Genomic DNA, 72,089 nt, shown 5'->3' with positions numbered 1-72,089 from the left:
ACTTTCATTTTGAACTAATTTAGATAAATAAGCATTTGATTGAATTACGGTGTTGGGTGTTCATTTCTTGTCATTTATTGAGTTTCAAATGTATTTCCTGTGTTTAAAATCATGACTCAAGGCAATATCATTCAGATCGCATTGACCTCATTGTAGATGCAGATTGGTTCTCCTATATTCAATGTGGATAGAGTAATAGTATGAATTTTAGTGTGATGGGCCCTAGCGAATGATGTGTGTATGTGCGTGTGACTGTAGGTTTACTCTGTCCGTGGAAGCAGGGAGAATTTATATGCGCCGATCTGCAGCATTAACACCAGCTTGTGATTGGGGCGATAAGTTTATCGCAACTTTGGCTGCGATTAAGTGCCATTAACGCGGCGATAGATCCTTGTGAATATCCCCTTTGTGTTTTGAAACTGATTGTTCCCCCCTCTAAAAATGATTACAATACAGCTGGCTAAGTTACCTGAGTTACCTTCGAAATTTAATAATGTTGCCTCTCATACCATTCTTCAGAAGGACTGGGTGTCAGAACATTTTCTGTTAATCTAACAAAGCCGAACACAAAATATAATATTTGCTATGTGTTCATCTACTTCTAAGCCAAATCAACATCTATGAGTTTTGGGCACTGTTCACCAAGAGCCTTTAATTTGTTGTATTGGCCAATTGGAACAAACATCATGCTCTACGCATAATTCTGTCACCTCTCTTGCAGGACAGCTAGGCACTATCAAACTGGAGGTTGTGTTTCTGGCTTTCACATAGTAATGCATGGGGCACATATTCAATCATACCTATTTTACTTATCAGTTATGGATCTCCTCACATAAAATCCATAATTGATATTTTTAGTGTCATGTTCACTTCTTCTTCTATAAGACACTTGGAGCTTTTTCTTGAGATGCCAATCAGAAGATCTAGAGCCCTCGACTCAGAAATGGTCCTTGGTACTGGGTACAGCTTCGGAATCACAGATGTTGGTGCTGATATTGCTGCATTAGTTTAAGTTTACCTACAATATAGTTATAAAAGAAGCTGATAGCAGAATGCAATTGCAGTCTCCCAAATATTCCAAAAGACCTGTTAGGAAATAAGGTGTGACATATAACAGAAGAGTTGATCAAATTGGCTCTTGTTAAATATGGGAAAATTCATTTGAGGGCTTAGAGTTAGCCTCAAGTAAGTCATCTATTACATGTTTTTGATTTCGTAACTTTTCAAATCTTGTAACTTTTCTGCCTTGCGATGCAGCAGGGTGGATACTGGATAGAGCTAGGGTAGTTTGTGAATTAATCTAATACAATTACTATGAATCATTGCATGTTTCATTTATTATCTCACACATTAACTTACGCAGGTGAATAATCACTAAGCTGAGGTCCCATCTCCACCCACCCTCCAAAAGGCCAAAAGCTGTATTTAATCTTCCCTGCCGCTGGAGGAGGGGAGCTGTTGACAAAAGCGCCTCTGCCGTCATGGTGGGATACCTTTAATTAAAAATGTCCTGAATGTTGGGCCTACATTCTAGGAGACATGATCAGCATTTCGTTTTGCACAAACTATTCTCCAAAGTACTGGGTTTCTTTCTGCAGGACAAACAAAAACTTTGCCTGCAATGAGCAGGTAGTCATCTCTCTGCACGCAGGGTATATTAATGTCAACGTTTTTGATTAAAGTAGATTGCAATGCAGGTTGTCCCCAAAGTGACAGCTTTGTAGCATTTAACAACACATTTAAATGTTACAGCACTGTCCATAATTCCACAGCAACACAATCATTTTTGGCAAACTGTTTTCACAACTGGGCAAGGAAGTATGAGATGTTGTTCTCGAAGATAAGCCAAGATAGTAAAAAAACATTTGTGTAAAATGTTTCCTTCCTCTTTATCTGAGAGCACATCTGCATGTTTAACAATAACGTCCTAATCTGGGATCTTCATGCCATCTGGCACTTCTGCTGGTGCAGTACAATTAGTTTCAAACTCCATTATTTTTCAAAATGTGTGTATCAGGAAACCCATGCTGTGCACATCTTATGAAGAATGAAGAGGGTGTGATGCCCACTCGTGCAACATAGATTGACTGTTTGAAGGTGACAGTAATATCTGGGTTCCGAAGCTCTGACCGGGCCCGGGTCAGAGCTCCATGAGGCCCCCCACCCCATAGCCCTTTTCTCCATAAACAGCTCCCTCTCCCCTCCAAAGTTGAGCGGAATTCTTTCTCGAAGTCGTGGTGCACCAAGATGTCCATCCTTCGAATGCAGGCATCTGGTCACTCTGAATGCTGGTCATCCGAATCCATGAAATGAGTCCTTGTGGCATGTCCAGATCGCAGGGCTGGCCTGGAAGTCCCTATGAGGGCTCATTTAAGTCTTCAAGCCCAGACAGATCTCCTCCTCAGTCACTCGGCTTGCACAGGTTACAAGAAAAGTGGCAAACCTCCACCAGATTAGCTGAGAGAGGCTCCCAACGACCCCCTTGTTTTCTGGTCATTCTCACACAGGTGCAGCCAGGGCTGGGCAGGGCCTCAGGCGACCCTGGGACCTGAGTGCAGCTGCCTTCCAGTACTGTCCAGTGTGCATTTCCAATAGAAAGTGAGAGTGGGTCCCACTCTGCAAGGGGACAAGGCACCATTTTAAACATTAGAAAATGAGTTTCCCCTTGGGAGATACAATTCCACAAGTGCGTGCAGCAGTCAACCCACCTCCCGGTCAGACCTTATCATAAATGTGTTATATCCAGTTGTGTGTGTGTGTATATATATATTCACTGAAAAAACCATAGGTTTCACACATGTTATAGTTAGCGGAAATTTTACTGATAAAAAACCAGTGAAATTCCCCCGTTATAGTTAGTGCAGGCAACTATAACTCACGCGACCGCAATCCTCTGCTGATGCTAATACTGTATTTAGACACTTATTTGCCCATGTCTTCTTCCATACATTTTTAGCTATACATATATTACAAATATTTTTTTTTCATAAAGACACATATGTCATCAGCAGAAGATTGCGGTCGCGTGAGTTATAGTTGCCTGCACTAACTATAACGGGGGAATTTCACTGGTTTTTTATCAGTAAAATTTCCGCTAACTATAACATGTGTGAAACCTATGGTTTTTTCAGTGAATTTGCAAGGTTTTTTAAATGCTAATTCCTAACTATAACGTGTGTGAAACCTATGGTTTTTTCAGTGAATTAGTACGGTTTTTTAAATGCTAAGTTACTTTACGGCATTCGTGGCGTGCGCGCCCACTTAACGCAGTTCGTTCCGTGTGCGCACGGTGCGCTTCGCGCACCGTGCGCGCACAGTAAGCACGCGGTGCGCTTCGCGCACCGCGCGCCCCCTTTACGCAGTTAGTGCCGTGCACGCACGGTGGGCACGCGGTGCGCTACGCGCACCGCATGCCCACGTTACGCTAGATGGGCCATGTACGCACGATGCGCTTCGCGCACCGTGCGCACATGGAGGACATATGATGCACTTCGTTTTGAAAGGTAATATTTTAATTTTTCGTAATTTTTATAAGCCATACACAAATGGTGCCCTTCGGGCACCATTTGCACACGGGGTGGAGAGAGTGTGGATAATTTTTTCTTTTATTATTTTTGTTTAAAATATTCTAGTTTATCTCACCGCTTATAAGCCATGCACAATTGGTGGTCTGCGGCCACCAATTGCACACGGGGTGGGGAGAGTGTGGATAGTTTTTTTTTTTTTATAATTTTTTACCGTACGCGTACGGTAAGAGTAATCGGCGAAATTAGCGAAAAAATAAAAATTGCATTTTTGGCCTGGGGGGGCCTTTGGGGACTCCCTCAACATGGCTATGTGTGTGGGAGCTGTCTAAACAGCCCCTTTACATGCTTTTTGGCTTTATTTTACAACCTAACTCTCAGTGCGAGAGAGAAAATGGCGGCCGCCGCTTCCTGGTTTCGGCCGATTCGAATGTTTACTAAGATCTAACAGCCAATCAGATTCGCGCTCGCGCACGCCACCGTACGCGTACAGTAAGCGTACCGTAAGCGCACCGTAAGCTGGCTCAGATATATATATTGATTTAAAGGCTATTTTCTCAGAATCTACTGAACAGATTTACACCAAACCTACAAAAGGCACTTCCTTGACCTGAGGACTACCTCTCTGCCAAATTTCTAGTAATTCTGTTCAGCCGTTCGGGCTGTAGCCCTGTCTAAAGGTCCTATGGAAAAATGCATGGGAAAAACGCGTTTTGGGACCCCCCTTTTATCTCAGCCCCCGCTTGACGAATCCCCCCGAGACTTTCAGGGTAGGAGCGGAGCGTAGCGCCCCACCTATTTTGAAAAATTCGCGAGGATTCGTCGACCGGCGCCAAAGTTATTCAAAATAGAATGTTGCAGATTTCCTATGGAAACGTGGTCCTAACTATAACTACCTACTGGCGACTGCCAGTAGGTAATATATATATATATATATGTGTCAAACAAATGCCCAAGGCGGATTTCAGAGGCACACACAGCTTGCCTGCCATCCGGCGTATTTTCACTCCATCTGCTCCCAATCCCGGAACAATGCGGGCCAACGCGTTTCAAAGCTTGGCGCTTCTTCTTCGGGGCCAGAAATCACAAGCGGCACAAAACTCGTTGCATGAGTGAAAACACAATTTATTCACTCTGTGGCCCTCTAGTGGGCGTTACCAAATGGGACATAGGCATTATGGGATGCGTAGTCCTAGCAGCGAGATTACATCTCCCCTGAGTGGGTGTGCGGCATGTGAACAGTAAATCAATTATAATCCTTAAGTAAGAACCAGTCTTGGGGGCAAATGTTCGTTTGAGTAGCTCGCTGTACTGCAAGTCGGCTCGACATAGTTCCAGCCAGCAGACTCACATCCGTGATAGCGTGATGGTGCTCTCCATCGTGGCAGGGCAGCCACGCAGTTAATGTGTCAAACAAATGCCCAAGGCGGATTTCAGAGGCACACACAGCTTGCCTGCCATCCGGCGTATTTTCACTCCATCTGCTCCCAATCCCGGAAACAATGCGGGCCAACGCGTTTCAAAGCTTGGCGCTTCTTCTTCGGGGCCAGAAATCACAAGCGGCACAAAACTCGTTGCATGAGTGAAAACACAATTTATTCACTCTGTGGCCCTCTAGTGGGCGTTACCACATGGGACATAGGCATTATGGGATGCGTAGTCCTAGCAGCGAGATTACATCTCCCCTGAGTGGGTGTGCGGCATGTGAACAGTAAATCAATTATAATCCTTAAGTAGGAACCAGTCTTGGGGGCAAATGTTCGTTTGAGTAGCTCGCTGTACTGCAAGTCGGCTCGACATAGTTCCAGCCAGCAGTCTCACATCCGTGATAGCGTGATGGTGCTCTCCATCGTGGCAGGGCAGCCACGCAGTTAATGTGTCAAACAAATGCCCAAGGAGGATTTCAGAGGCACACACAGCTTGCCTGCCATCCGGCGTATTTTCACTCCATCTGCTCCCAATCCCGGAAACAATGCGGGCCAACGCGTTTCAAAGCTTGGCGCTTCTTCTTCGGGGCCAGAAATCACAAGCGGCACAAAACTCGTTGCATGAGTGAAAACACAATTTATTCACTCTGTGGCCCTCTAGTGGGCGTTACCACATGGGACATAGGCATTATGGGATGCGTAGTCCTAGCAGCGAGATTACATCTCCCCTGAGTGGGTGTGCGGCATGTGAACAGTAAATCAATTATAATCCTTAAGTAGGAACCAGTCTTGGGGGCAAATGTTCGTTTGAGTAGCTCGCTGTACTGCAAGTCGGCTCGACATAGTTCCAGCCAGCAGTCTCACATCCGTGATAGCGTGATGGTGCTCTCCATCGTGGCAGGGCAGCCATGCAGTTAATGTGTCAAACAAATGCCCAAGGCGGATTTCAGAGGCACACACAGCTTGCCTGCCATCCGGCGTATTTTCACTCCATCTGCTCCCAATCCCGGAAACAATGCGGGCCAACGCGTTTCAAAGCTTGGCGCTTCTTCTTCGGGGCCAGAAATCACAAGCGGCACAAAACTCGTTGCATGAGTGAAAACACAATTTATTCACTCTGTAGCCCTCTAGTGGGCGTTACCACATGGGACATAGGCATTATGGGATGCGTAGTCCTAGCAGCGAGATTACATCTCCCCTGAGTGGGTGTGCGGCATGTGAACAGTAAATCAATTATAATCCTTAAGTAGGAACCAGTCTTGGGGGCAAATGTTCGTTTGAGTAGCTCGCTGTACTGCAAGTCGGCTCGACATAGTTCCAGCCAGCAGTCTCACATCCGTGATAGCGTGATGGTGCTCTCCATCGTGGCAGGGCAGCCACGCAGTTAATGTGTCAAACAAATGCCCAAGGTGGATTTCAGAGGCACACACAGCTTGCCTGCCATCCGGCGTATTTTCACTCCATCTGCTCACAATCCCGGAAACAATGCGGGCCAACGCGTTTCAAAGCTTGGCGCTTCTTCTTCGGGGCCAGAAATCACAAGCGGCACAAAACTCGTTGCATGAGTGAAAACACAATTTATTCACTCTGTGGCCCTCTAGTGGGCGTTACCACATGGGACATAGGCATTATGGGATGCGTAGTCCTAGCAGCGAGATTACATCTCCCCTGAGTGGGTGTGCGGCATGTGAACAGCAAATCAATTATAATCCTTAAGTAGGAACCAGTCTTGGGGGCAAATGTTCGTTTGAGTAGCTCACTGTACTGCAAGTCGGCTCGACATAGTTCCAGCCAGCAGTCTCACATCCGTGATAGCGTGATGGTGCTCTCCATCGTGGCAGGGCAGCCACGCAGTTAATGTGTCAAACAAATGCCCAAGGTGGATTTCAGAGGCACACACAGCTTGCCTGCCATCCGGCGTATTTTCACTCCATCTGCTCCCAATCCCGGAAACAATGCGGGCCAACGCGTTTCAAAGCTTGGCGCTTCTTCTTCGGGGCCTGAAATCACAAGCGGCACAAAACTCGTTGCATGAGTGAAAACACAATTTATTCACTCTGTGGCCCTCTAGTGGGCGTTACCACATGGGACATAGGCATTATGGGATGCGTAGTCCTAGCAGCGAGATTACATCTCCCCTGAGTGGGTGTGCGGCATGTGAACAGCAAATCAATTATAATCCTTAAGTAGGAACCAGTCTTGGGGGCAAATGTTCGTTTGAGTAGCTCACTGTACTGCAAGTCAGCTCGACATAGTTCCAGCCAGCAGTCTCACATCCGTGATAGCGTGATGGTGCTCTCCATCGTGGCAGGGCAGCCACGCAGTTAATGTGTCAAACAAATGCCCAAGGCGGATTTCAGAGGCACACACAGCTTGCCTGCCATCCGGCGTATTTTCACTCCATCTGCTCCCAATCCCGGAAACAATGCGGGCCAACGCGTTTCAAAGCTTGGCGCTTCTTCTTCGGGGCCAGAAATCACAAGCGGCACAAAACTCGTTGCATGAGTGAAAACACAATTTATTCACTCTGTGGCCCTCTAGTGGGCGTTACCACATGGGACATAGGCATTATGGGATGCGTAGTCCTAGCAGCGAGATTACATCTCCCCTGAGTGGGTGTGCGGCATGTGAACAGTAAATCAATTATAATCCTTAAGTAGGAACCAGTCTTGGGGGCAAATGTTCGTTTGAGTAGCTCGCTGTACTGCAAGTCGGCTCGACATAGTTCCAGCCAGCAGTCTCACATCCGTGATAGCGTGATGGTGCTCTCCATCGTGGCAGGGCAGCCACGCAGTTAATGTGTCAAACAAATGCCCAAGGCGGATTTCAGAGGCACACACAGCTTGCCTGCCATCCGGCGTATTTTCACTCCATCTGCTCCATGGCTCCATGGCTGGAACTATGTCGAGCCGACTTGCAGTACAGCGAGCTACTCAAACAAACATTTGCCCCCAAGACTGGTTCCTACTTAAGGATTATAATTGATTTACTGTTCACATGCCGCACACCCACTCAGGGGAGATGTAATCTCGCTGCTAGGACTACGCATCCCATAATGCCTATGTCCCATGTGGTAACGCCCACTAGAGGGCCACAGAGTGAATAAATTGTGTTTTCACTCATGCAACGAGTTTTGTGCCGCTTGTGATTTCTGGCCCCGAAGAAGAAGCGCCAAGCTTTGAAACGCGTTGGCCCGCATTGTTTCCGGGATTGGGAGCAGATGGAGTGAAAATACGCCGGATGGCAGGCAAGCTGTGTGTGCCTCTGAAATCCGCCTTGGGCATTTGTTTGACACATATATATATAGATATATATATTACCTACTGGCGGTTGCCAGTAGGTAGTTATAGTTAGTACCACGTTTCCATAGGAAATCCGCAACATTCTATTTTGAATAACTTTGGCGCCGGTCGACGAATCCTCGCAAATTTTTCAAAATAGGTGGGGCGCTACGCTCCGCTCCTTCCCTGAAAGTCTCGGGGGGATTCATCAAGCGGGGGCTGAGATAAAAGGGGGGTCCCAAAACGCGTTTTTCCCATGCATTTTTCCATAGGACCTTTAGACAGGGCTACAGCCCGAACGGCTGAACAGAATTACTAGAAATTTGGCAGAGAGGTAGTCCTCAGGTCAAGGAAGTGCCTTTTGTAGGTTTGGTGTAAATCTGTTCAGTAGATTCTGAGAAAATAGCCTTTAAATCAATATATATATATCTGAGCCAGCTTACGGTGCGCTTACGGTACGCTTACCGTACGCGTACGGTGGCGTGCGCGAGCGCGATTCTGATTGGCTCTTAGATCTTAGTAAACATTCGAATCGGTCAAAACCAGGAAGCGGCGGCCGCCATTTCGTGTGTTTCACTCAGATAACAAGAAAAGGGGGCAAGGAGGAGAGTTACAGACCCCCTAACATTTGTAAGGGGGTCAAAGAAGGACAGAAAAGTACAAAGAAAACATTTATTGATTTTAAAAAAAATCGCGGGGTACGCGTACGGTAAGCGTACGGTAAAAAAAAAATAAAAAAAGAAATGAAAATCAGATTTAAGTGTTTAGATATTAGGGGGCTCTAAAAAGAGCCGTTGTGTTTATGAAGTGATTTTTTAGTGGTACCTACAAGTAAGTACCGATGCAGAGTCTAAGGTTCAAGAGGAAGACTCTGTTCCCTTCATCATTGAAGTGCACACCATCTCCTCTATAAATGTCTTGCATGTCATAACGCAAGTTGTTGTGGTAAATGGAACCCATACCATAGTCACGGAGGAAAGCAGAAACAGATTTGTTGACGTGCTTTCTTGCTTTGTCAATCTGCGGACAGAAATGATTGGACCAGTTCCATTTTTGCCTTTGGCATATGTTAGAAAACACAAAGGCGTTTTAGGGAAAAGTGAAAACAGTTGTGCAAAGGTGTCCTTCATAAGCATTTCCAGACCTACCCCAGTCAAAGTGCCTAGGTCATTGCCACCACAGTGCACTATTATGAGGTCAGGGTGTTGGTTTTGCATGAAGGATTTCACCAATGGCATCAATTGGTGCCACTTTAACCCTCTCTGACCAATCCATTTAATGTCTACATTTGGCAAAGCAAGGTCTCTCACCATACCTGTTTTCTCTGCATACTTTTCACTCCAGAAGACATAGCTGTGCCCTACAATCCACACTGTGAACATCTTCAAAGGAGAACTGGATGCACTCAGGAGGTGTAATTCAGTAGAATGGCAATATGAAAAGAAAGACAGTTTGGAAATGGAGGCATACATATTTTTTTCATAAAAAAAAGAACTGATTGGCTGTTTCATACCATTCTAGAATAAAAACTAGGCTGTATGTGTAAATTAATAGAAGCATGTTTGGTATTGGTACAGAAAAATGTGTTACCAAAGAACAGTACTATGGATTTGCTGTTAGGTTTGAAAAGTCAAGCACTCTTGCTCTGTGGAATTGAAACATTGTTTGGCGAACTTCTGACCTGACTCCACACAGCAGTGTTCCATGAGCTGTTGCTATGGTAGCAGGCAGAAGTCAAGTTGGGGGAAGGGTACTAGGCAGAAGTCAAGTTGGGGGAAGGGTACTTTTGGAAAAGGGTTGGTTTTCAACCAATAGAAATGTGTGATTACATTTGAAAAAAAGGGGCAAGCACTGAGATTTGAAACTAACATGTATATGTGTGGAAAAAGAGAGGGAAAGTTTGCCATTATCTGGTTCTGCTGAGAGGAGAGAGGTGTAAAGAACAGAGATCCTGGCTCTGATAATCTGCTGTTTGAGTGCCACATTTCTTTCACAACTAACTAATTTTAAAGGTGAGTTTAGAGTTTGAGAGGGGATGTATATGGTAAATTAAGAAATGAATAATAGAAATGCAATTCTTTTTGTTGAAGTTGTGTTTATTATTTTCTGTTTTGGGAGAAATTTAAATGTGAGGAACAAGTAAAATAATATGGACTATGTTTTCACAATAAATTAAGGTGTACTGGTATAATAAAAGAATAGTTTAAGGGTTTGAGGTTGGACTCAGTAATGCAAATACATTCAGCATCACTAAGGCTGTTTGCCCTTGCTGGAGTGTAGGCAGTCACCCAGGTTACAAATGGTGCTGGTCTGAAAAAGCAGTTTGGACAGGTGCTTTTTAAAAAATCTGAAAAGTGGATTCATAATGTGTCAGTCTGTAAAAGTGTTTATCACTTGCCAAAAAAAAGAGCAGTAAGTGTGCTTTCAAATTGGCAAAGAAATTTCGTTTTGTGACTAATGTGAAAACATGACTCTGTGTGCAAAGAGGAATTATAGGCAGAGATTTATTGCGTATTGCTCTGGTGATTTCACAGTTGCATTAGATGGAAAGGGGGAGCCATTTTTTGGTGCAGAAGCAGACTCTTAGCACACACCCAGCTGCTTACTATGTGGAATCATGCACAGTATTCACAAGCGAGTGGGGTTTGAGGTTTCAGTCAGTAATGCAAATACATTCAGCATCACTAAGGCTGGTTGCCCTTGCTGGAGTGTAGGCAGTCACCCAGGTTACAAATGGTGCTGGTCTGAAAAAGAAGTTTGGACATGTGCTTTTTAAAAAATCTGAAAAGTGGATTCATAATGTGTCAGTCTGTAAAAGTGTTTATCACTTGCCAAAAAAAGAGCAGTAAGTGTGCTTTCAAATTGGCAAAGAAATTTCGTTTTGTGACTAATGTGAAAACATGACTCTGTGTGCAAATAGGAATTACAGGCAGAGATTTATTGCGTATTGCTCTGGTGATTTCACAGTTGCATTAGATGGAAAGGGGGAGCCATTTTTTGGTGCAGAAGCAGACTCTTAACACACAGCCAGCTGCTTACCATGTGGAATCATGCACAGTATTCACAAGCGAGTGGGGTTTGAGGTTTCAGTCAGTAATGCAAACACATTCAGCATCACTAAGGCTGTTTGCCCTTGCTGGAGTGTAGGCAGTCACCCAGGTTACAAATGGTGCTGGTCTGAAAAAGCAGTTTGGACATGTGCTTTTTAAAAAATCTGAAAAGTGGATTCATAATGTGTCAGTCTGTAAAAGTGTTTATCACTTGCCAAAAAAAAGAGCAGTAAGTGTGCTTTCAAATTGGCAAAGAAATTTCGTTTTGTGACTAATGTGAAAACATGACTCTGTGTGCAAAGAGGAATTATAGGCAGAGATTTATTGCGTATTGCTCTGGTGATTTCACAGTTGCATTAGATGGAAAGGGGGAGCCATTTTTTGGTGCAGAAGCAGACTCTTAGCACACACCCAGCTGCTTACTATGTGGAATCATGCACAGTATTCACAAGCGAGTGGGGTTTGAGGTTTCAGTCAGTAATGCAAATACATTCAGCATCACTAAGGCTGGTTGCCCTTGCTGGAGTGTAGGCAGTCACCCAGGTTACAAATGATGCTGGTCTGAAAAAGCAGTTTGGACATGTGCTTTTTAAAAAATCTGAAAAGTGGATTCATAATGTGTCAGTCTGTAAAAGTGTTTATCACTTGCCAAAAAAAAGAGCAGTAAGTGTGCTTTCAAATTGGCAAAGAAATTTCGTTTTGTGACTAATGTGAAAACATGACTCTGTGTGCAAATAGGAATTACAGGCAGAGATTTATTGCGTATTGCTCTGGTGATTTCACAGTTGCATTAGATGGAAAGGGGGAGCCATTTTTTGGTGCAGAAGCAGACTCTTAGCACACACCCAGCTGCTTACTATGTGGAATCATGCACAGTATTCACAAGCGAGTGGGGTTTGAGGTTTCAGTCAGTAATGCAAATACATTCAGCATCACTAAGGCTGGTTGCCCTTGCTGGAGTGTAGGCAGTCACCCAGGTTACAAATGGTGCTGGTCTGAAAAAGCAGTTTGGACATGTGCTTTTTAAAAAATCTGAAAAGTGGATTCATAATGTGTCAGTCTGTAAAAGTGTTTATCACTTGCCAAAAAAAAGAGCAGTAAGTGTGCTTTCAAATTGGCAAAGAAATTTCGTTTTGTGACTAATGTGAAAACATGACTGTGTGCAAATAGGAATTACAGGCAGAGATTTATTGCGTATTGCTCTGGTGATTTCACAGTTGCATTAGATGGAAAGGGGGAGCCATTTTTTGGTGCAGAAGCAGACTCTTAACACACAGCCAGCTGCTTACCATGTGGAATCATGCACAGTATTCACAAGCGAGTGGGGTTTGAGGTTTCAGTCAGTAATGCAAACACATTCAACATCACTAAGGCTGTTTGCCCTTGCTGGAGTGTAGGCAGTCACCCAGGTTACAAATGGTGCTGGTCTGAAAAAGCAGTTTGGACATGTGCTTTTTAAAAAATCTGAAAAGTGGATTCATAATGTGTCAGTCTGTAAAAGTGTTTATCACTTGCCAAAAAAAAGAGCAGTAAGTGTGCTTTCAAATTGGCAAAGAAATTTCGTTTAAGGGCCTAATGTGAAAACATGACTCTGTGTGCAAATAGGAATTACAGACAGAGATTTATTGCGTATTGCTCTGGTGATTTCACAGTTGCATTAGATGGAAAGGGGGAGCCATTTTTTGGTGCAGAAGCAGACTCTTAGCACACACCCCGCTGCTTACCATGTGGAATCATGGACAGTATTCACAAGCGAGTGGGGTTTGAGGTTTCAGTCAGTAATGCAAATACATTCAGCATCACTAAGGCTGTTTGCCCTTGCTGGAGTGTAGGCAGTCACCCAGGTTACAAATGGTGCTGGTCTGAAAAAGCAGTTTGGACATGCGCTTTTTAAAAAATCTGAAAAGTGGATTCATAATGTGTCAGTCTGTAAAAGTGTTTATCACTTGCCAAAAAATGAGCAGTAAGTGTGCTTTTAAATTGGCAAAGAAATTTCGTTTAAGGGCCTAATGTGAAAACATGACTCTGTGTGCAAAGAGGAATTATAGGCAGAGATTTATTGCGTATTGCTCTGGTGATTTCACAGTTGCATTAGATGGAAAGGGGGAGCCATTGTTTGGTGCAGAAGCAGACTCTTAGCACACAGCCAGCTGCTTACCATGTGGAATCATGCACAGTATTCACAAGCGAGTGGGGTTTGAGGTTTCAGTCAGTAATTCAAATACATTCAGCATCACTAAGGCTGGTTGCCCTTGCTGGAGTGTAGGCAGTCACCCAGGTTACAAATGGTGCTGGTCTGAAAAAGCAGTTTGGACATGTGCTTTTTAAAAAATCTGAAAAGTGGATTCATAATGTGTCAGTCTGTAAAAGTGTTTATCACTTGCCAAAAAAAAGAGCAGTAAGTGTGCTTTCAAATTGGCAAAGAAATTTCGTTTTGTGACTAATGTGAAAACATGACTGTGTGCAAATAGGAATTACAGGCAGAGATTTATTGCGTATTGCTCTGGTGATTTCACAGTTGCATAAGATGGAAAGGGGGAGCCATTTTTTGGTGCAGAAGCAGACTCTTAGCACACAGCCAGCTGCTTACCATGTGGAATCATGCACAGTATTCACAAGCGAGTGGGGTTTGAAGTTTTAGTCAGTAATGCAAATACATTCAGCATCACTAAGGCTGGTTGCCCTTGCTGGAGTGTAGGCAGTCACCCAGGTTACAAATGGTGCTGGTCTGAAAAAGCAGTTTGGACATGTGCTTTTTTAAAAATCTGAAAAGTGGATTCATAATGTGTCAGTCTGTAAAAGTGATTATCACTTGCCAAAAAAAAGAGCAGTAAGTGTGCTTTCAAATTGGCAAAGAAATTTCGTTTTGTGACTAATGTGAAAACATGACTCTGTGTGCAAATAGGAATTACAGGCAGAGATTTATTGCGTATTGCTCTGGTGATTTCACAGTTGCATTAGAAGGAAAGGGGGAGCCATTTTTTGGTGCAGAAGCAGACTCTTAGCACACACCCAGCTGCTTACCATGTGGAATCATGCACAGTATTCACAAGCGAGTGGGGTTTGAGGTTTCAGTCAGTAATGCAAATACATTCAGCATCACTAAGGCTGGTTGCCCTTGCTGGAGTGTAGGCAGTCACCCAGGTTACAAATGGTGATGGTCTGAAAAAGCAGTTTGGACATGTGCTTTTTAAAAAATCTGAAAAGTGGATTCATAATGTGTCAGTCTGTAAAAGTGATTATCACTTGCCAAAAAAAAGAGCAGTAAGTGTGCTTTCAAATTGGCAAAGAAATTTCGTTTTGTGACTAATGTGAAAACAAATGTAGTAATATATTTAAATAAAATAAAGGAATTTTTTTTTAGTTTTTTTCAGGTATTGCTGAAGAGCAGTGAACAAAATTTAAGATGCCTACAAAATCCAGAGTAAAAAAAGACCACAAAACAAACCTATATTTGAAGACAACTGGAGGACCTAAGTTAGTTGAAGATGCTCATGTTGGGAAAAAGAAAAAATCTTCTGGTAAGCAGACAAAAAATTTTCTAAAAAACATATTCAAAAAAAGGAAAAATGTACAAAATGTCTGTACTGGAAAGAATGATTTCAATCGAAAAGCACAGGAAAAAATTGAGAATTTAGTTAATGCAAATATACCTTCTGCAACTAAAAAGATTAACTTAAACAGAAAAACACCGTTTAAAGAGATACGTAGAAAAATGTTTCAGAGAAGAGTTATGTCCAATTTGATAAAGGATGTGAAGAAATATAAGCAAAAGGCTAAGTTTCATAAGAGAAAAAAAGAAATTGAAGCCATTGCAGCAAAGGCATTAGAATTAAAAAGGAAACTATTCATTTTAATTTTGAATAGGATGCGTACATTAGACAAAATGGTTAATGTACTGAAATCACATAGCAAAAGGAAAAGAGTAGTGAACAGAACAAACTTTTCTAAAGTGTTTTTAGGAAAATGGATGCATAGTTCAAGTAGTGAACCTTTTTTTAATGAAGAGAGTTATTTTCAATGTAATAGTTTGCTGCATGCAGTTGACACCAGAGGTCGTGCTTATGAAGTGAAAAATGGTTGCATAATGGAGAAGGAGATAATGGTTCCAAGAGATGAGGTACAAGTGATGGCGGATGAGGCTATGGGGAGACGTCCTAAAGCCCCAGTGTACACTTGGAATTGTAGTAGTATTTGCACTGTGCGTCAGGAATCTATTGATAAATTTCGTGAGTTTCTAAGAGAATATAGCAAAAAAAAGTGTAAAACAGAAGATTAAGGTGCTTCAAAGTTTGGATCCATGCAGAGTGAGAGAGAATACTGGTTTACAGGGTCATTCTCTGGCTTGTCTATCTAGAAAAGTGTGTAATAGTGTTTTCCATCATTTTAGGATGCTGGCTGTTCATCATACTGAAATGAGAAAGTTTGTGAGACGGTTGTATTTTGCTAAAAGTCCAGCAATAAAGTTAGATGAATTGAATAGGGCTCTGTTCCGTGGAACGGTATCAGATGTAGAGAAGGTTGTTGATGAAATTCAGTTTTGTTACTTTGGTCCTGAACAAAACAGTGCAGAGAAGGACACAGTAAATGAGGAAGAAGTGGAAGAGAATGTAGAACCCTTTGTAAGTAAGACATTTAATGATCACATAACAAAATTTGCAATAATCTCTAATGAAAGACCAAATATTACTTGTATTTGTTGCCGCAGAACTCATTATAGAAAACAAACCAGGTATGTTGATCTCTACAGAAAGAGTGAAAATGAAGATAATTATAAGTGGAAGGATTTTGCCACATATATATTTCTTGAAAATTGTTTTGAATTGGGTGAAGTTCAGCGTATTTGTAAATACTGTTACAACAAGTTAGAGGAAAATAGAATGCCGACCAGAGCTGTACATAATAATTTAGAATTGGATGCTATTCCTGCTGAACTTTCTGAATTAAATACATATGAGTCTATACTCATTCAATGTGTTCATCCGTTCCAGACCATAGTACGTATGGAGCCCAAAACTGGTAAATTACCTCCTTCAGATTTACTGAGAGGTTTAAAAGGTAGAGTGGTGTATTTGCCCTTGGATTTGAAAAAAAATATGGAAACTATTGATGCGGATACTTTGGAAACTGAACCATTAATTATTCTGGTTAATGGTGTACCTACAAAGAATAAGAAGATTTGGCAGGAGCTGGTAGATGTACGGAAAGTACAAAGAGCAAATTTGTATTTGAAAAGGAATAACAAATGGTATGAATCAATTTATATAGAAGAAGAAGAAGATTTACAAGAAGACACAGAAACACCAACTGGACAAATTGAAAAAGTGGACAAGTCAAAGGAAGATTCAAAAGAAGTTATGGGAGACAATATTGATCTATTTCAGATGAAGAAAGCAAAAGGAACTCCCGTGAGTGTATGGGAGGAGAGCTTGGAAGCTCGATGTTTTCCCCAGCTGTTTCCTAAAGGAAAAGGAGGACGATACGATGAACGTCCGGAACAGATTCCAGCTTCTGAGTATCGGACTACAAGACTATATGCTGAAGATCCCAGATTTCGACAAAGTATTCCTTATTTGTTCCATCTTTTATTTGAAAGCGACTTGTCTGCATTGTCTTATGCAGTAAATCACATTTTAAAAAGTGGAGTACATTTGCAAAATGTGTCTGCTAAGGATTTTATGGAGAAAGTGCAGCACCGAGATGATCATTTGGAAACACAACTGATCAATCTGATGGCTTGTCAGCGTGGGACAAATGAATATTGGTACCGACGCCATGGTGAATTAAAATGCATGTTACGGAATTTAGGAACACCAACATGGTTCGTTCCCCTAAGCTGTGCGGAGTACGCTTGGGATGATTTACTGGATTTTCTACGAGAGGCAAATTCAAACATTAAAAACATCGAATACAAGACAGTAGGAGAACTGTGCTCATTGGATCCGGTTAATGTTTGCAGATATTTCAATCATAGATTTGAGGCTATGATGTCCTTCATCTGCAATAAAAAAAATCCACCTCTAGGAGAAGTAGTGGATTTCTTTTGGAGAAAAGAGTACCAGGCAAGAGGTGCTCCTCATATTCATATGCTGTTGTGGATCAAGGATGCCCCAAAGTTTGGAACAGATACTGATGAAGCAGTGTTATCTTACATTGAAGAATATGCAACATGTGCTATACCAAAAAGCACAGAAGAGAAAAAGTTAAAGGAGCAAGTTTTACGTTTCCAAAGTCATCGGTGTGGAAAATACTGTCGACGGAAATACAAGAGCAAAGATAAATACTACACTAAATGTCGATTTGGATTTCCTAGACCTGTTCTTTCAAATGGAAGAGTTAACAGTTTTATGTCATCTGTGAGACATACTATCACAAGAAAATCACCTAAGAATACCTACAACCTTAAAAGAAAAGAAGAATCAAAAAATATAAATGACTACAACCCAGTGATTTTATCCATGTGGAACGCTAACATGGATATACAGTATGTAGCTGACAATTCCATTGCTGTTGCTCGATATGTAACGTCTTACATTACGAAATCAGAAAAAACAGAATTGAAGGAAATGTGGGAAGAGATTTCTCACGAGAAAACTGTCAGTAAGAAGCTGTGCAGTTTCAGTTTGAAGATGTTATCGCATCGAGAAATTGGATCCTACGAATGTTCAGATAGGTTATCTTCTGCAAGTCTCTACTCGAAATCAAGAAGAATAATTTGGGCAAGTTTAGGCCTTGCAGCAATGAGAAATCGGGTACTGAAATCTGTTGGAGAAATTGAATATTTGGCCGAGAATGACCCAGAAAGTACAGATATTTTGAAATCAAACATGTTGGACACATATTATCCCAAGAGAAGTCATCATCTGGAGAACATGTGTCTCTATGAAGTGCTGCAGAACTACATTTATTCACGGAAAGCCGCAGAAGACATCAACAATGGAAAATATAAAGTCATTGGTGAGGAAGGATGTTTGGTGAAGCAAACAAAAGGAAGTTTGATAAATCACCGGAAGCTGAGTTGCGACACTACTGACAAAAAGGAATTTTACTACTTGGCTCTTTTACAGCTGTTTAAACCATGGCGTACAGAGGATGAACTACTGGGAGAATTTCAAAGCTATGAAGATTCTTTTAATGCTTGCAAAGACAGCATACAATGCAATACATTCACAACTTATCTGCAAATGTTAAATGAAGAAATTGAACAGGAAACTACAATTGCAGCAGAAATAGCTAGAGACAGTTCTCAGGACAGCCAAAGTTCAGGAACACTCAGTCAAGATCCCCTAGGACAACCAATCGTTGAAAATGAAGCATCAATAGCCATGAATGAAGTGGAAACGGCTATGAATCAAGCTCAAGGAGAATTTATAGACTTACAAAATTTGGAAAGACAACTGAACGAAGAGCAGCAACAAATTTATGAAGAGATCAGAAAAATAATTGATCACGGATTTCTACATGAAAAAAAAGAGTGCTCATGCACATCATTTCATCCAATCAGGATGTATGTAAGCGGACAAGCTGGAACTGGAAAAAGTTTCCTAATAAAAGTCATCAGAAGCTACCTACAGCAAAAAACGGATTCTACTTTGTCTTGTGTGGTTACTGCTCCAACTGGGTTAGCAGCATATAACATAAAAGGAATCACTTTACATCGTTTGCTAATGTTACCAGTGGAGCATGAGAACAAAATACAATACAACAAGCTAACTGGAGAAGCATGCTTGGAAGTATTGAAGAAGATGCAAGTTCTCATTATTGATGAGGTGAGCATGGTATCGAACTTAATGCTTGCCTTTGTGCATTTAAGAATGCAGCTAATTCTGAAGACAGACTATGACGTGTTATTTGGAGGAAAACACGTCATAGTTTTTGGAGATCTTTTGCAACTTACTCCAGTTAAAGGACAACCAGTGTTTAATACTGTGACACATGAAGACACGAAGAAGTCATTGGGAAGCATCGGTAATACAAATATTTGGTCCTTCTTTGAGTACAAGGAACTTACAACTAATATGAGGCAAGCAAACAATGAAGAATATGGAAGTATTCTGAAAGATATCAGGATTGGACTACTCACAGAAGCTGGCAAAGAAGCATTACAGAGTCGGCTGCTACATAATTTATTTCCAAAGGAAGAAATAGTTGCAGAGAAGATATACAAGAACATTGCAGAAAACAAAAGTGTCATCTGCTTAATGCCAACTCTACGTGAATGCTCAATATTCAATGAGGAGCTTTTGAAATTGGAAAAGGAAGATATCAGGAAATTGGAAGCAGTGGACAAAATTGAGGATGGAAGAATTACTGTCACATTAACAGGCACACTGAAAAATAAATTGGATTCACTAGAGAAGAACATTTCCAAAACAGCTGGATTAGAAAAAAATCTATATGTTTGCATGAACTGTAGAGTATTTTTAAGGAGAAATTTGGATGTTGAAAAAGGTTTAGTTAATGGAGCTATGGGAAGAGTTGTGGGTTTTATTAATTATCAGAAAAAAGATGGAATTGAATGTTTAAAAATAAAATTTGATCAGATAGAAGAAGTTAAAGACATTTGTCGTTGTTCAGTTCGTTTCATGCTTGTGAAAGACTTATATGTACGTAGGAAGCAGTTTCCGTTTTCGCTAGCATATGCATATGCTGTAACTATTCACAAGTCTCAAGGATTGACTGTAGATTGTGCATTTGTGAACATTGGTTCAACTGTGTTCAAAGAAGGTATGGCATATGTTGCTTTGTCACGAGTGAAAACATTATCAGGTTTATTCATGATAGACTTTGATGATTCAAAAGTTAGTGCTGATACAAATTGTGTAAAGGAGTATAATAGATTAAGAAGAAGCTATGCTCCTCATTTAGGTCAGTATCCTGTGTTGGAGAAACGTGTAGTTTCTCGTAAAAGGAGAAATGAGAATATCTGTAATGAAGATGTAGAGAGGAGGAAAAAAAAAGAGGAGTGATGTAATTGCAAGCAAAAAGAATAAGGAAAATGAAGAACAGGTTGTAGGATGTTATTTTGAAAATAGCTCTGGTGTCAACTGCTACGCTAATGTAGTGCTGAATGTTGCATTTTATCTGGAAAGTTTGCAAGAGCAGATAATAGTAAATCAGGGAAAAAGATTCTGTTCTGTGCTGAGTCTCCTTTTTGAAAAGCTGAGTAATGATAAAACTCAAATAGAAAGTGCTACTGAAATTAGAAAAGTTTTAGATGTATGTTCAGGACGAACACAGTTTTCTCAAAATGTACAGCAAGACGCACAGGAATTCTTGATTTATTTTCTTCAGGTACTGGAAGAAGAAGGGGTTCCCATTGAAAATTTATTTGGTCTCTCTTATAAATGGGAACATAGTTGTGAAAACTGTTATAATATATGTGGCTCTAATGTTGATTCTGAAAGGTTTATTTATTTAACATTGCCAGAGAGTAAAACAGTCACTTTTGCTAAATTAGTTAAAGATGCTAATCATAGCATGCAATGCGGTGAGTGTAAATCTGACATGTTTTCAACATTAATTTTAAAGGAATACAGACAGTATGTAATTTTAATGATGCAACGATGTAGAGCTGATGGTTCAAAATTGGATACTTTAATAAAGAAGTTTACAGGACAGCAATTATCAATTTCAGGAAAAACTTTTGTAACAGTTGCAATAATTTTCCATGATGGACCTACTGTAACTTCTGGTCATTACACAGTTTATCTTAAATGTGAAAAAGGCTGGACACTGTGTAATGATTCCCAATTGATTTTTAAGCAACGTTTGCCTTTTGATTTAGCAAATTCCTATCTAATCTTTCTGAAACCTAAATTTTAGAGAGATTTGGAAACATCTGGACAAAACAATTTTACCATTTTATTGGATTACCATTTGGAATTTACAAATAAAAAGATTTAACAAATTATCATTTGGCCTAATGGAAAGGTAACCAATTGTAATGTGGAATTTTTCCATTTTTTAAGGAAACTTTGGAAAACCAAAAATTTAGAAAAAATCGGTAACATCTGCACAATTTAAATTTTGGAATGTTATTGGATTGCCATTGGAAATTTTTTCAAAAAAGATTTTTAAAATTACTATTTGGCCATGCGGAAAAGTAAACAATTCTATTGTGGACTTATTTAATTATTAATTAATCTTTCGGAAACCAAAATGTTACAGAGAATCGGTGACATCTGTACAATTTAAACTTTTGTTTTTTATTGGATTACCATTGGAAATTAAACAAAAAAAGAATTTTAAAATTACTATTTGGCCTAAAGGAAATGGAACCAGATGTATTGTGGAGTTATTTGACATATATTATTGTGATTATACTTCTGAAACAAAAATATCAGACGGTATTTTAAAGAAATAAGTATTGATAATAGATGATATTTTTTAAGAATATTATGCATTTCTATAAAGTTATGTTTATGCAAAAAGAGATTGTGGGCTTTTTTAAAAACAATCTTTGAGATTGTTAATTTTTTTTTTTGCCTGCTGTTAAATGATGAATGCAATTGCTTTCACAATTTATAGTGAAATGCAATATTTTCTGAAAACAGCAAAAAAAAGGCAAAAATATTTTTTGAAAAATATGTAAATATGTGTACTGTATTATTAAATGTTTTATTAAATATTAATACTTTTTTCTTTTTTTTCAGATTGAGATAGAAAATTTTCGAAAACTAGAACCATTTTTAAAGCAATTAAAAAAAAAATTAAATTAATAAATCTTTTTTTGAGTGGGTATGGTAAGTCAATAATGTCATGGTCCCTTTTTTCCACTTCTCTACAATCACATTTTCAGTTTTTAATTGTAGTCTCTCAAGGACCTTGTAATGTGATAATTGATTTTTAGTGTTTTTTAAAAAAATAAAATAAAATTACGCGTACCGTACGCGTACGGTAAAAAAAAAAAAAAAAAAGTTTTTAAAAAAATATATAAAAAATAGATGAAAGGTAAGGTTGGCTCTTAAAAGAGCCGTTGTGTTCATGCAGGGACAGAGGAAAGAAAGATTGGGAATATTAGATGGTACGACAAGTGTGCTGATCTATTTTACTGTTCACTAGGGAAATACTGGTCTCCCTATAAGTAATTAGATCGTGACAAGTGGCGCACCGTACTTCAACCCTCGCAAACCGAGGGTTAATTTCCAGAGGACCAGAAAAAGGAGATGCTCCCCCCACAGATGAAGGGTCACCTGACCTGCAGAAGAAGGACTCAGCCCTGCAGATGATGGTCCAGGCTGAGCTGCTGTGGATGTGCTTGGTTGATTTACTGAAGGGTTACCTTCAGTAAGTCGAGCATGTGTCCTTCTGTGTACATCCTTAAGGTGTCTCATCATGGTGTGATTCCCAAAGGAATACTTCCTGTCAGGATTACCTCTTGAAAGTACACGCTTACACAGCTTGCAAGTCACTAAGGGTGCATTTACCTTTTGCTGGCCTTCTGGAAAAGTAAAATACTCCCATACGTAAGAGGTCTTTTGTTTCCTCGCTCTCTGCCTCAAGGTAGTGCTGCTAGCCTCACTCTCAGAAGAGCTCTGCTGTTCTGCCATCGTATCACAAAGACAACCCAGCTCCTTCTCCTAAGGGATCACAAGCAGAAATGAGGGGAATGGGTGTGGTGTAGGAGAGTTCTAGAACTGAAAGTAGTTTCAACCAATCAAAAGTTGTGTTTCATGATCACATGACCTACCGTACGCTTACGGTACGCTTATGGCAAAAGTACGCATGCGCGTAAAAAAGACACGCGCTCGCGCGCATAACAGTCACTCCCCGACACTTCCGCGTAACGTGCGCGTGTAGCGTACACGCATACGCGCCCCACGCGGAGTACGTGCGGCTACTCAAATTGCGTAACTATACGCAAACAGCGTAGATAAATTACGGACATTGCGTAAACCGTACGCTTACCGCAAGCTTACCGTACGTGCACTAAAAAAAAATAAAAAAAAAAGGAAAAAATGTATTGCTAATAAATTTTACCTGTTTATTTTATAAAAAATGTTTAAAAAAAACATATTGTAGAATTTTAAAAATTTAACCATAGTCTTTAAAAAAGGATAGAATATTAAAATAAAAATATGTAAAAAAAAAAAGAAGAAAAAAAAAAAAAAAAATGCATTTAAAAAACCTTGCAAATTCACTGAAAAAACCATGGGTTTCGCACACGTTATAGTTAGGAATTAGCATTTAAAAAACCTTTGAAATTCACTGAAAAAACCATGGGTTTCACACACGTTATAGTTAGGAATTAGCATTTAAAAAACCTTAGAAATTCAATGAAAAAACCAAAGGTTTCACACATGTTATAGTTAGCTGGACATTTCACTCGTAAAAAACCAATGAAATTCCCCCGTTATAGTTAGTTCAGCTAACTATAACTCGCGCGCCCGCAATGCACTACTGATGACGTCACATATTACATCACTCATGACATGGTCAGTGACATCACTCATGACATCACTGATGACATCTCAAATGACATCACTGATGACATTATCCTTGTGACAGAGTGGTAGACCTCCTCTCACCCTAATATAACCTTTGATACAAACATTCAAAAATAGAGACTAAAATTTTCAAAAAAATGGACATACCAATAACAGTTACAACAACCTATTCAGTAATTCTAAGATCCACATACACATCCACTCATCCACCAACAATCCTATACAGTCACTCATACATGTACTCACACATCATATGTACTCATACACCTAAACATCCTGTAACACAATGCCACTCATCCATAGAGTTACTCACACATAGTCACTCATGCTAATAAAGAATCAAACATCCATTTACTTGCATATACAGTTATACACACACCACCACACTTACTTTTACAGAAACTTACACATACTTAGTCTTTTAAACAATCACTTATAGAAACACATACTTATTCATACAGGAACTCTTCCAATCTCTCACTCTCACATATACTCACTTATAAACACCAATAGTCACATATACTAGTTTAAAACATATGTAGTTACTTATGAAGACACTATTGAGACAGTCATTCACTCACTAACACACCCATGCACACACTCATCCACCCATACAGTCCTGCACACATGCTGTCTTCAACACATACAAACAGTGAGTCACTCATTCATGCATCTATGCACTACGTAATACCCCCCACCGCACCATGAAGACACTCAGACACTCATACTGATACTCAAAAAACCAACTATTAACCTATATAGACACTCATGTAGCTACTCACCTACCCATGCAGCCACTTATATACAAAGTGAGAGACTGATACAGGTATTTACACATTTAAACATTACTCACTAAGCCATGTATTCAAAAAGATACACTTAATCAGTCAGTTATACAATCAATTTTTCAGAAACAAATCATCAATTTAGACACTTATATACTCATTTATTCTTCCATCGACCTTGAGATATACATATATAAAACATATTTAATTTTCAGAAAAACACACATTCACTGGATGATGTCATCAGTGATGTCATTTGAGATGTCATCAGTGATGTCATGAGTGATGTCACTGACCATGTCATGAGTGATGTAATATGTGACGTCATCAGTAGTGCATTGCGGGCGCGCGAGTTATAGTTAGCTGAACTAACTATAACGGGGGAATTTCATTGGTTTTTTACGAGTGAAATGTCCAGCTAACTATAACATGTGTGAAACCTTTGGTTTTTTCATTGAATTTCTAAGGTTTTTTAAATGCTAATTCCTAACTATAACGTGTGTGAAACCCATGGTTTTTTCAGTGAATTGCAAAGGTTTTTTAAATGGTAATTCTTAACTATAACGTGTGGGAAACCCATGGTTTTTTCAGTGAATATATATATATATACATATATATATATATATATATATATATATATATATATATATATATATATATATATATATATATATATATATATATATATATATATATATATATATATATATATAATTGCACCCCTTAGTACTACTGCAATATAGAAAAGACACTAGGTCACAAAGAAAATAAATTTAGTTCCATATTTTTACTAGTAAACAATGTACTTGCAAATTCAAATCAACTCATACAATGAAGCAATCTAAAATCACTTCGTAAAGTTAAAAACAGTTCCAGCTTGTCGGGTATCTTAATAATAAAACCTAATGAATTCAATCCACATTACTGTGCAACATAAATAAACATAATCGTAAACCATACAAGCAAATATATAATACTGGAAGACACAACAAGACAATGCTGAATAGTCTATTTTCTATTACTGCTCCTTTTTAACATTATGCATAATACGTAAACTTAAAAATCATCCTTCATCGTATCAGATATGTTACATATCCAGTCTTTTTTTGGCCTTGTTGACTAGTTTTGGTGGGTTTCTGTGAAGTAACCACCTTTTTCAAGACAGCATAGTAAGTTCTTCCACACAGAGTACACAAAAACTGTTTCCTTTAAAACCATCCAGTGGCGAGAAATAGGGTTCCTCGATGAGACCTGTATATTCAAACTAATTTTCCACTGGACTCCTGGCAATAGCAGATTCTGCAAGATACCACCAAGTCCCTTAATGTTATGACTAATTCTGGTCCATAACCCTTTTGATCTGTGGGTACTGGACTATAGAAGTAGAACAAGGGAACTTAGTCCTCCTCACTACCCTGGATTCCTATGGTCCTTCTTTGCATCAGATATAGAGGAATTGCAAGGGACACTTTTTCTTTATTTCTGGCCATTTTCCTTTCACTCGGACGCCAAATTGCGTTCCAGTTAGATGAAACTTTGCTTCCAGGAGAGAAGGCAGGAATGCAAAGTTGACATCCACGTGCAGGGCGGCCTGCTCGAGGAAGGCAGTTTAGCCAGCACTGTACTGTGATTTTGACGGCTGGTCTGATCTGGAAATCCTGATGACGGCTCATTTGACTCTCCAACACAGCCAGTACTCCTCGAGATTGGATGTGTTTTCTCTGATGGCCCCCTTTCACTCTGTGTGTATTAATTACAAGAAAAGCAGGTAGTCTTCCTCTGGATTATTAAAGGCAAGGTATAAGGTACCCCACACTCCGGTACCTCTCCCCAGGGGCTACAAGGGCCTGGGCTGGTACGACCTGGGGTTCCAGGGGTCTGATAGGCCTTTCCTCCAAGCCCGCTTCCTAGAGAGCAGGCAGAGATGCAAAGCCAGCACTGTATTCTGATTGGGTTCAGAAGTTCTGACCAGGCCCTGAGTCATAGGTCCAGCTGGCCCATGGGTGAAATTCCCTGGCCCTGGGCTCCCTGCTCTGGCCCACTTTCATGCAAAGTGCCCGGTACGGGGTCCCAAAAGCCTGGTCAGGTCACCCTTGTTTGTCTGGTTATAGAAGCTGCCACTGGGTCCTGGATCAGGCCCCCTCAGTAGCCCCATGCCTGATTCCCAGCATATGTTTTGAGAGCCCGGACTCAAGAGTCCTGTACTCTCCAAGGGCAGGCGGACTCCTTTTAAAAAATAAAACACGGAGTGACCTGATGGCCGTCCATTGAGTCCAAGCATCTGGTTGCATGCGAAACGTCCCTATAGAGCACCCGGATGCCTAGGCTGCCCTGGAAGTCTGGATGAGGGCTCATTTGACTCTTCAAGTCCAGCCAGGGCTCCAGGAGGTCTGGTAAGTTTTCTCTGGGTGCACCCCCTGTCACCCTTTGTGCACCGTTTACACGTAGCCTGGTGGGTCTCACCCAGGTACTGCCTTCCAAACCAGTTTGATGAACCTTTCTTTCAAGCCTTGCTTCCTGGAGAACAGACAGACATACAAAGCTGACATCTCTGTACAGGGCTGCCTGCTTGGGGTGGTTTAGTAATCCTGTCAGCCAGGCTGATCTGGAATTCCTGATGAAAGCTCATTTGACTCTGCAAGCTCAGCCAGGGTTCCATGATGGTGGATGCATTGCCTTCAATTGGCCCCTTTCACTTGCTGTACATGTATTACAAGAAAGGAAAGCAGCCTTCCTCTGGATTATTTGGGATAAGGTATGACGGACTGCCATTGTGCTCCAGTCTTTCTCCCCAGGTGCTGCGAGGGCCAGGGCTAGTCCCAACGCTGGGGTGCCAGGGGCCCGAAACTGTGGCTGCCTTTTAGTCCTGTCCAATGGCACTTTCCTATGACCCTTTCTTTGCAGAAAGCAGGCATGCAAAGCTAACATCCCCATGCAGGGTGGCTTGTTAGGGGCCAGTTTAGCCAGCACTGTACTCTGTTTTATTGGGCAAAGTTGGGGATGAACTGCTTGGCCAGCCTCTGATTTGGTTTGAAGCATCCTTCCTGGACTGTCAGACTCTAGGGCATGACTTTTGTGGAGGCTACCCAGCAGAGCAAAGGTTAAGCCGCTTGGCAGCTTGTAAAGTGGTCTGACCAGAGTGGATGGGGTCAGGTGGTGCTCGTTCCATATGCTGCCTGGTGGTCTGGGCCCCATGTACCTGTCTGTTGCCCTTTTTCACCTAGTGCATTTCCACAGTAACTCAGAACAAATGATCCATAGGGTGGCCATGGCTGCCCAGGCTGGGACACCGCACCCATGTGTCTTGCTCAGGCTGCTCCTTGCCCTGCTTCTCCCCTGTGTTGTCGCGGAGCAGGCCAGACCTGCTGATGCCTGAATGATTGCCCTGTCCCCCCAGCCCTTGCAGGAAAACAGGGTCTCCCAAAGCAGGCTCCAGAGTGGTGTGACGGTCAGTCCAGGAAGGGCACATGGCTCCTCCTCCCGTCCAGCAGATGAGGCTACCTGGTTGATGCTGCCAGTCGCATATGCTTGTTTCAAAGATTAACCAATGCATGTATAAGTACACACGGCCAGTAGAGTGAAACTACAAATGGCTCATTGAATCAGTTATGGTTCCTTTGATCGCTTCATCTGTTACTTAGGTATATGTGGTAATTCTGGAACAAATACATGCCAAAGAGCGCTGACCTCCCAGGATGCATGTATTTATCAGACCAAGATAAATTCGGGTTAGCATGACCACTTTGGTGACACCAGGTAACTTTGGGCTGATCACACATTCCCTTGATAGCGATGATACATATTGATGTCTGCCTTATCATTTTTCGATGGTACATTCTGTTAATTCCATGGTGACCATGGATAACGGGATATCAGGTTTTGATTTCAGAGAGGGAGCCCAAGAAACGGCTACCACATCCAAGTAAGAAAGCAGTGGTGCACATTACCCACTCTCTTCTGGGGGAATAAGCACTCTTTGGAGGCCTTGTCATTGGAATGAGCACATTTTGTATCCTTTAACAAGGATCCACTCGAGGTCAAGTCTGGAGTCGGCAGCTGTTGTAATTCCAGCTCCAATAGCGTATATTAAAGTTGTTGCAGTTAAAAAGCTTGTAATTAGATCCTGGGATCAAGTTGGCAGTCCGTCACAAGCTGACCTACAGCTTGTCCCAGCCCCTGCCTCTACTGCCCCCCCATGAGGCTCTTGACTGAGTGTCCTGGGGTCCAAAAGTGATTACTTTGAAAACATTAGAGTGTTCAAAGCAGGCTGGTCACCCGGATACTTCAGCTAGAAATAATGGAATAGTGCTCAGGTACTATTTGTTGGTTTTTGTAACTGGAGGAATGATTAAAAGGGACAGCCAGGGGCATTCGTACTGTGCTGCTAGAGGTGAAATTCTTGGACTGTCGCAAGCTGACCCAAAGTGAAAGCATTTGCAAAGAATGTTTTCAGTAATCCACAACGAAGGTCGAAGGTTCGAAGATGAGCAGATACTGTTGTAGTTCCCACCATCAACGATGCCGACTAGTGATCCAGCAGCATTATTCTCATGAGCTTCTGAGCATCTCTTAGGAAACCAAAGTAATTCCCGGGGAAGTATTGTTGCGAGGAGCTGAAACTTAAAGGAAATTGATGGAAGGGTGCTACCAAAAGTGGAGCCTGCGGCTTAATTTAATTAAACACGTGAAACCTCATCTTGCTCGGACACCAAAAGGAATCACAGATTGAATACTCTTTCTTGAATCTGTGGGTAATAGTTAAGCCATTTTTAGTTGGTGGAGCGATTCGTCTGGTGAGTTACTCCATACTAACTTGTTACCAGACACCTAGTGGTTCACGTTCATCTTCTTAGTGGGACAAGTGGCATTCAGCCACATGAGATCAAACAATAACAGGTCTGTGCTACACAGGACAGATCAGCCTGTGTCTACCCTTTGCTGACAGGTATGTATTACCTACCTAACCCAGTTCATGATAGGCATTGGGGATTTCAACGATTTCCCATGAGCAAGGAATTTTCAGTAAGTGCAGGTCATACGCTCGCGTTGATTAAGTCCTGCCCTTCGCTGCCACAGTTTAGATGATTTAGGGCCTTATGTAGGTAGGCTGGCATTTATCACTTCATAAATACCGAATCATACCGATTCGGTATTTATGAAGTGGTAAATGCAATGTAGGTAATGAGTCGGTAAATATTACCGAATCGGAAAAATTCGGTAATTACCGAATCGGTATTTACCGATTCGGTAATGAGGCATACCTTCCCATTGATGGGAAGGTATGCCTCATTACCGAATCGGTAAATACCGATTCGGTAATGGGGGAGCACATGCAAGGGTGGCAGGGTGTCACATTGACACCCTGTTGCACCCCTGATTCAGCCATGTGTGCACATGTGGCGCACATACATGCCCTAAGGGCATGTATGTCTGCCACATTGCACACTTAAACGTGCACAAAAATGCTTTTTGTCACCTATTCGTCATTTACCACCAACCTTTAGTTGGTGGTAAATAACGAATCTCCACACCCACCACACACTCCCCCTACATCTCATTTCATAATTCGGTATTTACCGAATCGGTAAATTTACCGAATCGGTAATATTACCGAATCAGTAATTTTACCGATTCGGTAAATACCGAATCATGAAAATCTCCCCCTACATCTCAAAAGCCAAAATACCAGTCGGTAACGGTATAATTACCGAAAATCGGACGTTACCGACCGGTATTTGGCTTCCTACATGAGGCCCTTAGTGAGATCCTTGGGTCGGCCATGCTGGGGTTGGCAATTGCTCTGGTGGATTGCCGAGAAGATGATCAAACTTGACTACCTACAGGAAGTGGTAACAAGGTTTCCGTGGGTGAACCTGTGGAAGGATTATTAGCAGTGGAGCGGCCAGAGTGACTGACAGTGACAGCCTGAACCCTTGGGCATCACCCAGATGGAACGCAAGGCACAGGGCTCAGCCTTCTCCTTCTGCATCCTGGAAGGCAGAGCAGTCAATGGCGGCTGGGCACATAGGTGAGGATGGGCAATGGGTGGGCTCCTCCACCTGGGTGGACCCAACTTACATGTGAGGGACTGGGATGGGTGATGCCCTGGACCCTCTGGGAGGGGCACAATATGAGTGACAGCCCTCCCAAGAGGAAATCGATTCCTACCTCGTACACACCTGGAGGTAACTGAATCACAGTGCCTCTCAAGAATGGGACCCCTGAATGACCTGCCACCTGTGCCCCCTCAAGCCTGATCTGGGCCTGTCCGGGTTTCGAGTGACTGAAGGTAGCCTGTTTTGGATAGCAGGGAAGACTGGATGAGAATGAGCCAGGGCCATGAGAGAACCCCAGGTGCTGATTCTGTGCCTCCTTGAAGACAGTGTAAACTACTCTGAAGGGTGGGAGGAGACGTTGCCCCTGGCAGCTTGAGCTTTCACATGTGTACTGAAAGTGGGTGAGCTGCTTTGACGGAGTGACAGAGCTTTGTTCTTCTCTCCTCATTGCCTTCTACCAGTGCAGCCTGCTGGCATGGTTCAGGACTGCTACCTAAGCTTGATGTGCAGGGATCGAGCCCTGGCTATCACTGGCCCTGGTAAGTGGCAGATGGCTGATGTACTGATGGGGCAACCCTTCCCACATCCTGAGTGGCCAGGTTGGGATTTATAGACTTGTGTGGCCCCATCCAGCGTGGGTCGTGGATCTTCCAGTCTCTGCTGCTGTGGGAGCCACTTTCTTGTCTACCCACTGGGGCAGGGGGGTGGGGCTCCTGGGGCAAGTGCCTGTAAATTCTTTTTTAAATCGTGGAGCCTGACTGCAAGAGGGGAAGCATGACAGGGTGCTGGACTTTCTCACCTTTAGGTGGGCGAACATTTCAAAAGGTGCCTATGACTCTTGGCGGAAGATCACTTAGCTTATTGTTGATGAATAATGTGGCTAGTTGCAAGAATTAGTGTGAATTACAGGACACATTGATCATTGACACTTTGAACACACCATGAAGCTCTGGCTCAGGGATACACCAGTCTGAGGGTCGTTTGAACATTAATCGCCCTGGGGCTTTCTCAGGTAGTGGTTGGGACTGTCACATGAGGGTCTGCTCCAATTGTCCTTTCAAGGTCAGACCCCTGATTGCCCATGCAGGGGCCCTCCCCCATGCCCCCTGCAGAGGTATGCTGCCAGAGTGCTTTGTCTTCCCTGCCTTGATGGGGTGGGTGCCTGGTCTACATTGAGCCTGAAAAACCTGGGGTGCCTCGCTGTGTGCTGCGTGTGGCTGTCTGTGGTGTCTCACAACTGACCACATGCACCCCCTTGTGTGCCCACTTCTGCAGCTGGGAAGGTCTCCTGCCTGCCGCTGATGGAGCAAGGTTTCGTATAAAAAAGAAACTTGCTCGTATGCAATCCTCTCAAATAACCTGTAATACTATAACCAACATGTTTGTGAGTACTGACTTTGCCCCACATTTTTACATATTGTATCTAGGGGAAGCTTTTTTATGTATTTTACTAACCAGTAACCCGAGTGTCCTTTAAATGGACGCCAAAAATATGGGAACTCTTCTGCGCATGCGTCTACTGCATCTACGTAGTAATGACGTCTCTGTCGCTTGGTGGGAATTCTTTGCAGCTGCGCAATAGCTTTTAACATGGCTGCTCGAAACCCTCGCATTAACGCACATGCTGTACTGAAACGGACCTGTGCAAGTTTTACTAAGCCATTAATGCAAAAGATATATTAAGTAAATGGGGTTAGCGTAGAAGTAAGTGGTATACAGTGAATTCATAAATTTTTGTATTCTAACATGTTCTTCTCTGACTTTATTAATAGCTTGTATTTGGGCATTGGAGGGTGACCAACGTCTCTATCCCTTTGCGGCAACAAAGCCTGCGTGCTGAATCCTTGTCCTGAGACCAATGAAGTCATTGAATGGCTGCCAAAACATGTGCCCAGCAAGGACATGGGAAGCTCGACTCTTGAACCTACGAAAGGAAGAAGCCAAAACATTGTGCTACAGATTTATCGATCCACATATGAAATGCTTGTGGGAATAATGCTTGTGGGTATTAAAATTCAGGGGCGGGGAATTAGACAATAGAACTAAAGAAAGTTATTGCACTTAGTATGGTGTGATGTCCTCACCCCAATGCCTAGCCCAATCAAATTAAGGGGTGTACATAGAATTGAAACATTTGGGGGCGGATCATACACTCTAATTGGTATAACAGAGGTAAGTTTTAGTTAGTTAGACACACTTGATGCCGAGATGCTGATGCTATGCTGAGATGCTGCCCGATTTTGCTGCAATCTGACTGAAGAATCAAACACTAGGGAAGAATCACGGAACAACCGAGGAGGCACATCTAGGAAGGGGTCCGGACGAGCCCGAGAGAGTAGCACCAGAGAGGGGTGTAATGCTGGCGTTACACTAGAAGAGGTCACCTTCCCAGTCCTGAACCTGTCCTGAATCCTTGACAATCTGATGCCTAGGTCCTCACACCATTCTATGTAAATATAGATCTGTGGGGTTATGCTCCGTATTTGCTCTCTGTTCTTTCTCTCCTCAGGTACTGTCATCACAAGAATTTAATTAATGTGAATTGATTATAAGCTAACTGTATGGAGAATTTTGGTGTATCTACGTGAATTCTGATTTGACTCACAAAAATTATTAATTCAGATAAAACTTTAAAACTTCTACTGAGTCTGTGATTCTTAAGACTAAGGCTAAATGTGTTAATATTTCCTCCCTATGCTAATCTACAACTAGATCTATCGACAAAAGTACATTTTACTTAGGAGACAGGGATGGTAAGAGTATTGGTTTAAAGGGTTCTCTAAGGTAAAACAAAATTGATGACCAGCGGATATTTGCTAGCTCATTGAATGTATGAATGTATATGGGCCCAAAGTGAGAGTTGTGTGTATGTGTGTGTATAGAGCTGGTAAACTCCGCTGCAACACCGGCAGGTGCTGATTTCCATGCTGGCCTGGGCAGACTTTGGTTTCTGATCTGGAAAAAGGTGTGCTGCAGTGATCCCCCCTGTGCAAAAGTGGGCCCCCCTTCTGGCACCCATGGAAATTGTCCGGTTCCTCATGCTGTGGTGTCTGACTATGACCTTAGATCAGACATGGTGAGCCGCTGAATTTCAGCATATTACTAAGCAGAGGAAAATAAACTAACCAGGATTACCTCAGTAACAGCAGCAGCAGGTGTTCGAAATGTGGCGTACAAAAGGCTGGTATCGCTCAGAAGGGACCACGTCATTTCCATTGAGGCTCACCCATGGATAGTGACCACCGGAATACGGTCTTTTGGATTCAGGTTGCTTTGGAGTGTGCTCAGAATGGGCGGAAATGCCATCTAAGGCTAAATATGGGAGCAAGATAAATAGCCAAAAACTACTGTAAGGGAAAGTTGATAAGAAATGTTAAGAAATAATTCAAGAGGGCCTGAACTGACAAGAGATAAATGGGTGGGTCCATGCAGTCTGCTCAGAAGATTTAACAATGTGGGAAGGTTTGTCGCGTGGGGGGCAGATTCCTGTTAGTGGGACTGTCACCTGGGTGCATCCAGCCCCTGCCACAGCAGGTTGCATTTACTCTGTGGGGTGTGCCTCAACAGTCTCCGGGATGGCTGGGAAGGCTTTGGGGTGGCAGGCGGTTCCCTGCTCTGGTGGAGAATGTTACTGCCTCCCTGACAGCAGCTTCACCATGTCCAATGGGCTGATGGACATTGACTGCCTCCGCACCCTCCCCAAGCAACTGCCCTGGCCCCTCTTGGGGTATGCAGGGGTGGGGGAGGAGGAGGGATCCCATGCTTTCGGCATGTTTGTCAACTAGGGTGGAGTAGGCACAGTGTTCCCTGACTATGTTGCCCAACCAGGTGAGGAGGCCCATGATGGGTGCCAGGAGTATGTGACAATGTCGTTACCCACCTGACCAGCCTTGAAACACAGGGCAAGGAGTCTGACAAGTGTGTGAGTTGGTGAGCCACTCGAAACCTTGTGGCACAAAGAAGGTGAGGGTCAGTGCGTGCCGGATGACGTGGGATCCTGCCACGTCCTCATGGCAGGTGCACCACCGGCCCATCTCTCTCGCTCTGTCAGGGAGGTGGAGCGTGTGAGCTAGGACCCGAAAGATGGTGAACAATGCCTGGGTAGGGTGCGGCCAGAGGAAATTCTGGTGCTGGTTTATAGTGCTCATAGGGGGAGATTTACAACATTTCCACGCAATGCAATGCAGCTTCCCGCAAGGTTGCGCTGCATTGCGTGACAGGGAAGGAGCAGGAGAGCACCATATTTTCCAAAATATGGCACTCTCCTCCCCTTTCCCTTGCGTCCGCGCTGATTTCTGCTGCAGTGCGCCATGCACATACCTTATCGCCATAGTGCTAGGGTGTGTTTATGAGTGTAGCATAGGTTTTGTACAGGAAGGGTACCCTTCCTGTGCAAAATACTATGTAGGCATGATGCAAAGCTTTTCCCACTTTGCATACATGCTGCACAGTGCAGCAAGAATACTGTAGTGCTAGGGTGTGTGTATGAGTGTAGCATAGGTTTTGTAAAGGAAGGGTACCCTTCCTGTGCAAAATACTATGTTAGACATGATGCAAAGCTTTTCCCACTTTGCATACATGCTGCACAGTGCAGCAAGAATGCAAAGTCGGAAAAGGAAGGAGAAATGAAAGCATTTCTACTTCTTTGTGCCTAGTTGAAAAGGGCGCAGTTGTCTCATGCTAAACCCAATCTACTGTTTTTAGTAAATTGGGTTTAGCGTGAGAAACCATGGGTGGTTGCATGGGAATGCCCATGCACCGCCCTTGGTAAGCCCCCATTGCGCAAAGTAATGCGAAGCAGCACAGTGCACTGACTCGCATTACTTTTACGTTATTTCCAGCACTTTTTATCGCTGGAAAGTTATTTAGGAAAAAAAGATTTTGCGCTGATTTGCGTCACTTTTGTGAAGCAAACACAGTGCAAAATGTTTGTAAATCTCCCCCCTGGTGTGCAAATCGGTCATCCGACCTGGGTATAGGGGTGAAAGACTAATGAAACCATCTAGTAGCTGGTTAACTGTGAAGTTTCTCACAGGATAGCTGGAGCTCAGAAATTCCAGTTTTATCTGGAAAAGCAAATGATTAGAGGTCTTGGGGTTGAAACAATCTCAACCTTTCTCAAACTTTAAATGGGCTATGTTAGAAATGGGGGTCTCTAGTTGGCAGAGGTAGGTACCTTTGTCCAAATAGGAACTCTTGCTTCTTGTCAGGGTAAGGAGGATACACTCCTAAAATAACCCCTGCTCACCCCCTTGGTAGCTTGGCACGAGCTGACAGGCTTATCTCAGAGGCAGTGTGTAAAGCATTTGTGAACACATTTAGTAACACAGTGAAAACACTACAAATGGACACCACACCAGTTTAGAAAAATAAGTAATCTTTATCTAAACCAAAACAAGACCAAACGACAATAATCCACAATACAGTATTAAAAATAAGGATTTCAAATGGTAGAAATAGTTCAGTTCAATGCAAGTAGTAAATGCAACACTTTTCTCAAAAGTACCTTAGATGCGTCATGCAAAGCAAACAAAATGGCCGCAGGGAAGGTGATGTGTCAGTTCCTTACACGCAGGGGAGGTGATGTGTCTGTTCCTGACTGCAGCGCAGGGGAGGTGATGTGTCCATTTCTTACTGTGTGGGGAGTTGATGGGTCTGTTTCTTACTGCGGACCCCAACGATGCGACAGTCTTGGCGCCTCAATGCGATGCGTTGATCCGGTACGATGCATGACTTCGTGCAGCTGCACAGCAGGCTTGCGTCGGGATCGGTGCGGCGGTGTCAAATTCTCGAGCAGCGGCAGGCGTTGCAACAGTTTCTTTGGTGATGCGTCGGACAACCAGTGCGGATGCAACAAGCTTCTTTGGTGTTGCGTCGATCTCCCAGCGAAAAATAGTCTCCAGAGGTCCTAAACAGCAGCAGGCACCTCTTTACAGGTTGGAATTTCCTACAAGGGAATTCAGGGGAGCTGGTGGTGATGTCTTTGTGTCCCTGAGACTTCAGAACAGGAGGCAAGCTAAGTTTCAAGCCCTTGGAGATCTTCCTCAAGGTGACAAAGCAAACTGCAATGTCCATTTCTCCTTTCTTTGGCAGCAAGCAGCCACTGCAGGCCAACCCCAGACAGCAAACAGCACAGGGGCAGTATTTCTCCTCAGCTTATTCGGCTCTTCTCCTTGGCAAAGGTTTCTCTTCATTCCCAGAAGTGATCTAAAAGTCTGGGGTCTGGTCCCCTCTTTTTATACACCAAAATCCTTTGTTCTCTGAAGCAGAGAGTGTCTGTACCCAGCCAAAACCAGTTCTGTGGGGCACTTTGCAAGTGCACAATAACCTCCTTTGTCAGTGAGAGCCCTGGCTTCAGACACACCACAGGGGGGTGGAGCCATCATTGTGGTAGGCAGGCACAGCCCTATTCAGGTGAAGATGCTACTCCTCCCACCACTCCAAATGCAGGCATAGCCTATTCAGCCCAGCCCTGACTCATCAGACTTCTGGAGCCATTGTCCTCCTCCAGCCCCTGACATCCAAAAGCCAGACATGCAATACACAAACCTAGCAGAGGCACACTGGATGGTTAGGCAAGAAAATACCTACTTTCTAAAAGTGGTATTTTCAAACACAGAATGCAAAAATCACCCTCACTAAAAGATGCATCTTAACATTCTAAATTCTAGGGTCAGTTATGTTTATAAGATGTTATAAACTAACTCCCCATTCTGGCCTATGGGAACAGATAGCCTTGCAATACTGAAAAATGAAATTGGCAGAATTTCACTATCAGGACATGCCACACACATCAGGGCATGTCCTACCTTTCACATACAATGCACCTTGCCAACAGGGTTACCTTGGGCATACCATAGGGGTGACTAACATGTAGAAAAGGGAAGGTTTAGGGACTGGCAAGTGTGTGCACTTGCCAAGTCGACATGGCAGTCCCAGACTGCCCACAGGCTCTGCAATGGCAGGCCTGAGCCATATTTTACAAGCTGCTTCTGTGAGTGGCACAGTCAGTGCTGCAAGCCCACCAGCAGCATTTGATTTACAGGCCCTGGGCACGCATGGTACACTCTACTAGGGTCTGACAAGTAAATCAAATCAGCCAATCATGGAATCACTAATCCATCACATCAATTTACAAAGGGAGCACTTGCACTTTGGCAGTGGCAAAGACCAGACCAACAAAAACACAGGAGGCAACAGCAGAAAAAAGGGAAGGGAGAGCCACGCCAATGGTGCCAGGTCTAGCAGGCAAGAAGCCCATCTCACTGGTGTGGAGCAGGGCATAGATTGGCCCGTTTTTGGTAAGCAGCACTGGCTCTGCAGGATAAAATGAACCGCTGGGTACGATGCCCAATGCCAACGCTCATCTGACCCCAGAAAATGTGTTCGTTGAAATAGACAGGAGGACTGAGCCATGGAAGTTGGAATCTACCAAGGAGTGTATATCATCACCTGCTGAATTAACTATCCCTGAAAATGGATGACACTGGAGTGTGGGCCCATACACAGCCGTCATCAGTGCAAAGACCCATGGGGGGTAAGGTGCGACAAGTAGAAGAGCTTCTGCGTTGCTAATGGAAGCCTGGGGCAAGAGCCTGCGTGGAGCCGCCTCAGGTGCAGATTTTGGTGGTAGTAGCAAACAGTCAAACGAGAACTTTGAAGGCCGAAGTGGAGAATGGTTCCAAGTAAACAGCAGTTGAACATGGGTCATTTGGTCCTAAGAGATAGTCTAGCGCTGGTCAGAAGGGATCGGCGATGGCCTCTGTTGCCCTTGGGCGATCAAAAGGAGGTCCAGTTAAAATTCTCGTACGGGGAGTGGTAGAGACAAATTTATTTTCGAGGTCCAGTGCGGTAATGGAAATCATCCTTGAGAATCTTGCGGGAGTCCGGGGAAGAAATCTCCTTTCTTTGTAAAGGGCAGGGTGCCATTGAAGAGGGGCCTGAGCCTTGGAAAACATGATGAGTCCAGTAATGTCCAGTGAGCTTCACTGGTCCTTGAAAATCAGAGGGAGATAGAGTCAATCTTTTGCTGGGCTGTACACATATCTGCAGCAGGTCTCCAAGGTGAACAGCATCTAGCATGTTGGAACAATGTAGGTAAGGGAACTCGACAAGTTAGATCCATAACTTCGGGATAAGGATTGACTCTATGGGTATGGTCTTTTTGGTTGGGGTGTGAAGGGGGGCTGAATGCGGGCTGTGGCTGGATGAGCTGTTGCCCTCTGGGATGGCGCTGACTCCGGGCATGAGCCTGGCCTTTCCTGCGGATCGCCCCAGCTGCAGTAGTCGCCTCTCACTGTGCCCCTTCTCTGGGGTACAGGGCTAGCTTTCTGCCATGGGCAATGTCTAGCATCTGACTGTTTAATTAAAACAAAGCATCACAAAGGCCTTAGGTGGGTGTTGACATGATGTAAAGTCTGTCTAGTGCTCTATGTGTCAGCAGGAAGAAATTCAATGAAGCACGGTTAAACGGCGGGAGTTACACTGACTCTTGTATCCAAATGCCTCTTCATTAATTAGTGACGCGCCTGAATGGATAAACAAGACTCCCACTGCCCCTATCAACTATCTAGCAAAACCACAGCCAAGGGAGCAGGCTTGGCAGAATCAGCAGGGAAATAATTCCTGTTGACTTTGACTCCAGTCTGGCACTGTGAAGAAACATGAGAGGTGTAGAATAAGTAGGAGGACCTCTGGCCGCTGGTGAAATACCACAACTCTTATTGTTTTTTTACTTACGCTGTGAGCAAGGACGTGAGCCCCATGGGGCTCTCACTTCTGTCTACAAGTGTGTGGCACCTGCCAGGCACGACCCACTCCAAGCTTAGTGACAGGTGAGGAGTTTGGCTATGGCAGAATACCTATCAAACAGTACTGCAGGTGTCCTAAGGCAAGCTCAGGGGAGGACAGAAACATCCCGTGGAGCAGAAGGACAAAATCTTGCTTGATCTCAATTTTTAGTATGAATGCAGACCCCGAAAGCGGGGCCTCAAGATCCTTCTGACTTTTTGGGTTTCAAGTAAGGATAACCGGCTTGTGGCATCCAAGTATTCATAGCTGCAGTGATTATTCAATGTCGGCTTTTCCTTTCATTGTGTAGCAGAATTCACCAAGTGTTGGATTGTTCACCAACTAGTAAGGAATGTGAGTTGGGTTTAGACTGTTGTGAGACATGTTAGTTTTACCCTACTGATGATGTGTTGTTGCAATAGTAATCCTGCGCAGTACGAGAAAAACCAAAGGTTCAGACAGTTGGTGTATATGCTTGGCATAGGAGCCAATGGGGCAAAGCTATCATCTGTGTGGATATGACAGATATCCTCTAAGAACCCCTCTACATTGTAATAATACCGTGTAGTGCCATGAAGCCTTGGTTGGCCTGGGAAAGCCAGCCTCTGTGCCGATGCATAGAGTTGCTCACTCAGGGACTGCAGTGCAGATGGAAAGGGCTGTCTCCATCACCCTCAGTGAACTATATGTTTGGAGGGCGTTTGGTGCCAAATCTTTTATAGATGACCTGATTCCGGGTCAGGGTTTTGTAAGTAGCAGACCAACTACCTTACTGTGATCTATTGAAAGTCATCCTCTGAATCAAGCATTTATCTCCGTCCGTGGGTGCCTGTGACTCCCTGGGGCCGTCTGCCACCAGGTCAGTGAGAGGGAAGGCAATAAGCAGATCAGCAGCTCAAGGAAGGAGCCTCCTGAGTGCTAGCCTTGTCATTGGCTGTTGCTAGGGCAATCCAGTCACTAAGTCAGGCCCCACCACCTGGTTACCAGGATTGGCAACCAGACGACTAGCCTGCAGCTGGCTGACCAGATGGCCAGGAGCCAGCAGGAACAGCTTACTCTGACCTGTGTTTCCCTCAGGCTCTGTAAGCAATAGTGGAGGAAAAATGGCAGGCCCAATTGGGGAAGCGGGTTTAGCTGGGGGCTTAACTCTCCTCAGCTCCCCAGCCTCAGATAAATCCTTAGCTGATGGACTAAGGGTGACATCTCAACCCAGGGCACGCTGGCTGCAGACTGGGTGTGGAGCAAAGACAGGACAAGTGCTTAATTTATAAAATATTAAGTGCAGGGGCTCAAAATGTTGTTCAGAACCCACCGCTGTCAGCGCTGCAGAAGGTTGTGGTGCCAAATACCATGGCTGGGTAGGTTTCAGCACTCTTCATGCATCTTTAACACACAACCAGATATTCCCTTCCACTCTATTTCACTCCTGAATGCTCTTTGTCGTCTTTGCTTCCTCCCTTTGTCGCTGTTCCATCTTTCTTTTTGTCCTGCTTTGCTCCTTTTGTGTTTTTCTCTCTTTTGTTCTGGGTCAAAGTGTGATGAGGAAAAATAAGTGCCCAAAAATAAGTGCTGGTGGCCCCACCTGCAACTACCAGCTCAAAGTAAGCACTGGGTGAAATAGCAATATGCTACAAGAGAGCCAAGGGCAGTCCAGAGTGGCAACGATGAGCACAGAACTGGTCAATGTCTGCTCTGTAAAGCGATTGCCTGTGGCGAAAATTCTCTTATCAACCACTAACGATGAAATATTCCACTCACAAGTCAAAATCCTCTGATCAGAGAAACAGTGCTCTTAGCGTCTCCATGAGGAGGTGGTGTGAGTGAGGGTGGGCTGCCAGCATTGCAAGCAAAGACCGGGAAAATAAAGGAAGCAAAACTCTTTAATTGGAGGCCAACACAAGTTTGGGGGTAGTCTGCGGATGGAGGGTGAAGTGTGCGAAGGTTCTTGTGTGAATGTTTTAAACTTATAAGAGTCTTCAAATTTAGAAGGAGCTCATCTTAATATAGGCTAGTCTTCTGCTGTCACTTAAACACAAGCACAGATCTACAGTCAGATGCCTCATACTCACACTCACCCCACATACACAGGCAAAGAATGACTTGCACACGCAGTTATCCTTACAAATGGTGAATCCTAAAATAGCTTTAAAAATGATTGGTCAGAAATAATGAATCTAAAATAACTACTCTATAACTGCATGAACGCTCTTATAATATTTATCACAATGATGCTTCTAAAAACCGACTGAAGCTTTTTAATATACTGTGAAATAATGTTATTTACAGTGTGAATCCTCCTGTAACGGTTGTTTTTAACTGTCGGTTAAAACAATGTATGTGAAAAAAAGGTCAAAGAAAATGATTGTAAAGAAAAAATGTCTTATATTCTGCCGGTTTCCGCTACTTTGAGGGGCCATACATCATACTAAAAGCTTTGATGATGCACTGGCCTGGCAAGACAACACCCGATTTCTCAAGACATGTCTGTTTCCGATAGTTGAATCTGGTGGGCTTGTGTGTTCAGTATATGTATGAGACATTTACTGCCACCTTTGATCGCCATAGTGATTGCGTGTTCTCCTCTTGGTCTTTGAGGCAGCAGAGAGGAACCCTGCCCGGCCTGTCAGGTGAACCCCGACCATTAACCTGATGTGTGTAGGAAGCTTGTGGGGCAACTGAGTCTACATACACTGTACACGGTGCTGGGTCAGTCTCAGAAGCCTCGGTGGAGTGGTGGAAATGGAGCACAGGGGTCACTGGTATCGGAGAGAGCCCTCAGCAGTGACGAGCGGTGAGACCCAGTGGGGTGGGAGTGAGTCTAGCACCGGGAAGAGACATTTGAGGAGCAGAAGATGATGAGGTTATAACGAAGGTACGACTCGATGGCTCTCTGCTGGAGTATGCCAGCAGGCTTCTGTGTGAGCCGGAATCCAGTCACACAGAACCCTGCCCACTTACTAGCAATAATCCAGTTCTCGCAGCTCACTGGGGTCTTGAGGCTGGCTTCAGACAGAGCTCACTGAGCTGGACAAGCGGGTGTAGACATTTATAATCCTGGCCCTTTGAAATAAGTGCTAGTGCCGAGCACTAGACACCACCGGCACAAACTAAGCACTGGACAGGACCCAATGTGAAGTCCTTGGCTGATACAGGGGAAGGGTGGCGTCAGACCGCCGGGCTAAGCCATGACTTTCACCAGAGAAGCCAAGGCACCAGGAAAAGCCCCCTTCCCTTCCTGGGCCAGGATGTGTCGGACCGGGGAGTTGTCTGGAACTCTAGTAGCTTGAACAGCTCCTGTTAACTCCGTGAGAGGTTGGCTAAGCCATGGCTTTTGCCTCGGAAGCACCATGATGCAAGAGAACCTGCATTGGTGCACGGCAGCCCATTGTGCGCCAGCGCAGGCGAAAAGGACAGGAATGCACCATATCTCATAGATCCGGCTCATTCCTGCCCTTTTCTTTTGATACAGGGCAGCACAGCAAGATTCCTTGTGGTACTGCATTGCACCAAAACCTCTTAAATAAGGGCCTGGGTTTAGACATCTTGCTGAGGATGTATGTCATTTTTGCATGGTATGTCACTGAAGCAATAAGGGTAAGAAGACTGTTTTATCATGAATCACATTGGCAAATCAGAGAGCCCATTTAAGAGATTACATGCAGATTTTATTGAGATAATGCATTGTAATGGATCAAAGCACATCTTGGTAATTATCTGCCTGTTCTCCAAATGGGTCGAGACATATCCAACAAGAAGAGCAGATAGCCTTAGAGTTGCCATAATGCTATTGAGGAAGTTGATACCAAGATTTGGTCAACCAAATTCCATTAAAATGCATAAGGAGTGCACTTCAAGAATGAGGTGATGCATATATTCTACACTGCTTTTAACATCAAGTAGCATTTCCATTCTAGTTATCGATCACAATCCTCAGGAGTAGTGGAACGAATAATATGGAACATTCAGAAACAAGCTGGAGAAAGTGTATGTTTCTGTAATCAAGACATCTCGGAGGACGAGACCTCCGTGCCCTTCAAGATGGCGCCCGGGCCGGAACAGCAGGAAGAGGAGGTTAGCGGAACAGAAACATCGCCGTCGCAGGACTGACGTCATGTGACACAGGAAAAGGGGGCTGGTTCACCGGCGTGCGGAGAGTAGCGCGCAGATTCGGAGGAGAGGGAGGAGAGCTGAGCAGAGACGGAGAAAAACAGCAGAACGGCGAAAGGACGGACCCAGTGCCAATCGAGAGAGCCGTTAGGTGTGAGGACCCGGTGGAGTCCTGGAGAAGAAGAGTCCAAGAGGGAGGTTTCCCCAACAACCACTGCCTTTATATCCGGACGTACCCAGGAGAAGAAGAACTCCGAGATACCCCACGCTACGGTCCCGGAGGACCGTAGCTCCAGGCAAATGCCCTTTATTCAGTTCTGGAAAAGGTTGGCTGGGAGGGGAGTCAGGGGGGGGGCGGCCTATGTAAGTTGGGCACTATTTTGGACCGCTCCTCCTCTACACATCCGTGTTCCCTCACAGACCGTGGTGATAGCCTGTTTCGGTGGAGGGTCAGCACACTATATATAGCAATACTCAGTAGCACTGACCGGTGGTTGTTTTGTGTTTCTTTGCTTTCTTCTGGGGACACCAAGCCATCCGGGATTCCAAGAAGGAGTTGAAAGGAAGCTACCTGAAGAAAGGAGACCCGCGGAATTGGCTAATTGAACTGTTAATTGTCTCTTTGGTGTTCTGGCCATAATCCTGCATTGTTACCGTGTCCATAAGCCAAGACTGTTTCTTTTTTCAATAAATCCACAAAGGTGTTACTACATCTTTGTCCACACCTACGTTCTGAGTTTATGCTGATTTGACTAAGAGTGGAGTCATCTCAGGTCCTGGGAGGTCTATTTATCACAGTTTCAAATGATATTAAATGGCCCAATGCTCTTTCTCTTGTTTTGATGACTATGAGGAGTATCCTGACAGGAAGATGTGGGGGCATATCAACAAGGGCTTTATCTCTGCTTTTTTGGCTTTAAAAGCCAAAAAAGCAGAGATAAAACTAGCACCCTATCAACAACAGGGTGTTAACATGCAAATTTGCATGTTAGCACCCTTTTACTCTACGCTTCCCCTTGCATCTCTAATGAGATACAAAGGGGGCGTTCCAGAGTAAAATAATAGGAGAAATGTCGCTAAGCGACATTTCTCCTATTATCAAGAATGTCGCTAACCCTGTTAGAGACAAAAAAAGCAGCGCTAACCGCGGTTAACGATGCTTTTTTACGTCTGGTATTTTTCTGACTTAGCCATGATATCCTATGGAAGGAGGATATCATGGCTAAGTTTGCCTGTCCCTATCAACAAGGTAACGTGAGATTATCGCTGGGTTTCCAGCGATAATCTCACATTAGCCTGTTAGCGTGAGGATTTTTATCGCTATTGATATAAGCGTTGCTAATAGCACCCTATCTCAGCGATAAAAATTCACGCTAGCCGGCGATAATAATCCTAGCGCTAAGTGCGCTTAGCGATAATTATCGCCGGTTGTTGTTGATATGCCCCGTGGTTGTTTGCTTATGAGGTAGTGATGTGCAGAGGAATGAAACTGGCATTTGTACGAATAGCTGCATTGGTTTCAATAACTGCTGACACTGTGATAAACTATTGCAAAGTTGTAGTTGATATGGTAATTCTGTCTCTCATCAGGAGAATGAATCTACAGAAGACTTCAAAGAAATATCTTGCCACTGGCTGAATGGAGCTGATTGGATTGTAATTTGTAATCATATCCGAACAGGGTGCTTGGACAAGTGGTGGAAAGGCCCCTACCAGGTTGTGTTAAAAACGAATATAGCAGTCAAGTGTGTGTGAGTGCCGCAGTGTATCCAAGCTGCACACGTGAAAATGATAGAGGTTGCTGAAGCAGTGGATGAGGTCAAAGATCAAAACGCATAGTACACGCATGTGGCTGAAAGTGAGAGTCAGAGCCAAGCTCAAATTGAGTGTGTATCCAGAGGGGGTGAAGATTTTACTGAAGCTGGTGAAGACAATAACAAATCGCAAAATCGAAAAGGAGAAGTGAAATTTCTGGTGAGCAAGAGTTCTAATGAAAAACATGAAACTCCAGAAGTCCAGTTTCTGAGTGATCAGGGTGAAGAGCCGTTGCAAAGCAAAATGTCAAAGTATGAGTGGAAGGAAGAAAGAGTAGTCTCTGATCAAAGCAATGACTAGTTACAGTTGAGAATCAAACTAAAAAATACCCCTCTTGGAAAGGGAAAGCTTTCTGTGCACCGAGCCACTGGATAAAAGACTGATTGAAATGTGAACTTGAGTTCCAGTCCAAGTTCTGAATTGATCCTAAATGAGAGTCTTAAAGAACCTAAGAAAAGACAAGAAAATAACCGAAAGAGACCAAGCTGTAGATACCCCAAGAAAAAAACATGCAAATGATAAATTGCAAACCAGAGAAAGAGCAAGTGAGACAGCTCGACTTAGAGACTAGTGTGAGTGAGTCACCAGCCACAAAAAGATCAAGTAAAAGAGAGTTCCCAATCGAAAGTATGCCTCACCAGAGTGGGTATATCTAGCTGCAGTACCAGGAGAAGAAGAAGATTACATCCAAAAGGATTATTTTTTGATGAAAGGGTGCCAGCAAAGGTATGAGAGTGAATCAGAGTCTGAAGTTGAAACAGAGGAAGAACCACCTTGTGTAGGCTGAGTTGAGGAAAGAAGAAGCAAGTTATTGAGTTATTGATGATTTTGTTAAATTGAATAATTTCCTACAGACTGAACCTGGATTTTGAAAGAAAAGATGGGGAATAGACTGAAAGTTGAAGAAATATTTTCTTTATTTTCCTTATTTTTGATTGCTGATTGAGAGTTTGAATAATACCTTGAAAGAAAAGAATAATGTATTTTAAAGATACCCTTAATTTTTATCTTTGTGAATTTTGCTTCAATGGAAAAGGGTAACAACAGATGATGTCAAACTGTAGGGATAACAATGTTTATTGCAACACTAATAGTATTAGTTGGACTGTTGGTGTGCTTAGTGATTCCTGAGGGATGTGTTTCAAAGCGTACTAATAAACATGTGGATGTTTTTCTGAATCATGATGAACATAAACATGTAGCAATACATGACGATAACTTAATTAGTTTTAAGGATAATGTGTATACTAGAATCGTTAGGGAGTATGTAGAAATGTTGTGAGTGGGTGGATGTTGCATGTGTACTTACCTTCCCAAATCAGCAGGGGAAGGCTCCACCTATAGTCAAGTTGCAATTTCTTATGCATTGTCTTGCAATGTTTGAGTTGATATTATTAATCATGAAAAGTTTATTTCTACTTATTTGACTTATTTTAACAAATCTTTTGAGAATTTGTGCATCAGAGAAGATCATAGGAAATTAAATATGGTGAGTTTTTGAGAATGACGGCACAAAACAGGTACGATACTAACATGGTAAAGGAGTATTTGAGTCTCTTGAGTGATGAGAGCGTGATTTTAGTGGGGAAAATAATGAGAGGAATAAGAGTTGTGAAGAGTTTAGAGGAGTAAAAGATTACCTTGGAAGAAATGAAGGAAGAGGAAGAATTTAGATTATCAAGTTTACATTCTAGGTTGAGACTACAGCAGGAAAGGAGAGGTGAATTGTGTATAGTAAGGAGGATTTAGGTAGAATTGTAGGGGAAACTGTCTGTGATACATCCTATGAAGTTAGTGGAAATGTTTTTAACTGGTGGAAAACCTATTATGAGAGAAATTTATTATGTATGTGGGAGTACTGCTTAATTGAATCTACCTAGAAATTGACAGGATCATGTTATTTGGCTGTAGTTTTTCGTAGAGTTTATCATATAGATGACGAGAAGATGAACCTGGCTCACAGGGTGAGATGGAGTTTTGGACAAATAATGCTAGGGGCCAAATTCACAGAAGTAATCTGAGACGAAAGTCTAACTTTACGACTTTCGGTATTCACAAAGGGCATTTACGAATCGTAAAGTTAGACTTTTGGTCTAAGTTTAGACCAAAAGTCTAAATTAGACTAAACGTCTAACTTTAGTAGTAGTAAAGTTAGACTTTTGATCTAAGTTAGACTTTTGGTCAAAACTTAGACCAAAAGTCTAACTTTACTACTTGTAAATGCCCTTTGTGAATACCAAAGTCGTAAAGTTAGACTTTCATCTCAGATTACTTCTGTGAATCGGGCCCTAGATATTTTAGGGACGGTTGTTCCTTCTGTAGGGGTTGCGGTGAATGATATAAGGATTAGGAAATTGTCCACCGCAGTGGATAGGCTTGCTTTAGATACTGCAGGAACTTTGAAACTGGTGAATGAGGAAATGTTAGCAATTAAATTGGTTACTATTCAAAAGTTTTTTGCTTTCAATATTGTTTTGGTGAAGAAAGGAGGATTCTGCAGTGTAATTATACCTGAAAGGTGTTGTACATATATAACTGATCATAATGGAGCTATAGGTACTTTTATTACTAATATGACTAAATTGACTTCTGAAATTAAGTTACTGTAAAAACCAGGATTTTGGAAGGCTACAGGAACATGGGGCCTGATTTTTGCCATTTTGACATAGGGCAGCGCAGCAAGGCATCTTGCTGCGCTGCCCTATGCCAATGTGAAAGAGCAGGAATGCACTGTATTTACGCGATATGGTGCATTCCTGTCCTTTCTGCCAGCGATGTTGCCGTTTTCGCAGCCTAGTGCCAATGTAGGTGCCCTTACACCATGGTGCAAGGGTTCCTCTGTTGCGGGCAGGATTTTTTTTGCCCCCACAAAAACAATACTACAAGGTATTTTCCTCTTTCTATGTGTACTGCAAAATGCAGCACACATGGAAAGAGGAACAAACTAGGAGAAATTAACATATTTCTCCTCGTTATGCCTCACCTTAGGAGGTGTACGGATTTGATGCTTCCTCGGGTTCACATCACTTTGTAAATCTGAGGTAGCTTCAAATTCCATAGGTATTGCGTGGGAAAAATCACAGCAATGCCCATGGAATGGCTACCAGGCGCAGAGTAAGGAGCCGCATCGATTTGCTATGCATTGCCTAACTCATGATTTATGAGGCCACTCAAAGCCATGCAGGGTGGCTTTGCATGGTATCATAAATTTATGAGAGCTCTGCATCAACCATGTACCAAAAGTGATGCAGGGCTCTCATAAATAAGCCCATCAGTGTGGTGAGATTGGAAGAGGTTTTGGAAGAATAGGTGAATGGCTAGGTAATATTGGTGGAGATGTCTGAAGTTAATACTAACGCCTGTGATAATCATATAGATTTATGCCATTTTTCTATTTCTTTTGTTTGGGTGTATGATTAATACCAGTGCCAAGAGATGTTATTGAGCCAACTTGAAAAAGAGAAAACAATCCGTGGATTTGGAAAATGAAGAATTCAAGGATAGTTTATCAACGGTTAAAGATAATGTAGGAGAGTGATTGATTACCTAAAAGTTGAAAGCATCTAATAACCGTGAATACTTAAAAATAAACAGAAGGGGGAGGTTGTGAAAGTTTTTGTTTTATTGTGCAAATTTTGCATGAACAAATTATCTGTGGGAGTCCTTACATTTTAAATTGAATGTCGTCATAGCGGGTGAATTGATTATATTGCACTTTAAACAACGTAGAAATGTAGTCTAGAAGTGTTTTAAAATGTAATTTAGGTCATGTTTTGGAGTAAGACACCATGTTATTAGAAATTGATGCTGTTTTCTGCTTACTCATTTACCCTGCTCCTGCTTATTCCCGCTCCCAGTGAGAGACTGTTGGAATGGCCCTTTTTGCAGGGTTATCCCTAAACTTTTTGCTTTTTCCTCCTATTTTTTCCTGACCTGTGTGTGTTGGTTTTAGGACTCTAGGCACTTTACCACTGCTAATCAGTGCGAAAGTGCATATGCTCTCTGTGTAAACTGTGTTATGGATTGGTGTTTCCACGATTGGCCTATTTGATTTATGTGTCAGTCCCTAGTAAAGTGCACTGCAAGTGCCAGGGCCTATAACTCAAATGCTGTTGGTGGGCTGCAGCACTGGATTGTGCCACCCACGCAAACAGCCCGTAAAGTGTAACTCTGGCTTGTCATTGCAGAGCCTGTGCGCAGCCTGGGGCTGCCATGTCAACTTGGCAAGTGCACACAGCTGCCAGTCCCTAAACCTTCCCTTTTCTACATGTTAGTCACCCCTAAGGATGGCCCAAAGTACCCCTGTGAGCAGGGTACATTGTATGTGAAAGGTAGGACATGCCGTGGTGTGTGTGCATGTTCTGATAGTGAATTATAGCCTACTTCATTTTTCACTATTGCAAGGTTGCCTGTTGCCCATAGGCCAGAATGGGCAGTTTGATTATAACATCCTATGATCCTAACTGACACAGGGAACATGGTAGGAATTCGAGTTTAGAATGCCTGAACTCAGAATGAGAAGATACATATTTTAGTGAAGTTGGTTTTAACATTCTGTGTTTGAAAATACCACTTTTAGAAAGTAGGTATTTTCTTACCTAATCATCCAGCCTGCCTCTGCTAGCTTGTGTATTGTCTGTCTGGTTTGTGAGTGACAGGGGCTGAGGGAGACTCTAGGAGACAAGGTGAGTCAGCACAGTGCTGAATAGACCTATCTGCACATAGCTGGGTGGGAGGAGTAGCACCTGGGTCTGAATAGGGCTGTGCCTGCCTTCCACAATGCTGGCTCCACCTCCTGTGGTGCGTCTGATGACCCTGGCCTACACTGACAAAGGAAGAAGGTGCACACTTGAAGAATGCACCCAGAACTGGTTTGAACTATGTACAGGACCCTCTGCCATTAGAGGACAAAGCATTTGGTGGTATAAATATTGGGGCCAGACCCCAGAACTTGAGATTACTTCTGAACTAACGAACCTGCCAGGAAGAAGGACCGGGAAAGCTGGAGGAGGAGTACTGCCCCTATGCTGCGTATTGGGGGGTTGGCCTGCAGTGGTTGCTTCTGTCTTGGGTAGGGAAAGGACTGTACTGTGCTTTCATCATCCTGCTGTTAGAGTTTTCTCCAAGGGCTTGAAGTAGAGCTTGCCTCCTGTTGGAAGTCTCAGGGATAGAAAAAACTTAAAGGAACTCGCTGGAATCAAGGAAGCTGCTAAGAAGAAGAGCTGGAAGAGCTGCCAGGAGGTGTACTGCCCCTTTGCTGTGTTGTTGCTTTGTAGGGTTGGCCTGCAGCTGCTGCTTCTACCTTGGGCAGTGAAAGGACTGGACTGAACTTTCTCTACTTGTGCTGAGTATCTCCAAGGGCCTGAAACCAAGCTGGCCTCCTGTTAAGAAGTCTCAGGGACTACAAAGATTTCAACAACCTCTGGGTACCGCTCCTGGAACCGCTGTTTCAGTTGCCACAGAGAAGAGGGAACCACGACCGACTCTGTCACCGACTCCGTCGCTCGTCTTGTGTCCTGAAGGCACCGCAGGCTGCACCGACTCACCCTGCACCGCATGCCTTGGTCTCACCGACGCCATCTGCACGATCGTCCCGGAGCCGCTGCCTGCACCGCATCGAGAGTCACCGCAACCCGCACTTCCTCGCTTCACTTCGCTGGCCTGGTCTCACCGACATAATTGCCGCTGGCTGACACCCGTGACCGCCTCATCACGCACAGCTGTCCAGTTCGGCTAGCACCAATTCCCACCAACCGGCTCTGTTGCTTGTATCGCAACCTGCCAGCACCGCATCGAGCACCGTCTCACCCTGCAGCACACGCCTTCGTCTCACCGACGCCGTCTGCACGATCATCACGAGCTGCTGCCTGCACTGCATCGAGAGGACACCGCGCCCTGCACTGCTTCTACTTGGCACCTTAACCGCGACAGACACCACGACTGACTCTGTCACCTGCACTGCAACCTGCCAGCACCGCATCGAGCACCGTCTCGCCCTGCACCGTCTTGCCCTGCACCGCAAGCCTTGGTCTCACCGACGCCGTCTGGACAATCGTCACCGAGCCACTGCTCGCACCACATCGAGAGGACACCGCGCCTTGCACCGCTTCCACTTTGCATCGCCACCGCGACGGATGCCAAGACCGACTCGCACACCCATGTGAGCCATACTAAGAAAGGTACTGTTAACGAGTCTGTTCATGCTGCTGCTGGCCCGTACCAATGCGGTCAGCGGGAACGGTAAGACTCTGTTGTTTTCAGCATCGCGGTAGGCTCGGACTGAGAAACCGACTCGTACGAACTGTGTTTTCAACGTATTTTTGCAATTCACAGACATCTTGCGAATTAACTATTTTTATAGTACTGTATTGTGGATTTTTATTGTATTATATTGTGTTACTGTTGGTTTTGTGCAAATGCTTTACACACTGCCTCTAAGATAAGCCTGACTGCTCATGCCAAGCTACCAAGGGGGTGAGCTTGGGTTATTTTAGGAGTGTAACACCCTTATCCTGACTATGAAGAAGGGTCCCTACTTGGACAAAGGTGCAAGCCATTGCCATTGCCAACTAGAGACTCCCATTTCGAACAGAGACCCACTGTAAAACTTCTCTCCTCACAGTTTCTGCGGATCATAGCAATATCAATTATTTTTTGTTAGAAAGAGTGTGTTGTGAATTAAACTTTCCTCATGTTTTGTAGTTAAGTGCCCTTTTAATAAGGCCACAAGCCCCACCTTTTGCTCCAGTGCTGATGGTTATGATTCTGGAAGTGAACTGGAGCCTGCTGCCTGGGCCCCAGTGCTCGTGCTCTAGCCCTAAAACAGATACATGGGAATTCGCTATGCCAATTTGCAAGGACCTTAACCCTCTTATAAGTTCCTAGTATGGTAGCAGTGGCACCCAGGGCATGGATGCTAAAGGAGGTCACCAGGGCCTGAAGCTCTGTTTGTGCCACCCTGAGTGACCCAAGTAAACTGATGACAGCAGTCCTGCTATTGCCTACTGCAGGAGCAGTGCAAACTGCTCCATCGCAATTTTGCCCTCGCCATGTATGCCAGTCTCCCCTAAGAAGGTTTCCTGAGTCCAGGAGATAGGGGGAATTATATGAAAGGTGAGACCATATAAGTGCAAGCTTATATGTCCCTATTATGGCCTTTTCTATTAAAGGTTACTATAAGTGATAAGCGGTCCATGGGATAACATGGACTGGCACCCGGGCAAACTCAAGGTCACCAGCTCCATTATTATACCGCCAAAATGTTTGTTATCAAACAACGTATATCTTATCACCCCTGACACGAATCTTGTGTTGAGGATGATGTGGCATGTACCCAGGTGGCTACCAAAGAGGTTGCCTCCCTGGATGCCCAGCCTTTCCTGTGCTCTGGCTTCAAGCCCACAGCTGCTGTTGCCAAGTCAGGAATCTGACCCCTGCCAGGAGGTGTGAGCTCTCCCAGTAGTCAGAAACAATGACCTGGATGGGAGTGAGGTCACACCTTCTTCCCTGATAGGATGGCTAGGGAAGTGGCACATCAAGACGGTGAGCTTCAAAGCCTTCGCCGCCTGTGATATGCAACCAGTACATTTTTCAAAAAAGAAAACTGCCTTCCCCCTGCCACAGGCATCTTTGCACTTGGGCAGGCGGTAAAATGAGATATCTATGAGGTATAAACCCCCAGAAAGCTAGCCACACCTCTAGGGTGGGTTACCTGGTCTGTACATCTAAGAAAGGTTTCTGACATTTTTAAAGTGGCAGAATAGAGGGCTCTGGGTCAAAAAAGAGACACACATCCCCGGACACAGAACAAAAGGACACAGAAGCTGCACTAATCAAACTTGTGATACTCTGCACCTGTGGCAACATCCCTGAAACTGCACAACTGCGAATCGTCCCGTACCAAAGACTTGTTCCCCCAGACAGAGGGACCACTTTGAGAGCCAAAGGTAAGTCCAGACTCCCTTGGATTAGTAGTACTAGTCCCCTTCACACTTCAGATAAGAACCAAGTACTGGAACCGAAGAATCGCTGGCCACTGGGCCCTCAAAGGGATTGCCCAAAGTAGATGATCCAGTGCATTGTAGGAAATGTAGTCCTGACCTCCAGCAAGTTTCAGGTGGCTACTGTTTTCTCCCAGACCTCGGGACAACAAAATACCTTGCTGCTGAGCTTACGCTGCCAAGGCTTGTTGATGGCCAGTCCTTCAACTACCACCTTTACTCGACATTGCAACTTGAAGGAACACTGCAACACCTTCATCTGATATCAACAGTGACCTCATTGATGACTTTTTGCAACCGTTTCCTCACCAGCACTGTGTAAGCAGTGAAGACAGCTCCCCCGCGGCTCTCGCTTCAGCACCAAGGACCGCCAGGACAACGCTGCTCCCGGGCTTCTCCAAGCCAGGTAAACTCAAACTGACTGTTGTAGCTTCTTTCTGAGACCCACATCACCTTTACCCTTCTTGGGTTTCACGCAAATCAACCTGCAAGTGACCAATTATCACTAGTGGGTTTTTTTTCCACTGAGCGCAGTGATCAAGTTTTGCAGTACTGGTTTGCACTGATTTAATTTTGCTTCTGAATTCCATAACTCTGGTTGTATGTATCCGATTGACTTCAATTTGGTGTCTACATTTAAATAAAAGTATGCTTTATCTTTATAAGTTGGTGTTGGATTTCTTTTGAGTGTATCACTTACTTATCGTCCATGTTAGTACTCTGAAACGCTTAATACATGTTCCTCTAGTAAAGCCTGACTGCTGTTTTCCACTCTACCAGGACTGAGCTAAGGATTCATTATTGTGTATCCAAGGACCATCTTTGGGGTATTGTGAGAGTATTCATTGTGAAGCCTAACCAACATCACTACATAGTACTCCACCTTCCTACAGATTCTCTATGTATCGTTTTGAAGGACTTCTGCTGAAACTTCTAATGTGGGCCTGTTAAAGGCATGATTTGCAAATGTGTTTGCCCAGAAAATGTTTCACATTATATTATTGCATCTCCGGACTACATTGCTGAGGGAGCAAGGGGAGATTTACCTTACCTTAAGAAGTGGGATAGTATTAAGAATTAATGCTTGTGACGCTGTTTATTCTGATCTGCCCAAAGTGAGCTAACCATGATCATACCATGCTGAGTCCGCAGTTTTACTGCATCAATTGTGTTTAAACACCCCTGGTTTAGAAGGCGATCCTCATTTGTACTCCTGAAACGCTGTTGGATTTTATTGAGATTTTTCCCTACGTAGAATGCTGCCAGACATGTTTTACTTATTTTCTGTAATGTCTAATGAGATTTTCTGTAATGAATACTTTAAATGTATTTCTGATCTAGAACTCAGTGAGTGATTTCAGTCACAATTTGATTGTTGTTAATTGTTATACACTGCTAATTTGATGGGGATAAGGAAAGAGGGTGGTAACTCTCTCTGTTAGATCGACCGGAAATGCGGCGCTGAATCATCAAGGTAAATCCTGGAGTGTCTGGAAATATTGGGATTCACTTCATTTTTGGGGTACAGTGCCCACATTGGTACTTGTTGAATCAGATCAGAGATTCTAGATTGCAGTACTCACTCTATCAAAGATAGAAGTTCGTGATGTAGAATCTCAGCTACTAAGGCCAACTAATTTTCAGCTCTGACCAGCCTCTAACATGTTTTAATGGGGTGCAAAATACATATTTCATGTTGCATGTTCTTACATGGGATCGAGCTTGTGTGTTGTAATCCACATTTGTAAAGCACGAACAATCACCCGTAAGGGTCTCTTGGAGCTGGGGGCAGTCGGGAAGATTAAGCAAGCTATTGCCCAGAGTCACATGGTGCTGGGCTAATCTGCCGCCGGCGCCGGGGATCAAACCGTGATCCCCAGATTCCGGAGTCAGTCGCCCTGTCCACGGCGCCCGACCTCTTCCCTTAATTGTTGTAATCCGTGAAAAAATATTTTCTTCTCTCTATATTGCCAAATTAGGAATACACTCGAAAGGGTCGAAGATATTCTGTTTCTGGGACTTAATTTCTCAGTGCAATTAATATTAGGTGAATTTATAATCCTTTCACTGTGAAATACATGGACATCATTTAGGGATCGCCAGGGGTTGCAGCTGCGACCCCTGTCTTGCCCCTTGCTACAGCTGGCAGTGCTTTTGCGACCCCTGACCTCAGAGGGGGCAAACTCTATGCCTGGAACACAGGGCAGCTCTTCCTAATGGAGGCTGGTTGGAGCTCAACTTGCCTGGTTTCTGTCTTTTTTTAATTATACAAATAGTGAATAATATTATTCTCTATAAGTGTTATAAAAAATGGAGTACATTAGCTGGAATATGACCCTATCTGGTAGCTAAGGTAAGTAAAGCATGTTGTTAAATATATGTTGTATGCATGCTTGCTGGTGAGAGTGTGTTTATGGTGCAAGAGTGTGTGAATGTTAGTATGTGTACGCATGTGTGTGTGAGTCAAAGTAAAGGTCAAATGGCTTGCGGTGTCACTTCTGCTACCACTGGCATTTTGACGATTTGACGTCCATGGCAATATACCTTTATTAAAGTATCCAATGTCCTAGTTACTATAGAGAATTTGAAAATGCTGTACTCTGTGTCAAATCTCCCTTGCACACACTCTTCTTTGGGGTAGATGTTGGTCTGGTTTGGACAAAATGGATTTGGCTAGAAAAGAGATTTGCACACAAAGAGGGAAAGGGCCTGTGCTTAATTTGAGCCGTGGTTTCTGATGATTGTCACCGGCACTTGATTGGTCTCAGGTGCTGGGCACCTGCACTTAATTGGCATCACCAAACTTATGACACTCTGCCACATGGTGGCGCTACTCATCTAATTTAGAGATGAGCACAACAACACTTATTTATCAATACAATAGGAATTAATGAAAATACTAATACCTGCCTCCACAGGCATTCCTTTAGCATTAGGACCCTGGAATAATCTGAACTGTCGCACTTGCAGGCGAGAGAGATGGTCAGTAGGTGTTTTGGTTCCGCCATTGGCAGCGGTGTCGGGGGCAATGGGTGGTGCAAGCTGCAGTGGCCTCCTGGTCAGGGCCCTGGCACTTATTATTTTACAAATTACGCACTGGTATGGGCACAATTATATTTTCTGTATGAGAAAAAGTATTCTCTTGGGTATCTATAAAGACCACCTTATATTCAAATATACAATGTCATATCGTGCATAGATCAATCCCTCTAATTCCCAATCAAAAGGTACAAACATCCCATTATTACAATTATATTTTCACCTAGTTATAATGAGAGCACAAGGAGTGATAGACGGCATGCTTGAATTAATCCCATCCACTGGTAATTACAAAGATCTACATTTCATCTACCGAGGTCTTCATGCTAATGCTCACTTGCAGTCGCTAAAAGCGTGCTTTTCTTCCATTTTCCCATGCTTAAAACCACGTGAAAATGGTGCCCGCCTCTGGGGCCTTTTTTATTATTTCTAGAATGGTGGCATGCAGTGTTTAATGAGTCGAGTGTATCTTGACTGGCATTTATGTCCTTAATAGATTATACTTTCCTTAAGTAAAATAAGTCCTTTTTGCTGCAATTCTTAGAAAAGCCTTCATGATGAAAAAACTCACCATTGTACTGAGTGAGCTAAGACCATTAACTGATATCTGGGTCAAGCAATTATGCCTACATCTAATAAGAACAACCATATCACTGTGGCGGTTAAATATTGTGACTCCATTTATGTAGCATGAAATGTTATGCACTTTTAACTGACAACTACCACACACAGGAAATTACATTTTGCTGAAGCATGTGCACTTTTTATATGAATCACAGCGTGGCAGGGATTAATGTTACACGCTTACATGCAATGTATTCTGTCTTCAAATGTAATTGCACTTAATGTTAGATGGAATGAAAATACAGTAATTGCTAATTTAACACAGAGCTGGCTGTGTGAGACGTCCATGCTGTGCAGAGGGGACTGTACCTTTTGACGTGTGGCCCAAACTGATTTGCATATGGATGCTCTCTCTGTAGTGGCAACCGGTTGGAAAAAAAAGTATATTAAGAAAACGGGCCTAAGTAATTTTCAGTGGCTGAGATTAATTTAAGGACTAATAAATCACTTTGGGGCGTCTTTGGGATAGCTTGCATAATGAGACGTGGGTCGCTGTGTCACTCTCTGATTAGGCCCAACAAGGCTGATGCATGCCTGTGCTTACTTGTGTTCCCAGCTAGAGGTGATGTGGCCTTGCAGCTTGAGCTAGAAGGCTTGATTGGAGTTGCCCATGTCTGTGTATTTCCTGCTTTAGTGGCACGGATAACAATAAAATGAGGGTCTGGAATGCATATAATTACCAAGCATTCAATCCATTACGTGGGCGGAATTTGCGAAATTCACTTTCGCAAATTATCGCGAAAATGTTAAAAATCTCCGCAAACACGTGGAAATATCGCGAAGATGCGGAAGATTTTTTCCCCCCGTTCGCGGTATTTTCCGCTCGGTCGCGGCTCGCCAATTTACATATGCGGTTGCTCGCGGGTGCAGCCATCTTGTTTTCACTTGTCTCGCGGTGCATGATCGCGAGAAGAAAGACATGATCGCGCGACGAATGACGTTACTGCCGGCGCGAACTGTCGCAAGACAGCGCAAATGGCTACCAACAATCCGACATCTCGTGGAGAACGCGACCGGATCGGGAAATCTTGTCGGTGAACGCGGGGATTCAGATAAGGCGATCGCGCGTGCGCGAGAATGAATTATTTTACAGCGCGAGCAAGCAAAAAATTTCCAGTAAAATGCAGATTGCGGAAATTTTGACATTTTCGCGCTCTCCGCGGAACACGAAAATGTCAAATTATCGCAATTTCCGCGAGCGGAACGGAATTTTAGCCCAGGCCTACTTCCAATGCCTACCCCCTGCGGATTTGTGATATTGACAGATTACAGTATAGTGATGTTTGATATTGACACCTTTTCCACTGTGATGTTGGGTAGAACTCCCATATTTAAAGTATGTAGATGTGTGCCTAGCCCATGTGTGGAGTATGCTTAAATATGACAATTCCATGTTTGCAGCGTACTTGATGTGATAGCTCCACGTTTGCAGCATGATCCTCTGAGACAGTCCCATGATGGCAGTATGATGCACAATAGTTTCTTGCTTGCAGGCTGCTGTGGTACGTCACTGTCGTATTTGCAGAATGATATAGTATGTTGCCATGTTCGCAGAATATACGATGTCATATTTGCAGAATCCTCATGCTAGATTCTCATATTTGAATATGATAAAGTACGTCATTCAATGCAGGGACGTAACGCAGGCCTATGCAGCCCCTGCGTCGCAGAGGGTCCCCCAGCTGTTCAAGGGTCCACCACACAGCCCAAGCCCAACCAGTGTTTGTGAGATATGGGAGGCATAGGGGCCCCTCATCCCATCCTACAGTGGGCCCCCATAATTCTGTGTCACGCCAGGGATTCAAGGACATGGAACATTTAAGACTGGCCTTTCTGAGGGATGTCTGAATATGCCCAGAGCAGAAGTCCTTTCACACACTCACCTGACTTTACCCAGAGCTACTGGCCTCTTTGGGATGAACCTGAATGTGCCCCAGCCCAACTGGCCTTTCAATAACACCGAACTCACCTGGGACTGACTCAGTCAAAGCCAGCTACCGTCCTCTCAAAGGCACCAGCTTATCATGAACTGTTCCCGCAGGCCATTCCAGGGTCGGACTGGCCCATAGGTCAATCAGGCAGAGGTTCAAAGGCCTGACCTGGCAGATAAATGTGTGTGGGACTCTTTTTGTCTGTGGGCCTGCTTTAGGATCTGGTGGGCCGGTTTTTGATTTGTGTATGTGGGTACATTTTTGAGGTATCTGATTCGCTCATGGACCAAACTTTTATTGTGCTTCCCGGGACTATTTTCTGTCCCAGTCTGACCGTACCAGTCGCCCCCCTGACATTCGGTCTGGTGGGCTGTGCTGTTTCCAGACTGAGAATTTGCTTTCCGTAGCAGACCCGGCATCCTCCCGGTAAGGTTTGATTACTCTCGTGGCATCGGATGTGACGCCTCTTGGAAAACACCGGCGCGTGTTTACCAGACAAATGTTGATCTAAGGCCAGTGGACGTGAACCAGAAGCAATTACACAGGTTGTGCCTGAGACCCGCGTGTCCCGCGCTCAGGTGAATATGCCTCGCTTTGTCATCTGCTGCCAGGTGGTGACTAAAAATAGCCGAGGATACAGCTTTCTAAGCACTGTGCCTGTCAGAATTCGTCTGCATTGTGAGCACTGCTGGGACCGTACTCGCTGGTTATAAGCTGCAGTAGCTTGCAGGACATACAGTTACCGCCAATAGTATCAGGTAAGCATACCTGCCATCATTTTATGAGAGAAAAGTGGGTTTAAAAAAACATAACCGAGAGAATGTATTTCTCCCATTGGTTTTCTATTGAAGCAGAGGCATTGTCAGGCGGGAGACAACTAAAATGAAGCCATTTTTTGCCTCAGAAACCGATGGTCTCGCCCCTGAATCGGGTCTATTGGTATGCAAAGGTACTGTATAGCCTTTATATGTTATGTTCAGGGCACAAGTCCTAAAAAAAGAAGTGGGGGACGCTGACGTCACGACAGGAAGTGACATCCCGAAAGGTGGCTTGCACCATCAGACTCATTGCCTCCCCTCGCTCACCCCTTAGATGCGATTGCAGCAGAGAAGCCAGCGCGTGAGCAGCGTTCTGAATGAGCTCCGATCTCGCCCCAGAGAGGCCTAAGAGTGAATGTGTGGCTCCATTTGCTCCAGTTATCGAGCTCCCTGTAAAATAAGTGGGGGGACGCAGTCCACCCTCCTGGTACCCCGACTCGAGCCCTGGTTATGTTATTCATGTTTATAAAGGTCAACTAACACAGAGCTTCATGGCGCAAAAAAGGGAACATAACGGTAAGAGAAACCAAAATCTAAAGAGATGTAATAAGAAAGCCAGGTTTTGATGGCTTTCCTAAATTTGGTAAATGAGGATTCCGTGCGAATAGCAGGGGGGGGGGGAATTCCACACACAGTTTGGCTTCTGAAATCCAGGAGGCTCGATGTCTAAAAGTAACCTTTCTAGCGATAGGCTGGAAATTCGATGTAAAAAAATTAAAGTGTGTGTGGATGGGAAATGTTGTGTATTATAGTTAGTGCTTCTTAAGGTATTCTTGTATGTATCATGCTTGATGCGTGGTACTTTGATGGCATGATGCATACAGTACTGTTAGTGCCCTGGAGATTATCAACTGCAACCTCTACATGGCAAGTACTGTTGCAGGGATTCTGCTCATGCACAGAACTATGCGCAGGAAACCAGGACCTCAGTGAATTGTGGTGAACCCAAAAACTCACCTCAGTACCCAGAACCCCTATCCGACTAGCATCAGTGTCTCATTCGTTCTCTGTATCATCTCGAAGCTACCAATGATTAGACAACCCAGAACAAGCGACTAAGGTGCCGATCACGATCCGGTAAAAAATGTCCCCGTACGACTCGTATCGGGTCTTTTTACCGTACGAATCGTACAAGTGCCGTACGAACTGGCAATCACGATTCGCATGGTAAAAAGTCCATACAAACCGCACTGGGAATCATTCCCCACACGTCCTCGGGTCGGAAAATGTGTCCGACACGTCCTCGGACGATTTACCTTACAAACGTGAAAATCCAAGTCCGACCGAGGAATCACGATCCATCCCGTGCGTCCGAGGTCACAACCGTATGGAAAAAACACCGTCCGCACCGAACTCCTACAGCAACCATGGAGACATGTGCCCGCATACGTGCCCAACACTCCCCCCAGCCCCCGTACGTCCGACACGTACCCCCCGTATATGTATACCCCCACCCGTCTAGGTACACCCCAGTACGTTCCAGTCGAACCCCCACCCCAGTACGTGTCATAGCCCCGTCTACCTACACCCCAGTACGTTCCAGTCGTACCCCCACCCCAGTACGTGTCGTACCCCCGTGTACCTACACCCCAGTACGTTCGAGCCACACCCCCACCCCAGTACGTGTCATACCCCCCGTGTACCTACACCTCAGTACGTTCCAGTCCTACCCCCACCCCAGTACGTGTCGTACCACCGTCAATGTACACCCCCCCACCCCAGTACGTGTCGTACCACCGTCAATGTACACCCCCCACCCCTGTACGTGTCGTACCACTGTCCATGTACACCCCAATACGTTCGAGTCGTACCCCCACCCCAGTACGTGTCGTACCACCGTCAATGTACACCCCCCCACCCCAGTACGTGTCGTACCACCGTCAATGTACACCCCCCACCCCTGTACGTGTCGTACCACCGTCCATGTACACCCCAGTACGTTCCAGTCGTACCCCCACCCCAGTACGTGTCGTACCCCCGTGTACCTACACCCCAGTACGTTCGAGCCACACCCCCACCCCAGTACGTGTCATACCCCCCGTGTACCTACACCCCAGTACGTTCCAGTCCTACCCCCACCCCAGTACGTGTCGTACCACCGTCAATGTACACCCCCCCACCCCAGTACGTGTCGTACCACCGTCAATGTACACCCCCACCCCTGTACGTGTCGTACCACCGTCCATGTACACCCCAGTACGTTCGAGTCGTACCCCCACCCCAGTACGTGTCGTACCACCGTCAATGTACACCCCCCCACCCCAGTACGTGTCGTACCACCGTCAATGTACACCCCCCACCCCTGTACGTGTCGTACCACCGTCCATGTACACCCCAGTACATTCCAGTCGTACCCCCACCCCAGTACGTGTCGTACCCCCGTGTACCTACACCCCAGTACGTTCGAGCCACACCCCCACCCCAGTACGTGTCATACCCCCCGTGTACCTACACCCCAGTACGTTCCAGTCCTACCCCCACCCCAGTACGTGTCGTACCACCGTCAATGTACACCCCCCCACCCCAGTACGTGTCGTACCACCGTCAATGTACACCCCCCACCCCTGTACGTGTCGTACCACCGTCCATGTACACCCCAGTACGTTCGAGTCGTACCCCCACCCCAGTACGTGTCGTACCACCGTCAATGTACACCCCCCCACCCCAGTACGTGTCGTACCACCGTCAATGTACACCCCCCACCCCTGTACGTGTCGTACCACCGTCCATGTACACCCCAGTACGTTCCAGTCGTACCCCCACCCCAGTACGTGTCGTACCACCGTGAACCTACACCCCAGTACGTTCGAGCCCCACCCCCACCCCAGTACGTGTCATACCCCCCGTGTACCTACACCCCAGTACGTTCCAGTCGTACCACCACCCCAGTACGTGTCGTACCACCGTCAATGTACACCCCCCCACCCCAGTACGTGTTGTACCACCGTCAATGTACACCCCCCACCCCTGTACGTGTCGTACCACCGTCCATGTACACCCCAGTACGTTCCAGTCGTACCCCCACCCCAGTACGTGTCGTACCACCGTCAATGTACACCCCCCCACCCCAGTACGTGTCGTACCACCGTCAATGTACACCCCCCACCCCTGTACGTGTCGTACCACCGTCCATGTACACCCCAGTACGTTCCAGTCGTACCCCCACCCCAGTACGTGTCGTACCACCGTGAACCTACACCCCAGTACATTCGAGCCCCACCCCCACCCCAGTACGTGTCATACCCCCCGTGTACCTACACCCCAGTACGTTCCAGTCGTACCACCACCCCAGTACGTGTCGTACCACCGTCAATGTACACCCCCCCACCCCAGTACGTGTCGTACCACCGTCAATGTACACCCCCACCCCTGTACGTGTCGTACCACCGTCCATGTACACCCCAGTACGTTCGAGTCGTACCCCCACCCCAGTACGTGTTGTACCACCGTCAATGTACACCCCCCCACCCCAGTACGTGTCGTACCACCGTCAATGTACACCCCCCACCCCTGTACGTGTCGTACCACCGTCCATGTACACCCCAGTACGTTCCAGCCGTACCCCCACCCCAGTACGTGTCGTACCACCGTGAACCTACACCCCAGTACGTTCGAGCCCCACCCCCACCCCAGTACGTGTCATACCCCCCGTGTACCTACACCCCAGTACGTTCCTGGCGCACCCCCAACACAACCTCCTAAGTACGGAGCGCACCCCATGCCCCAACATCACAACCGCATGTACGAGTCGTACAAAGCCACACACAAGGACATAATCGTACAACCAAATGGCCCATGTACACACCGTACACACGCTCAAAACGCACGTACACAACAAGGACAAAACAAAACAACACAAGAATACACCATTCGAAAGGCACACAGCCACTAAACATGGCCAACAACCACTAAAAGAACACAATCACTGACCTGCAACTGTCAAAAACAAACAGAGGACCAATACACCACCACTCCTTATAACACACCCACCCAAAATTCAAACACTGCCACACCCACCCATGGACCAATGAAAAGGGCCCACACACACAAACCATGAGCCTTTGCAACAGACTCACTGCTGCCAGACACCACAGAACCAGACTACAAGCTACACCACATCTTACACTTGCACACCTTCACACGACCACCCTCACAAACACCCTCTCATCACATTCACCCACACACACAACCATCCACACCCCCCCCCAACATCCACACACCCCCCACACCCACACCATCCCCACCCACACCCCTCACCATGCCCACTACCAAGAATCCAAAGTTCAGTCACCGAGAGTTGGAGGTCCTTGTTGATCAAATCCTCAGAGTCGAGCCACAGATCTTTGGAACATTGGTCAGAAGCACCAGCCAGGCAGCCAAAACAGCCATGTGGCAGACCATCGTCGATGCTGTGAATGCTGTTGCGGACACCAGGAGGACCAAGCAGGATTGCCAGAACAGGTGGTACGATCTGCGGAGGAGGGTCAGAGCCAAGAGGCAGGAGGAACACGACCAGGCCAACGCCACCGGAGGAGGGCCCTCCCGCAGAGCCGTACAGTACCATCCCTGGGAGGAGAGGGTGATGGCCATACTGCCGGTGGAGGCAGTTGAAGGAGTAGAAGGACTCCGAGACCCGGGTGAGTACACAAACAACGCACCTCACATGGGGGGAACTGCAACCACAACCAAAATTAATAACAGGCACGCAACCACCACAAGCCATCGCATGACTCAACCACACTCCATGAGCAGGCACATGCCACTACTGCCACCATGCCCCATGCACCCAGCTGGACAATGTCAAGTCACAGGCCACAGAAGACAACAACACATGACACGGTAACCCGGATGGCGGGAGGCTGGGCACCAAGAATCACATAGTGCGACTCCAAAGCAGACAACAATGCCCTCTGCCCATATGGCCTAGGTCACAGCCAGACAAACACTGTGTGCCAACACAGGAATGACTTGCCAGCAAATGGCGGACGCCTTGCATCAACACATGGGGGTGAAGGCACTGTTTTGCACATGACAGCAGCTAATGAACAGCCAACATTGTGAAAGAGTGGCAGCACACACCACCACAGCAGCAGCGCACAGACACACAGCAGACAAAATGGGTGCCTGGAGATCAGAAACAAACTCACATCAACAGGCCAAGGGCCACTCAAAGATCTGCTAACAGTGTGTGCCCAGGAAGCTGGGCCAAGGTGACAGAGGGTGACACACGGAGGGAGGGAGAGGGGGACACAGAGGGAGGGAGAGGGGGACTGAGAGGGATGGAGATGGACAGAGGGAGGAGGCTGACACACAGAGGGAGGGAGAGGGGGACAGAGAGGGAGGGAGAGGGGGACAGAGAGGGAGGGAGACACAGGAAGATGGACAGAGGGAGGAGGCTGACACACAGAGGGAGGGAGAGGGGGACAGAGAGGGAGGGAGAGGGGGACAGAGAAGGAGGGAGACACAGGGAGAGCAAATCAGTCCTTTGGTGTGTGGGAATGTCTGCTCGTCAGCAGGTGGACTGCGTGCATGTAGACAAGGGTGGCCAGTGCCAGAACCCCCCCTCTTCATCATGGCAAAACGCAGGGCCATGTCACAACCTGTACACGAGCACAAGGACAGCCACCTGCATCATATAAGTGTGTGGATCCACTCCATGTGCACATGTACAGTGCTACAAGGAAGGCGCAAATGCATGGCTCGCCACACATGCACACTCCACTGCTGACTGCAGTCACACTTGACGCAGCAAGTAAGACTGTGCCACACATAGTTAAAGGGGCCAAATTGGTGCCCAAGGGACACACCCATGCACAAGTGCACTGTGAGTGGAATGCAAGACAGATCCTAATTCCAAGAGGAAATGGGCCAACTTTGTAACGGATGAAACATGGATGTTGCATGGATCAAAATTAACATTTTCTCTCTCACACACAGGTCAACGTCGTGCTGCACCCCCCAACACTGGGGGGGAACACTCACAGGACCCGGATCTGCAGGAGACCGATCCCACCGGCAGCGACCACTCTCACCACTCTGCGGACGACCCCGACCGACCTGGCCCCTCTGGTGTCCAACCACCTGCAGCACCTGCGTCAGGTACAACCGTGCCAACCACCACCCCCACTCCTGCCACATCCCAGGAGACACCCAGGATCCCTGCCCCAACACCACAATGCAGCCAGGCTCGCCAGGAGGGACACGGTGTCCCGGGCACCCAGGAGGAGGCAGGCGACAACGCCAATGCCACCCCTCAGGGGTCCCGGAGACCCGATGTTCCCACAAGTGCAGGCCAGACGCAAGTGGGCAGGGGTGGTGGGAGTGGAGGACGGCGGAGGCGCGAGCCTGACCAGTTGGCTGGGGATCCGGTATTTTCCCATGTCCGTAACATCCTGGACTCATACCGGCAGGACACCACGGGCATGGCCCAGGTTGTGTCCGTCCTCGAGGGGATCAAGGTCCAGCAGGCCCAGCAACATGCGGAGCTAATAGCCTGTCTACAGCTACACCAACGGAGGATGGAGGACAGACAGGCTGAGCAAGTGACGGCGTCCCAGGGGATTCACGCTGAACTCCGTCGGATGGCCGACACCATGGCCGACCCTCCCTGTGCCAGAAGGCGGAGAACATCACCACCCACAGGGAGGGATCATGAGGAGGAGGAGGAAACATCCGACGGAGCATCCCAGACGTCGTCACGGCCTGCTGCTGAGGTTCCCCGCAGGAAGCCGGGTCGTCCACGGAAAGGACCGTGAGGGTGGCTGCTACATCACCATCTCCTAGGACACCTGGCTGGCACCTGGCCCACTGGAGCAACAGCATCACAGCATCAAGAGACATTCTCTGCCACATGGCCCTGCTGGTCACTGGCTGACCAATGTTGACAAAGACTGTGGCATGGACTCTGAGGATTTCCAATGGCAAGGACACCAACTCCCCTACTGAACTTTGGATTCCCTAATCCCGGAAAGCCCCTCACTTTGTCCCCCCCCCCCCAATAATAAATCACACTATTAAGAGTAGATGCCTGCTGGTAGCATTATTACCTAACATGTGTCTTGTACAGTCTAAACATGCCTGAGTCATCTGTTCACTTCAACCATCCACACCCTGGGGCCTGAGTCTGGCACAGGACACATGGGTCACAGTTTATTAGGCAAGACAGACATGGAGCACCATACACACCCGTGATGGTCAGAACCAGCTGAGGGGGTGGCCGAACAACCGTGCTGACAGACACATTGAGTACAGCAACAGTCATGCGCAGAGGTCAGGGATCCTGGCCCGTGTCCTGGGGGGCACCCAGGTATGTGTAGACAGGTGGCAGAACCATGTCCTGCAAGCTTGAGTCCGGTGGATGCAGAGAATGGGGTCATGGACAACGTTGGATGCATGGGGATGGCACATGTCACAATACCCACACAGTCATGGACATCATGCCCAATACACAGTCTCAGCACACACACACAGCTTGCATCTTGCCACTCGAAACATTGACACATAGCCACAATCAGGGAATACCATGCCAGACATGCAGGATGCACCGTGCCAACACACCAGCATTGACTGAGAAGAGGCACCTTGGAGGCATAGGGACACCTTTATTAGTCATGTTTTTGGGATTGCAGAGGCAACTTGAAGTACACATGAACACATCATGTGGAGTAACATGTGGCTCCAACACTGGCACCCCCCTTCTGCAGCACAAATGCGTGATAGCCAGGGAACTGGCACACAAGCGTCGGCTAACAGCTAAACACCCACAGCTGCTCACGGAGAGCCTGCCATACACCATACATCCGCTGATGTGGAAGTCCCACGCCATGTCAAGACAATGTTAACCGTATGTGTCCGAGGGCAGTGTCACACACATTGATGCCATCATCACAATCCACTATCCCATCACTGATGACTGACAACCAGGCAGCCCATCTATTCAGGTGTACCCAGCTGCATGTCGTGTCCCATGGGGATGCCACATGTCTGCAGAGGAACCAAACCCCGACCGGGGCAGTGTGCACACATCGTGAACAACTGCCACACCCAATACACCCCAGATGCATCCCTTACCCCATGGAGACTTCCAAACGTGTCCGTGCCTGTAACGCTGAGTCAGCCCACGATGTCATGTCCATGAGGAATAGCAGTGCCACAACAATGCAACCAGCAAACGGCATGCGCAGGTACCTGGGGAAGAGAGACACACAAGAAGTCAGCCACAAAAAGCACAGCCACTTGCATGTGCAGTTACTCGACACATGTATGGATGACAACATGCTAGGTCACAATTATGACTGGGGAAATACTACCATCACTGCCACCATCACTCCAGTGACACACCCACACACACCTCTGACCCACGTGCCATACATGCAGGTGGAGACACACATCACAACGCATGCCACACGGGGACCAATGCGTGCACACTCAGACCCTGGTACTCACCACTAAGCAAAGAAGTCGCGTATGAGCCGAGTCCGGATGTCCTCTTGCGGCTCCACATCCTCCACATCACTAGCCCCATTGCCAAGCCCTTCGTCCTCCACGGGTGGATGGTCCTCGTCATGTTGATTCAGGATGAGTGGCACAGCTCTTTCAACTGCCATGTTGTGCAGCATGCAGCAGACCATGAAGATCTTGCAGACCTTCGCCGGGGCATAAGGGAGTGCACCGCCGGTCTTGTGGAGGCACCGGAATCGGCTCTTCAGCATGCCAAACGTCCTCTCTATCACTCGCCTTGTCCGGCCATGGGCGGTGTTATAGCGGAGCTGGGCTGGCGTGATGGGGTTGCGGAGAGGTGTCAGCAGCCAAGGCATGTTGGGATAGCCAGCGTCCCCTACATGGGAAGCACATGGACATCGTTAGAACTGGTGTAGCGGTCGTGCTGGTCGGCTATACAGAATACAGGACAGACAGACTGTACCCACCAACAACACATGCCCGTTCGTTGCGCAGCTGCATCATCATATCAGGCATCCCGCTACGCCTCATGATGTAGGCATCGTGTGCTGATCCTGGGAAACGAGCACAGACATGTGAAATCACCATATTGGACAGACACACCACAAGGGCATTTATGGAGTGGTAGTGCTTCCGATTGCGGTACGCCACCTCCCGTGCGTGTGGTGGTACCAAACCTACATGTGTCCCATCTATGGACCCAATGACATGGGGCATCCCTCCCAGGGCATAGAATCCACGCTTGACCTCAGTCATCTGTTCAGGGGTTGGGAACTTGATGAAGTCATCCAGGTGAATCAACATGGCCTCCAAGAAATCATGCAGCACACCGCTGAACATGCTCTGGGACATGCCACCAACATGAGCTATGGTATTTTGGAAGGTACCCGTGGCCAGAAAATGTAGGGCAGCCATTACCTTCAGCTGGGGTGTCAGTGCCGTAGGATACCTGTGCTGCGGTTGCAGGTGTGGTGCCAGTCTCGCCGTCAGCTCCAGAATCAACGGTTGGGTGAAGCGGTAGAGCCGGATCCTGTCATTCTCCTGCATGGTAGCCAAGTCTGGAATTCTTTGGGCAACAGGAGGCGCTCTGCAGTAATTTGGAAGTGACAAGGAAGAGTGAGTGCACTACGAGAACAACTCATGTCTACTGAGCACATGTAAATCTGGCAATACACACATGCCACATAGGGAGTCAGGCATGTGCTACATGCCCAGGACACGTATGGATGCAAGGTGACACTCCTTCCAAGACCCAGCTACACGGTGATTGAGAACCTCCCCATGCCACGCCATGGAAATAGCTGTGTCCCAGTGCAAGTGCACTGCCCGACGCAAGACAGGAGTGACATACACCCACACATCAGCAGAAGTGTGATGCCGATTGCAGAGACTGGTAGCGGAACACTGGAGCCACAGGTCACATGACATTACACTAGTCCAGCCCACACACCTTGCCATGAAGGTGCACATGTCATGACTCACCACACATTCCTTGTGAGTTTGCTGACATGGCCTTGTCACGCTACTCCGTGTCCCATGCATACATGTGCACCTCACATCCGATAACACATGTGGCATGGTGTTGGGAACAGTGTGCAATGACAATCTACACACAGCCACATGTTGGTTGCTGCAACGGCTGCAGCTTTTGAGGGTGCTACAACATCAACCTGATGTAAATCCCGGACACATATATGACATAGTCACATTGTGCACTGTGGGTAGTGACGAGTCATGTGTCATGACCCCTGTACCGGGCATCATGGGACACTTCCGTGTGTTGGTGTCCGTGCCATGCCAGTGACGCTCACCCCAAGTGCGCAGTCCCACATGCACACATGTCAAAGGAGTCAAGGGCATGCCTGGCACACATTGCACCCTCACACAGTACACATGTACACATCTCATCATACATCTGGTGCCTTCTCCACTCAGAGGCATGTTCCACATCACAGCCTGTGACACCTGTGCCCCACACATGTAGTAATGCACAGACGATGCCTTGATGTCCATTCCTGGACAAGTATGTCCATCCATGGACAAGTATGTCCGCCCTATTCCTACATGTGTGTCGCCTATCACCACAGTGATGTGTATAAACCGCCGTACTGCTGCTGAGAGGGCCTGTGCATGTTCCCAAATCACTGTGGGAGTGCTGCCGTATGTGTACCCATCGTGATGGCGAGCGTACAGGCATTTGTACGGTCCGTAGCACTACGGGTACGCATACGCGTGCAGACCCATAGTGATAGTGAGCGTAGATGCGTGTGTACGGCCCTATCACTATGGGTCTGCACGCGTATGCGTACCCGTAGTGCTACGGACCGTACACTCGCATGTACGCTCACTATCACTATGGGTCTGCACGCGTATGCGTACCCGTAGTGTTACGGACCGTACACACGCATCTACGCTCACTATCACTACGAGTACGCATACGCGTGCCGACCCATAGTGATAGTGAGCGTAGATGCGTGTGTACGGTCCGTAACACTACGGGTACGCATACGCGTGCAGACCCATAGTGATAGAGAGCGTACATGCGTGTGTACGGTCCGTAACACTACGGGTACGCATACGCGTGCAGACCCATAGTGATAGAGAGCATACATGCGTGTGTACGGTCCGTAACACTACGGGTACGCATACGCGTGCAGACCCATAGTGATGGAGAGCGTAGGCATGCATGTACGGGCCGTTGCCATGCATTTGGGGTGCCCTAGGGCCCCGAAACGCACCGTACCTGTGTGTGATGCTCCAAATTACATAGGGGACAAGTATTAAGGCCTACATGCATGCTGGTTGTCATGGAGACCAAGTTCAAAATTCGAACTTGTTCTGGAAGGTGCACAGCAGAAGTCAGTTGGAATTCTTCTACTTTGTTGCAATGTGTTTGTGGGGCTGACATCATGCAGGAGAATGAAACCGATAGAGAACCCACAGACTGCTAGGTTTGAAGGGATTGGTGGAAACATAGGATGCAAATGTGAGTGACCAATTACTCTGTACTCCTGTGCATGAGACTGGGCAGAAGGGCACATATAAGGCAGCCAGGTCCCATGAGGGAGCACTTGCCTGCACATCTTTGCATTCGTCGACCCAGCTGCTGCTACTGATTCCCTGGAACCATGTCAAGGGCTGTGGAGAGGACACAGCCATTCACCCTGGAGGAGAACATGGCTCTGCTGGATGTGATCCTCCCACAGTACTCCATGCTGTATGGGCGACCAGGGCATCAGGTGAGTGCATAGGCCACAGACTGTCCCTATGTTGTGACTTCTGCCATTGCGTCCAGGTGTAACACACATGCCATGTACTGTCGGGGGGGTTCCAGGGGGGGGTGCCTGATGTCTCCCAGCAGTGCCCTGAGACAGGAGGGGTGGGGGCCTATCACTCACAGCAGTGCCCTGAGACAGGAGGGGTGTGTGCAGAGTCCTCCCAGCAGTGCCCTGAGACAGGAGGGGTGTGTGCAGAGTCCTCCCAGCAGTGCCCTGAGACAGGAGGGGTGGGGGCCTTTCACTTACAGCAGTGCCCTGAGACAGGAGGGGTGGGTGCAGAGTCCTCCCAGCAGTGCCCTGAGACAGGAGGGGTGTGTGCAGAGTCTTCCCAGCAGTGCCCTGAGACAGGAGGGGTGGGGGCCTATCACTCACAGCAGTGCCCTGAGACAGGAGGGGTGGGGGCCTATCACTCCCAGCAGTGCCCTGAGACAGGAGGGGTGGGGGCCTATCACTCACAGCAGTGCCCTGAGACAGGAGGGGTGGGGGCCTATCACTCCCAGCAGTGCCCTGAGACAGGAGGGGTGGGGGCCTATCACTCCCAGCAGTGCCCTGAGACAGGAGGGGTGGGGGCCTATCACTCCCAGCAGTGCCCTGAGACAGGAGGGGTGGGGGCCTATCACTCACAGCAGTGCCCTGAGACAGGAGGGGTGGGGGC

General features: G+C 45.6%; 3 pseudogenes; all 3 read left to right on the top strand.

The window, feature by feature from the left end:
* The first annotated feature begins 28,014 nt into the window (after positions 1-28,014).
* On the top strand, positions 28,015-29,604 carry LOC146867806 (18S ribosomal RNA; annotated as a pseudogene).
* A 1,801-nt stretch (positions 29,605-31,405) lies between these two features.
* Positions 31,406-31,552, top strand: LOC146867805 (5.8S ribosomal RNA; annotated as a pseudogene).
* Positions 31,553-33,629: 2,077 nt separating this feature from the next.
* LOC146867804 (28S ribosomal RNA) lies at positions 33,630-40,175 on the top strand (annotated as a pseudogene).
* The last annotated feature ends 31,914 nt before the right edge of the window (positions 40,176-72,089 follow it).

This window comes from Triturus cristatus, chromosome 1_2 (assembly GCF_964204655.1).
Source record: "Triturus cristatus chromosome 1_2, aTriCri1.1, whole genome shotgun sequence".
Taxonomy (NCBI): domain Eukaryota; kingdom Metazoa; phylum Chordata; class Amphibia; order Caudata; family Salamandridae; genus Triturus; species Triturus cristatus.
Note: the sequence above shows the minus strand (reverse complement) of the source record. Positions and strands in the feature narration are given on the sequence as shown.